The sequence below is a fragment of the Vicugna pacos genome, unplaced genomic scaffold (assembly GCF_048564905.1).
Source record: "Vicugna pacos unplaced genomic scaffold, VicPac4 scaffold_18, whole genome shotgun sequence".
NCBI classification, from domain to species: domain Eukaryota; kingdom Metazoa; phylum Chordata; class Mammalia; order Artiodactyla; family Camelidae; genus Vicugna; species Vicugna pacos.
The window spans coordinates 3,528,773-3,600,861 of record NW_027328739.1 but is presented as its reverse complement, the minus strand read 5'-3'; the positions used below and the strand labels follow the sequence as shown (position 1 = coordinate 3,600,861).

General features: G+C 33.1%; 1 pseudogene; it reads left to right on the top strand.

The window, feature by feature from the left end:
- Positions 1-41,953: 41,953 nt before the first annotated feature.
- LOC140692874 (heat shock transcription factor, Y-linked-like) lies at positions 41,954-57,411 on the top strand (annotated as a pseudogene).
- Positions 57,412-72,089: the final 14,678 nt, after the last annotated feature.

Genomic DNA, 72,089 nt, shown 5'->3' with positions numbered 1-72,089 from the left:
ATAACATAATAAATAATTAGTCATTGTCATATTAAAAAATAAAATTCTGCCATTTGGAACAATATGACTGGACCCAGAGAGTGTTGCTTATAGGAAAATAAGTCATACGGAGAAAAACACTCTATGTTGTCACTTAAATGAGGAAAATAAAGATATAAGAGAAATAATCATAAAAAAAACAGGAACAGAATGACATATATATGTGTAGTGTACCAAGAAGTGGTTTCCTGTGGGGACAGGGAAGAAGGATGGAGAAGACAGAAATGTGCAAGCTACTAGTAATAAATTAGAGAAACAACAGGGCTATATTTACAGCATAGAGAAATATTTTAATAATTTAATTGATTTTAAAGAGAGTATAGGGATATATTATAGTAAAATGTGCACGTAGGTGGGAAAAACGTTAAAAAATTAATCCCAGGAAAATCAAAATATTTTGTAATACTCTGATATTAAGGGAGGTGATTTATTCACTTTGTTTACTGTTTTCATAATGTCCTTAGTAGAATTTAAGCTTTTAATTGAAAAAGTATATACTTTAAAAGTGACATAAGTTTAAACAATTTTTGTCTCTACCCTTACATCTACAGTCAATAAAACGTTCACATCTCAACAAAAAAACACAACACAAAACAATACCCTGGAACGCATGTGAACAGGTAATGTTTAGTTGACTAAAACACACAAAAGAGGCTGAACTGAAGGAAGAGCAGAGTTGGTGTCTGCAACCAAGGCCCCCTGACTAGGTTGTATGTGTCATCAAGTTCAGAGAACCCAGTAGAAATGGTCTCAGTGGTTCACACAGCTTCAGCCTCCAACTGCACCAGTACTCATGGTCGCATGTAACTAGGAGGGAGCCACAATGGAGACAGAAATTCCATCCTTCAGACACTCAGACATTCATGACAGTGTCCCTACTCCCCATTCACAGTGGTGGAGACAAGATACCTTGCAACACTGGACATAGCAAAGGCACTTGCCTGATTCCAAATATCCACCTGTTTTTACACATTTCCTCAATGTGTACACTGAGTCTCAAGGGATATCAGATAAAAGGAAGGGTTCACCGTCCCAGTGAGAACAGTGACATCAACTACCAGAGATGTCTAAGAAGTGACAATGAAAGCACATCTTTTATCCAGACAGTATCTACAGGAAGGTGCCATTTTGAAATATCAGTGGTAGCTCAGGTAAGTAAAACCAAAAATTGTGCAATATAGCAAACTACCAGAAAACAAAAGCAAGGGCTCCAACTCACAGTTTGTTATTAAGTGTCATCACAGCAATAATTTGTGAAGATCATGACCAATCACACTAACTTTATAGGGCACGCACACACACAGATACACAGACACAGACACAAACACAGACACAGACACACACGCACATGCACCTGAGCACACGCACATACACATAATGTCATCCATGCAGCAAACAAACATAAAGTCATTGTACATAGCCATATAACTAATAGAGAATCCAAATAGGTGACATACAGAAATTCAAAACAAAAAAAAAACTAAGAAAGCATTTTAATGAGCTCAGGAATAAATGAAATGATGATAAGGAATACATTACCAAAGAGACTGAAACTATAAAATTACCAAAAATTATTGGAGGACAATGAGAACTTAATAAATGAGATGAAGAATGCAACAGAAAGCATTGGGGTAGAGTGTCTTTGTGGAAGATAGATTAGCAAACTCACCAATACAAAACTAGAAATGATAGGAGAGGGCAGAGATTCAAGATATTAAAAAGTGTGTAAATTCTACAGTAGCCATCAGACTTCATCAGGAAGTGCACATTACAGTGGAATCCTGGAGGGAGTAGAAAGTTAGAAGGCAGCTGATGGTTTATTTAAAGAAGTAATAGTTGATAACCTCCCAAACCTGTGTAAGGAACTAATATACAAGTACGTGAGCCAAGAAAACACCAATAACTTTAAGACAAAGGGACCTCCTTTAAGATACGTCATATGCAAATTGGCAAGTCAATGACAGAGTAATATTTTAAAGGCAGCCAAAAATAGTTATGATAATCTACAAAGGAACCCCATTAGGCTATCAGTAGACCTCTGAGAAGAAAACACAGGCCACGGTAAATAACATTAAATTTCAATCATCTAAAATAAGAAATCACTCACCCAAAAATACTTACACAGTTATCACTTAGATATAAAATGAAAATAAAGACTTTACCAGAAAAACAAACCTGAATGTGACAGAAAAACAAAACTAAGAAACCTTATAAGAGGTACAGAAAAAAAGTCTTCTAAGAAATATAAAGTGGCAAAAATGGGCAAAACATTGACCAAAATCCTAAGGAGAGACCACGAGAAATTTGCATCTGTTCATTTGGGTATGTTTTTAAATGCTATTATACCAAATGGATTAAAGATAGAAAAATAGGAAATCAGGGGCAATAAATATAGATAATTAAACTGGTAACATATTCACAAGAGTAAAAGAAATAATTAGAAATGTAATCATTAAAGGTAAAGAATAAATTAAAACAATATTAAAGGAAGCTTCTATCAGCGGAAAAAGGACTAAATTATACATGAGATGTTTTATTTATAATTGAAGTACAGTACATGTAGTATATTGTGTAGTTTCAGATGTACAGCATAGTTATTCTAATCACTTTGTAGATTATATGCATTATGAATTATTACAATAATTGTAACAAACAATTATTTTAAGATATTGTGTATAATTCGATGATCTATACAGATAATCAATGTAGCTTCTCTCCTTTATATATACTACTTTCTATCTGTCAATATTCTTCCGTTAAAATCTCTTTCCCTTCCACTTTGGTAAACAGAAATATTTTCCCATATCTTTGAGTCTGCTTAAGTCTTGTCTATCTAATCTCTTTACCTCTACAACATGTTTCTATCTATCTATCTATCTATCTATCTATCTATCTATCTATCTATCTATCTATCTATCATCTATTTCTCTATCTATCTATCTAATTATCTATATATCTATCTATGTATCTATTTATCTATCTCTCTATCTATCATGTATTATCCTTCTATCTATTATTCTGTCATCAATCAATAGAAAGCTATAGATATTTGTACACATATTTTTGTTATTCTTTAGTTTCCACATATAAATAATATTATATACATTTGTCTTTGTCTAAGTTACTCCATTAAGCACATTTTTACTTGGTCCACTCAGGATACTGAAATAGCAATGTGTTATACATTTCCATGGCTGAGTTTTATTCCATTGCATATTTATAGAAACATCATATATTCTTAAGTCCATACTCTACTGTGTACTCGGATTACTTCCCTGTCTTGCATATTATAAACAGTGCTGTTGTGAACATTGGTTCTTCCCAATTTAGGGTGTTTTCCCCAAATTTTCCTAGGAGAGGTATTACTGGGTCATATGGTAGTTAACTTTTTAGTGTTTAAACAAATCTGAATACTCTTTTCAAAAGAAGTTGTACCAATTTACATTACTACCAAGAGTATACAAGAGATTTCTTACCTTCACATCTTCTGCAACACTTACTATTTGTAGACATTTTGATAATAGCCATTTGACCAGTGTGAAATGGTACCTCATTTTGGTTTTGATTTGCAATTACCTAATAATTAGTAATGTTGAGCGATTTTATCACTTACCTGTTACTCATCTGTATGTTTTCTTTGGAAAAATATTAACTCAGGTACTCTGTTCTTATTTTTGATTGGATTTTTGTTTTTCACCTTGAGTTGTGTAACCTAAATCCTTGTTACATCTATTAACCTACATCTATTAACCCCTGGTCACTTGCATTGTTTGCAGATATGTTCTCCAATTACACAGGCAGTCTTTTTATTTCATTGATTCTGTCCTAAGCTGTGCATAAATTTTTAAGTTTATTTAGGTCCCACTTGTTTATTTTTGCTTTTGTATCATTTGCCTTAGGAGACTGATATAAGAAAATATTCCTATGATTTTATCCAATAGGGTATCACCTATATTCCCCTCTATCAGTTTTATAGTATCAGGTCTTACATTTAGGTCCTTAATACACTTGGAGTTTATTTTTGTATATGATGTCAGGAAATGCTCTCATTTCATTGTTTTACATGTAGTTGTCCAGCTTTCCCAACACCATCCATTGATGTGACTGTCTTTTATCCATTGTGTACTCTTGCTTCTTTTATCATAGATTCATTGCTCATAAGTGTGTGGAAATATTTCTTGCCTCTCTATCTGTTTTTATTGATTATATCTCTTTGCCAATGTCATACTCTTTTTATTACTGTAGGTTTCGTGTATAGTAAGGTATCTGGGAGGGTTATGCCTCCAGATTTGTTGTTGTTTCTCAAGATCATTTTGGCAATTTTTAATGGTTTCATGTAAGACTTAGAGTTATTTATTTTCTGGTTCTGTGGAAAATACTACAGCTTCGTAACAGGAATTGCCCTAAATCTGTAGGATTCTTTGTGTAGTACGGCCATGTTAACAATATTAACTCTTTCAATCCAAGAGCACAATACATCTTTCCATTTCTTTGAATCACTTTTAATTTCTTTGTCAGTGTTTTATAATTTTCAGTGATTAGATCTTTCACATATGTGGTTACATTTATTCCAAGATATTCGGGGGAATGAGGTTTTAAATATTATTGCTTTCAACGTTCATTTTATGGTATCTCATGATTAATGTGTACAAATGCAAGAGACTTCTTTACATGTATCTTGTAACCTGCTCCTTTGATGAAATTATTTATTGTTCATAATAGTCAGTGTGGAGCCCTTAGGACTGTCTATGTAGATTGTTATGCCATCAATACTAGTGACAATTTTGCCTTTTTCTTTCCATTTTGTGTTACTTTATCTTCTTTTTTTTTCCTTTTCCTTTCTTCTATTACTATTGAACAGAAGTGGTGAGAGTAGGAATCATTGTCTTGTTCACGAATTTACCCAGAAGTCTTTCACCATTTCCCCTAAGTATTATAATTTGTTATAAATGGCCTTTAGTATGTTGAGAGATGTTCCCATTGTACTCACATTTATGAGAATTCTGATGATGAATGTATGTTTAATTTTGTCAAATGCTTATACTTTGTGTATTGACATGGTCTTGTGAATTTAGTCCTTCCTTTATTAGATATGTGTCATGCTGATTGACTTGTGTATGTTGAACCATCCTTGTGACACTGGAAGGAATCCAACTGATCATCGTGTATAATCCTTTCTATGTATTGCTGGATTCATTTGTTGATGTTTTTCGAGGATTTTTGAATGTATATCATCATTCATCAAGGATATTGGATTTTCATTTTCATTTATTTTTTTGGTAGTGTCTTTGACTGGTTTTGTTAATAGGGTAATGGTGGCCTCATAGAATAACTTTGGGAATATTCGTTCCTCCTTCATTTTCTAAAATAGTTTGTGAAAAGGGGTTTTAGTGAAGGAATCCAGGCATTTTGTTGAAGGGGTGTTTTTAAAATTATACATTTTATTTAACTTATAATGATGGCTCTTTTCATGTTCTCAATTTTCTCTTTATTCAGTGTTGGCGGGCTGTACTTTTCTAGAAATTTGTCTATTTCTTTTAGGTCGTCCAGTTTGTTGTCACATAACAGCTCATAGTGCTTCCATAATCTTTTTTTGTATTTCTGTAATAAGAGATATTATTTCTACTCTTTCATTTCTTATTTTATTTGGGTCCACTCTATGTATTTCTTGATAAGCCTGGCTAAATGCTTACCTGTTTGTTAATATTTTTAAAAAAATGTAAAGCTTTTGATTTTATGATTTGTAATTTGATTTTCAAATATTATTTTATTTATTTTCAACATAATGATTAAATATTTCTCCTTCTACTGCTTTGGGTTTTGCTTGTTCTTATTTCTTGTTCTTTTGGGTGGCATGCTTTGTCCTTTCTATGAGGTTTTTCTTGTTCCTTGTAGAAGTCCTGATTTGTTCTCAACTTCCCTCTTAGATTTGTCTTTGGTGCATCCCATACATTTTATGAAGTTGTGTTTTCAGTGTAATTTGTCTCCAGGTATGATTTTATTACCTCTTTGATTTCATCATTGACCTTGTTTTATTTTATATTTTTAATTAATGTGTTTTAACTTCATGTTTGTGCTTTTCCTATTCTTCTTTCAAAAATTCATGCACAGTTTCTTACTTTTGTGTATTGAAAAATACTTGCTGTAACCTATATTTGCTTAATGATCCTGAGGCTCATTTCATGACATAATATGTGGTTAATTCCTTAGAAAACATCCTGTGCACACTTGAAAACTTTATGTGTTCTGATTTTCTGATGCAGTGTCCAATATCTAGCTTAGGTTCAAATGATCTAATATGATATTAAGATCTCTGTTTCCTACAGATATTCTTTCTGGATGATCTGGCTATCAGAATAGTGAGGTGTTAAACTCATCTTCTGTTATTATTTTATAATGAATTAATTCTTTCATGTCTACTAAAACTTCTTAGGATCTATTTTTTTGGGTCCATATACAATTTAATGAGTGTAATACCCTATTTTAATATTGATCTGTTTTTCTTTATATACTCTCAAATTTTTCATTTTGGCCCCTCTTTTAAAATGTATTTTGCATGAGTTGAGCATTGCAACCTGCATTTTCTTTTCATTTCCATGGGATATCTTTTCCACTTATTTCCAAACTATGTATATCTTCCACCATAAAGTGAGAATTTTTTGGGGGGAGATAAAGATGGTGGAGTAGAGAGATGCTCGTAGCTCACCCTTTCCCACAAATGCACCAAGACTCACATCCACAATCCCACTCAGCTAACCAGAGAACCTGCAGAACTCTGACAGAACATTTTCCTCTTCAATAGATAAAGATGTGAAAAATCCGGTAGGAGAAAAGTAAGAAAGAAAGAAGAAAAGGCAAAACAGATTGGGACAGGTCAGACAGGGAGGGAGCAGCAAAGAAGGACTGGTGCTCATTCCCTGTGTCTCTCCTCTCCAACTGAGAGATTGGCAGGATGGTGGGGGAGACTCCAAGTCTTGGACATGTATGTAGTATAAGTTGACTAGCAGAACTAAGTTAAACAGGCACAGAGGATCCCTGTGACACTCAGCAGAAAATGCAGCCCAGAAGCTGGGGGCAGGGCCATGCTGCCCGATCCGGGTGGTAGATGGGGATGGCTACACTGCGTTGGCCCAGGGAAATGAAGTTGTCTTTGTGTCATGGCTGTGGGTGCACAGGGCAGAACAACATGGGCCCTCCATAAAACAACAGAGCAGATGTGCCCTATGGGTGGAAGGGTGCATTCCCCATCTCTGAATTTCCAAAAAAGTTTCTAGGTGAAGAGAGCTGGGGCTCAGACACAGCCACCATACCCTCTGGTGGTTTAAACCCATGTGGCAGCGGGGACAAAACCTGCATCTACACCTAAGGAATTAGCAGCCTCAAGGACCAGTCCGAGACTTGTCTACAGCCAGAGGCATATTGAATACTTCTGTCCGGTTCCTCAGAGAACTTGTCGGACAAAAGAAACATGGAGCTGGTTTTTGGCCCAGACCAGGGGCAGGGATGTTCCTCAGTCTTCCCTGAACCCACTTCTGTTGTGCAAACCCTAGGCAGAGTACACAGTGGAACAGAGAAGCAGAGTGATCGGCAACCGTAGGTAGAGGTTGGCCCCTCAAATTTTGGGCAGGAATACAGCCCCTGACCATGGTGCTGGAGAGGGCATGATGCCCAATCCTGCCTAGACAGTCTGCAACATCTGACTGCAGCATCGGGCAGGGCATTTACAAGCCAGCCCAGAGTAAGGAGAACTTCATCAGCCCCAGTGTTGGGTGTAGGAGCGATCTGCTTACTGACATGCCCTGGGAGCAGCACAGATGAGGGCTCCAAAGGAGGGTCCCTGGAAACAACAAACTGAGCTTCCAAATCAGGATGAAAAAAGAAAGACTTCACATTAAAAGTTCACAGTCTCCAGGAGGACACTGACCACCCCCTTGTATTAATCAGTTTTTACCAGTTCCATTTTCTATTACCCTCTTAATTTTTACTTCTTAGGCAATTATAATTACCCCCATTTTAATCCCTTTGAAACTTTTTAAAATATTTTTATTATTATTATTTTTCAAAACTCTGCTTCAAATCCATTTTGTATTATTCATTATACAATGTCTTCAAATCTTTATTTCTCCCTTCTTTAAAATTCTTTATCTCTCTCTCTTTTTTCTCTTTTCTAAGATGTATAGCTACATAGGCATTAGGTAGATTAAACTCCTTTAATACCACAGTAGATAACTGATACTCCAAAATCCACAGTGCCAGAGAGGAAGGAGTAAGACAAAGGAGAAGAGAAACAATTCCCAATTAAAGAACAGAAGAAATCCCCTGAAAGTACGATCAGTGAAATAGACATTGATAGCCAAATAATTCAAGATTTCAAAAATAGAGTGATCTAAGTACTGATGGAAATAAAAGAGATAGTGTTTAGAGATACAAAATATGTCAAAAAGTAAATGGAAGCTATAAAGAAGAGACGAGTAGAACAGGTAAACCCGTTGACTGAGATGAAGAATGATTTAAAGTGTAGCAAATCTGACTAGATAATGCAGAAAAATGAATTAGTGACTGAGAAGACAGGACAATAGATAGCACCCAATCAGAAGACCTACAAGAGAAACAATGAGAAACAAATGAAAAAAGCCTAAGGGACCTATGGAATAATACAAAGCATGCCAATCTTGGCATGATAGAAGTCCCAGAAGGGGAACAATGATTAAAGGGAATTGCAAAAGTTTTTGTAGAAATCATGACTGAGAACTTCCGAAACTTAAAGTAGGAATCAGATATTCAAGTACAGGAAGCTCACCGTGTGCCAAACAGGAAGAAAACAAATACACCCACACCAAGACATATAATTAAGATGGCCAGAATCAAGGATAAAAAATGATCCTAAAGACAGCAAGAGAATAGTAAAGTGTGAGTTACAAGGGAATCCCCATAAGCCTTACAGCTGATTTCTCTGCAAAATACTACAGCCCAGAAGGGAGTGAAAAGATATATTCAAAGTCCTGAATGAGAAAAATTATATACTGTAGGATACATTGACGAGTAAAGTTGTTCTTTTTGGTAGAAGTAGAAATAAAGGATTTCACAGACAAGAAAAAGCTTCAAGAGTAATCAACACTAGACCCATGCTAAAAGAATTATTGAAAGGTCTTCTCTAAAAAGAAAAGCTGCAAGATGCTACAGAAATGTGAAACTCACAGCTAGAAAGGTGATAATTCATGAATTACAAATAAAATAAACACAAAATTTTAAAAGAAGACATACAAATCATTCAGAGTGGAGATGGAGGCAAGAAAATAGAGAATTTCTTTTTTTTTGGTCTTTCATTTTAAAATTTTTTGTTTTCGGTAGGATGGGTTTGAGATCATCTAACTATCCGTTTAATAAAATCACTTATAGTAAAGGTCTAATGGACTTATATATAAGGGTAACAAGAAGACAAAAACTTATCACAGAGTCATTAAAACTAAATAAAATTCATGATAATACAAAGGAAAATGACCGAACCAAAAAAGGAAGATGAAACGAACAAAGAGGAAACACCAAATCAACTGCAAAAATAAGGTAAATTTGGCAATAAACACAAGCCTATCATCAATTATTGTAAATGTTAATGGACTAAATGCTCCAGTCGAAAGTCATAGAGTGGCAGGCTGGATAATAAAGCAAGAACATTCAATATGCTGAATACAAGAGTCCCACTTCAGAGAGGACACATATAGATTGATAGTGAAAGGATGGAAAAGGGTATTCCATACAATTGGAAAAACCAAAAAACAGTTGTTGCATTACTGATTTCAGACAAAATAGTCTTTAAAACAAAGGCCATAAAGAAAATAAAGAAGGACATTTTAAAATGATTTAAGGAGTGATACAATATGAGGATAGCACACTCGTTAATACATATGCATCAAATACAGGAGCACCTAAGTACATAAAATAATAACTAACAGATATAAAGGGGGAGTCCCAATTGAAGATTTCAACATTGCATTAACATCAACGGACAGACCATTGAGACAGGGAACAAATTAGTCAACAATAAAATTAAATAATACAAAAGAAATTTTACACTTGGTGGATATTTTCAGAACATTGCAACCCCCCCAAAATAGGATATACATTCTTTTCAAGTGCACGTGGAATATTTTCCAGGATTCATGATGTACTTTGGCACAAAAGAAAATCAGCAATTTTAAGAAGATAGAAATTACCTAAAGCATCTTTACTGACCACAATGCCATGAAGCTAGAAATCAACAATAGAGAAACACAGGAGAATCAAAGAAATCATGGGGATTAAATAATATGTTATTCAAAAACTTATGGGGCAATGAAGAAATAATAGCTGAAATGAAAAAGTACCTTGAGACGAAAGAAAATGAAAGAAAAACCACACAAAATTTATGGGACACAACAAAAGCAGTGCTGAGAGGGGAGTTTATAGCGATACAGGCATTGCTCAAAAAAGAAGAACAAACAAAAATAAACAATTTAACCCACCAGCAGAATGAAGTAGAAAAACAAGACCAAATAAACCAAAAGGCAGCGGAAGGAAGAAACCATCAATATTGGGGAGGAAATAAAAAAAAAAAGAGATTAAAAAGACCATAGGAAAAAAGTCAACCAAACCGAAAGCTGCTATGTCCAAAAAGTAAGTTAATTCGACAATCCTCTGGCCAAACTCAAAAAGAAGAAAAGAGAGAGAGCACAAATTAGCAAAATAAGAAAGGAGAATGGAGAAATTACAACAAAAAAACCCATAAAAACAGAATATCATACGAGAATATTATGAACACTATATGGAACCAAATTTTATAAGCTAGAAGAGATGGACAAGTTTCTGGACATACTGTCCACCAACAATGAATCAACATGAAACTGACCCTTTGAACAAACAGCACTAGAAATGAAATCAATATAGCAATATAAAACCTCCATACAAATAACAGTCCAGGACTGGATGGATAAGCTGAGGAATTCTACCAAACAATCATAGAAGAACTCATACTAGTCCTTCTCAAACTCTTCCAGAAGATTGAAAACAAAGGAACTCTCCCAAAGAAATTCTATGCAACCACAACCACCCTGAAACCACAACCAGGCAAAGACACTACCAAAAAAGAGGATTATTGGCCACAATCACTGATGAAAACAGACACCATAATCCTCACCAAAATAGTAGCAAATAGAATGCAACAACACAGAAAAAAAGATTATATATCATGACCAAGTGGGGATTATGCCAGGGACACAGTGGTGGTTCAACTTATGCAAATCAATCAATGTAATACAGCACATCAACAAGAGAAAGGACCAAAACCACATGATCATCTCAATAGATGCATGGAAAGCATTTGATAAAATTCAACACCCACGTATGATAAAAACTTTCACCAAAGTGTTCATAGAGGGAATATATCTCACCATCATGAAAGCTATAGATAACAAACCTACAGCCAGCATAGTACTCAAAGGTGAGAAAGTCAAATTCTTCCTGCTAAAATCTGGGACAGGAAAAGGATGCACACCATCATGACTCCTACTCAAGATAGTCTTGGAAGTCCTAGCCACAGCAATCAAATAAGAGAGAGAAGTAAAAGGGATGCAAATTGGAAAGAAGAGATAAAAGTCAAACTATATGCAGATAATAAGTTACTATTTATAGAAAACCCTTCAAGATTCAGAATGAATTTACTACAGCTGATTAAAGAAGTCAGCAAGGTAGCAGGTTACAAGATTAACATATAAATATCAGGTGGCATTTCTTAACGCTAATGATTCAGATAATACTATAGATCTACAGTCAACATGACAGCACTGTATTGGTAGATAAACATACATATAGGCCAATGGCACAGTATAGAGTGCCTAGAAATGAACCCAAAAACATTTGGTCAATCAATCTTAGACAAAGGAGGCAAGAAATTACAATAGAAAAGGGATAGACACTTCAGCGACTGGTGTTTGGAAAACTGGAAAGCAGCATGAAATTCAATGAAGCTAGAACACTCCCAATGAAGCTAGAACACCATACACAAAAATAAACTCAGAATGGATCAAAGACTTAAACATAAGACAAGATACACTAAACCACCAAGAGGAAAATATAGGTAAAACATTATCTGACATAAGTCTCGAAAATTTTCTCGTAGAAGAAATAAAAGCAAGAAAAAACAAATGAGACCTAATGAAACCTAAAAGCTTCTGAACAGTAAAGAAACCGGAAGTAAAACAAAAAGACAGACAACGGAATGGGAAAAAATAATTGCAAATGAAACCAACAAAGACTTGATCTCCAGAGTATATAAGCAGCTCATCCAACTGAATAAGAAAAAATAAACAACCCAATCCAAAATTGGACAGAAGACATAAACAAGCAATTCTCCAAGTAGGACATACAAATGATCAAAAGGCACATCAGAAAATGCTCAATAACACTTATTATCAGAGAAATGCAAATCAAAACTGCAATGAGGTATCACCTCACACCAGTCAGAATGGCCATCATTTAAACATCCACAAATAACAAATGCTGGAGAGGCTGCGGAATAAAGGGAACCATCATTCAGTGCTGGTGGCAATGCAGTTTGTTGCAGCCCCTTTGGAAAACAGGATAGAGATTCCTCAAAAGCCAAGGAATAGACTTAGCATATAACCCAAGAATCCTGCTCCTGGGCATAAATCCAGGTGGAACCCTACTTCAGGATGACACCTGCACATCAATGTTCATAGCCAGCACTATTTACAATAGCCAAGACATGGAAACAGCCTAAATGTCCATTGACAGTTGACTAGATAAAGAAGAGATGGTATATTTATACTATGGAATAGTAGTCAGACTTATAAACTGACAACATAAGGCCATTTTCAGCAACATGGATGCTCCTGAAGAAAATCAGTCTAAGTGAAGTAAGCCAGAAAGAGAAAGAAAAATACCATATGAGAAGGCTCATGTGTGGAATCTAAAAACAATTTCAAACCAAACAAAAAATGCAGAAATACAAAACAGAAATAGACTCGCAGGCAGAGAATACAAAGTTTTGGTTGCCAAGTCAGTGGGGTGTGGAAATAGATATGCTGGGATGTTAAAATTGTAAAATAGATAAACAGGATTGTACTGTATAGCACAGGGAAATATATAAAACTTCTTAAGGCTGCTCACGGGGAAAAATGGGACAGCAAATGTTCATTGTAATTAAAAAATTGTGTTCTAAAATGGAATTTGGAGACAACTATTTAAAATGATTAAAAATTAAAAAAAAGTTAAAAAAAAGACCCTAAATATTACAGGTGTAAATATAAATTAGAGAGAAAAACAACTATGCCAAAGAGCAGTAAAATCATAGATTTTGTTTTTGGTTTCTTCTTAAGATATGCAGAATCAAAAGACTTCTAGCCAGGTGCATCATGAAGAAAAGAGACATGCTTCAAAGAAAAAAAGTCAAAAATAAATGTGGAGAAATAACAATTGTTCCCTCAGATATACAAAAAAGCGATCATTTTGTCAACTCTTACATGCCAATAAACTGGACAACTCAGAAGAAATAGACATATGTGTAGAAAGAGACAGAGATAAGGAGAAACAAATAATTTGAACAAATTCATTAATAGAACAAAGAAAGAATCTGCATTAAAAAAATCGTTAAGTAGAAGTGCAGATTTAAACATCTCCAGTGGAAAATATACAAAGCAGGACTTATACTCTTCTAAATATTCAAAAATAGTGAAGATGTAGGACACTCACAAATTAATTCTGTGAAGCATTCATCACCCTGATAGCAGAGCCAACAAACAAAGTACAGGCAAAGAGAATTTCAAGCCAATATCTTTGATTGATATAGATTCAAAAATTCTTAAAAATATTATTAGCAAACTAAATCCAGCAATACATAAAATGAATTATACATCATGATAAACTTTACTTCATTGCAGGGTCATAAGAGAGGTGGAACATACATGAAATCAATCAGTTTGATACATCACATTAACAAAAGAAAAAGGGAAAATGACGTGGTCATCACAATAAATTGATAAAAACCATTTCACAAACTTCATCTTTTATTCATTAAAATAGCAGCAACAACACCAACAACAACAACAAGAAAAAAATCAGAAAATACAACAACAACAGAAAACTCTTACCAAAGTAGGATTCAGGAAGTATATCTCAACATAAATAAAGTCATTAATAACAGACACACAGACAACATAATATGCAAAAGTGAATAACTGAAAAGTAAATTAAGGAATAAGAAAGGAATGCCCACTCCCACCATTTCTATTAAACACAGTATGGGAAGAAACTAGCAACAGCAATTGGAGAAGACAAAATTTATTCAAGTTGGATTGAATGAAGTGAAACTGTTATCAATTTAGATGACATGATAATCTATATAGAGAACCCTAAAGATTCTCCACACCAAAACAACTAAAACTAATAGAGACATTTAGCAAAGTAGCATGATTCATGATTAATATACCAAAACAGTCACATTTCTTTACACTAACAATGAAATACTCCATAATTTTAAAAATCCATATGAAATTAGATCAAAAAATGAAAAATCTATGAAAAAACCAAGATAATAAAATCTATAGGACACTGATAAATAAATTTGAAGATGATGCAAAGAAATGGAAAGAAATCTCAAGGTCTTAGTTTAGAGGAATTAATATTGTTAAAATATACATACTACAAAAGATGTCCACAGATATAAAGTGATTCAGATCGATATACATGATATTTTGCACAGAAATTAAAACAATCTTAAGATTTTTATGGAACTGCAAAAGTACCAGAACTGCAAAAGAAACAATGAGGAAAAAGAACAAAGTTGGGGTCATAACACATATCCCCCCCAGATTTCAGACTATATTACAAAAACAGTAATCAAAACAGCACAATAATGGAAAAAGAACAAATATCTATATCACTGGAACAGAACACAACTAAACTATGACAAAGGAAACAAAAATATACAATGCCTAAAAGACACTCTTCAGCAAGTGATGTTGAGAAAGCTAGACAGCTACATGTAAATAAATGAAATTAGAACACTCCCTCACACTGTACAAAAATAAACTTAAAATGTTTTAAATATCTGAATCTAATACATGACACAATAAAACCCCTGGAATCTAACATAGGCAAAACAAGACATAAATTGTAGCGAAATTTTCTTATGTCAATCACCCAAGCTGAAAAGTATAAAAGCAAAATAAACAAATAGGTCCTAATTAAACTTAAAACCTTCTACACAGCAAAATAAACAATATGAAAAGATGAAATTCCAAATGAGAGAAAACATTAGGAAACAATGCAATCAACAAAAGTCTGATTTCTAAAATACACAAATCGTTCATACAACTCCATTTCAAAAATCTACATACAACTCAGCCAGAAAATGAGCAGAACACAATTTTCTAAAGAAGGCACACAGATGAAAATCAGAGACATAAAAACATGCTCACAAAGCTAATCATTATACAAATGCAAGACAAAAATAAAATAATGTTTTACCTCACACTAGTGAGAAGGGCCATCATCAAAATGTCTACAAATAATAAAGACTGGGGAAGTTGTGGAGAAAAAGGGACTCTCCAACGCTGTTGGTGGGAATGAATATTGGTGCAACAACTTTGGAAATAGTATGGAAGTTTCATTAAATAATTAAAATAAACCTATCATATGACCCAGCAATTCCACTCCTGGGGATATAAAACATAAACCCTGAAAACAAAGAATCCTAGGGTAAAACATAAGAAGTACACTCTGACATTGGACTTAAATTGATTCTACATATGTCTCCTCTGGCAAGGGAAGCAGAAGCAAAACTAACAAAATATGATTGTATCATTCTAAACAGATATACACTTCAGAAGAAATGATTAATAAAATGAAAAGTCAACCAACACATTGGGAGAATATATTTGAATATGATATTTTCCAATTAAGTGTCAATATCCAAATATATGGCAAACTCTTACCCCAAAACAACAACAAAAAAGACCAAACAATCCAATTAAAAAAATGTCCGTAGGAACTGAATAGATAGATCTGAATCAATTAACTGTAGAAAACATACAGTTGGCTAAATGACACATGAAAATATGTTCAGAGTTATAAATTATTAGGAAAGTCATAACCCAAAAATGAAACAAGACCTCACAATTGTCAGAAGGTTGTCATCAAAAAAAAATTAATATATGTTGGTGAGATTGAGGGGAAAAGGTCACTGTGGACAATGTTGATAGGAATGCAAAGTATTGTTTCCATTGCATATATACATAAAATTTATTCATCCATTTTTCTATCAAGGGATATTGAGTTTGTAGGCTCCTGTCTGAAGCCTCTAGAGAATAAGCCCATGGGCTGAACTGAAAATCAAGTTGTGAGGAATGTCACATATCCAGGCTGGATAAGAAATGGCCTGATCATTGCATCCAGTATGGATGGCTGGAGAACCTATGCTGGGTAAGATCCCCAGAGGAGGACAACCTAAGACAGGCACAGCCGGCTGGATAAGAGATGACCTACTTAATGAAGATCCGTGGTGAACTTTAAAACAATCCTTGATCATTTAACATCCTGTGCCTACTGCAGGAGTATGGTGACATATATAGCTTAAGATTATTAACATTCTTAAAATTTAGATGATATGTGAGGCATTGTGTATGTCCTATATAAACCCTTTTTCTAAAAATCATTAAAAAGAAAACTGCTACGCTTCTCTCCACACAGTGTTTGTGTGTATAATATATCGTGCCCCTGACAGGGTTAATTTAATTTGTTGGGAGTATCTTAAAAGGATGTTGCATTAAATACTATGCTCTTTTTGCACCTATTGAAATGATTATGTGAGTTTAATTTCTCATTCTATTAGTGTGGCATGTCACATTTATTGATCTGAATATTTTGAAGTATCCTTAAACCCAGGAATAAATCCCTTTACTCATGTATGTGTATGATACATTAAATGTGTTGTTGAATTCATTTTGCTTGTGTTTTGCTGAGAATTTTGGCACATATGCTCATCAGGGATAATATTCCATATTTTGCATCTAATGTCCTTTCTAGCATTGTTATGCAAATAAAGCTGGCATCATAAAACACGTATGGAATCTTTCACCCCTTCAAATTCTTGGAAGATTTTTGGAAGAATTGGTGAAAAATTGTCTTCAAATGTATGACAGAATACACAGGCAAAGTAATCTTGTAAATTTTTTCTGGTTTGGGAGGTTTGAATTACTGATTTACTCATACACAATTTTGCCCTATTTAACTTTCTAATTACTTCTTCATTCAGTATTGGAAGAGATATGTTTCTGGGAATTTGTCTTTTGTTCTAGGTCATTCAAATTGCTGGCTAGTGTTAATTTCTTATGATGCTATGCATCTCTACAACATCAGTGGTAATATCTTCTCTATTGTTTCTGAATTTATTTGAGTTTTTATTTTCTTATCCAACCTAAACGTTTGTCTACTTTATGTTTAAAAGAAAAAGACTTTCGTATGTTTTTTATCTTTTCAATTGTTTCTCTTGTTATTTGCCTTACTCTCATTGATTCAATTTTCTTCTTTATTCTTTCAGTTTTCTCCTAGATTCTTGATGTATAAAGTTAAGTATTGTGAATCTTTGTATTTCTTTTATTATTAAATATTATTTATTTATTTATTTATTTACATATTTATTCATTTATTTATCATTGAAATATCCCATTTACAATGTTTCAATCTGTTATGTATAGCATAGTGTCCCCATACATGCATATATTTCTGTGCCTATAAAGCTCTACTTCACAATATTTAACATGCTGCTCTGTGTCATACAAAAAAATTTTGAAAACTTCTATTTTTATATATAGTGGATAACATTTATAAATATACAGCTCCCAAATATATCCTCTCGCAGCCCCTTTCCATAGTTTTCATAAAATTGTTTAGTAGATCTGCGAGTGTATTTCAGTTTTGTAGATGAAATCATAGTGTTCTTATCCAAATATTATTTTAAGCTTCTTCATATGTAATGTCATGTATTATATTTCTTTCTTTTTCTGGCTTACTTCAATTAGAATGACACTTTTTGGAGAAATCTATTTTGCTACAGTTGTAATTGTTTTATCATTTTTTATTGCAGAATATTATTCCATTGTGTAAATATGGCATAACTTCTGTATACTGTCATCTTTTGTTGGACAATTAGGTTGCTTCCATGTTGTGGCAGCTGTATAAAGCACTGCTAAAGACATTGGGGTGCAGGTGTCTTCTTGAAATAGGGTTCCCTTTGATATATACCCAGAAGTGGAATTGCTGGATCATATGTTAAATTTATTTTTATCCATTAGAGGAAAATCCATCCTGGTTTCCAAAATGACTGCACCAAACTACATTCCTACCAGCAGTACAGGATGGTTTCCTTTCTCCACAGCTTCCCAGCATTTATTGTTTGTGGAATTTTGTATGATGACCATTGTGACTACTGGGAAGTGATACATCATTATAGTTTTGAATTGCCCTTCTCTGATAATGATAGCGAGCAATTTTTTTTCATATATCTGTGTGGCATTTGAATGTCTCTATTGGAGAATTGCTTGTTTACGGCTTCTGCACAATTTCAGATTGGGTTTCTTGTTTTTTTTATTATTATTAGGTTGTATGAAGTCTTTATATTTTGGAAATTTAGCCTTTGTCAGTTGCATCACTTCTAAATATTTTGTTTAAACCTGCAGGTTGTCATTTTGCTATGTTTACGGTTCCCTTTGCTGTGCAAAAGCTTATAAGTTTTATTAGGTCCCATTTATTAATTTTGCTCTTACATCCCTTCCCTGGGTAGTTTATTCTAGGAGATCATTGCTGAGATTTATCTCAGAGTGTTTTGCCTATGTTTTATTCTAGGAGATTTACTGTGTCTTGCTTATATTTAAGTCTTCAAGCTATTTTGAGTTTATTCTTGTGTATGGATTGAAGGAGTGTTCTAACTCCATTGCTCTGCATGCTGCTATCCAGTTTTGCCACCAGTTGGTGAAGAGATGGTCTTTTCTCTGTCATATTCTTGGCTACGCTGTCAAAAATAAATTGAACATAGGCCTGTAGATTTATTCCAAGGCTCTCTATTTTCTTCCATTGGTCCATATGCCTTTTTCTGTACCAATATCATGTCATTTTCATTACTGTAGCTCTGCAATAGGGTTTGGAGACCTGATGGGGTATTCCTCCAGCCTCTTTCTTTTACTTCAATATTTCTTTGGAAACTATGGATTTTTTATGATTCTATGTAAATCTTAGTATCAATTGTTTCAGTCCTAAAAAGAAATGTTTTGCATAATTTGATAGGAAATCAAATTTTCTTGCCTGATCATTGTGGCTAGGACTTCCAAACGATATTGTATGAAATTGTGAGAATGGGCAACCTTGTCTTGTCTCAGGTTTTTGTGAGAAGGGTTTCAGTTTTTCACCATTGAGTATTTTCCTGGCTATATATTTGTCATAAATAGCTATTATTATGTTGAGATATGGTCCCTCTGTACCCACTGTGATAAGAACATTTTTTGAAGATAGGTTTTAAATGTTATCAAATGTTTTTTCTGCATCTACTTAGATTATCATGTGGTTTTGTGTCCTCTCTTTATTTGATAAGGTGTATCACAATTGATTGATTAATTTGCATACGTTACACCATCCTTGTGTTCTTGGGATGAACCTAACTTGATAATGCTGTATGATCTTTTTTTAACTGCTGTTGGATTCTGTTTGTTAATAATTTCTTAAGGACTTTTACATCTATGTTTATCAATGATATTGGCCTACAATTTTCTTTTTAGGTAGTGTCTTTGTCTCGTTTTGTTATCAGGTTGATGTTGGCCTTATGGTGTGAGTTTTGGAGTACTCTCTCCTTATCAATCTTTTGGAAGTGTTTGAGGAGGACTAGTATGGATTTTCCTTTGTATGTTTGGTCAAATTCCCCAGTGAAGCTATTTGGGTCTGAATTTTTCTTTGCAGATATTTTTTATTTTATTGATAATTCTCTTCCATTTCTGGTGATCTGTCTGTTCAAATGGTCAATTTCTTCTTGATGCAATAATGGTGGGATGAATGTTTCCAGAAACTTCTCCATTTCTTCTAGGTTATCCAGTTTGTTTCCATGCAGTTGCTCATGGTATTCTCTTATGATATTTTGCAAATTTGATGTACTCTTTGTAGTTTCCCCATTTTCATTTCTTATGCTACATGTGTTCTCTATCTTTTCTTATTGGTGAGCCTGTCCTGAGTTTTGTCAGTATTGTTGACTATTTCAAAAAACAGTTTGATTGATTTTTTCTATTTTTTAATCTTTATTTCAATTCTTTCTCCCTTGATCTTTATTTTCCCACTTTCTGCTGACTTTTGGTATTGTTTGCTCTTCTCTTCATGATTAGTTAACATAGAATGCTAGATTGGTTATTTGAAGTTTCTCTTCGACATTTAGGTGGACCTTGTCACTATGAACTTCCCACTTAAGCCTGCTTTAACTGTATTCCATAGACTTTGTTTAGTGTTGTGTCATATTTCTCAAGATATTTTTTATTTCTTCTTTTAATTCATCACCTCCCCCACTTGTTATAGAACCATGTTTTTTAATTTATATGCTGTCATTTTTTCTCCCTGTATTTCTGTGATTGATTTGTAGTTTCTTGGTATTATACTCAGAAAAGATGCTTGAAATAATTTTTATCTTCTTAAATTTGTTGAGGCTTCTTCTGTACCTCAGTACATAAACTTTCCTAGAAAATGTTCCATGTGCACTGGAAAATAATGTATATTCTGTTTTGGAGAGAAGTAGTGTTATGGAAATATCAACCAAATACAATTATTTTATCATAACTTTTAGCATCTTTGTTGCCTTAATAATTTTCTGTTTGAAAGACCAGTCTAGTAATGGTAATGGGGATTTTAATTCTCCTACTGTGATTGTGCTCCCATTGATTTCTCCTTTTTATCTATTAATAATTGCTTTATGTATTTAGTTGCTCCTATATTGAGGGCATATATATTAATGAGTATAATATACTCATTTTGTATTGCTCCTTTAATCATTATATCATGTCCTTGTTTATCTTTCTCTATGGCCTTTCTTGTAAAGTCTATTTTGTGTGAAGTCAGTACTGCTAGTCCTGCTTTCTTGTCTTGTGCATTTGCATGGAATATATTTTTTCATCTTCTTACTTTGAATTGATGTGCGTTACTCTTTCTAAATCGGGGCTCTTGTATGCTTCATAATGTAGGGTCTTGTTATAATATCCCATCTGACAGTATAAATCTTTTGATTGAAGCACTAATTCCATTAACATTTGAACCAATTATTGATAAACTGGTGTTTATTTCCATTTTGAACTTCATTTTCCAATTAATTTGGTATTTCCTTTATGTTCATTTCTTTATCTATTAGTGGCTTTATAAGTTTTCTTTTATTATCTTGGTTTTTTTCTGGTTTTGTGACCTCATTATTAGATTTTGACATATGGTTACCCAGTTTTGTATTTATATTGACCCATTACTATATCTGTTTATATTAACTGAAATGAATACAAAGTCAAACGCATAATACAGAGAATAGAAACAAGAATAAAATACTCTGTTTTGTCCTGTTTCATGTTCTGACACTTAAATATTTTGATGTCCTGTTTTACAACATCATGTTTATAATGTTTTAAGTCATTTTAGCTATTGTCTTTCTAATTATGCTTTTCTCTTTTCTATAGCATCCTGCTTCTTTATTTTTAGGGTTGATGCTTCATTATTTCTTTTTCTGTTGCTAAATACTTTTAGTATTTGCTTGTGTGGAGATCATTTATCTCTCCTTCTATTCTAATGGGTAGCCTTGCTTGATATATTATCTTAGATAACATATTTCTTTCATTCTGGACTTTGAATATGTCTTGCCACTGCCTTCTGCCTGTTGTATTTGTGTGGGAAACGTGTTTAAAAATATAATATATATAATTATATATATGTAAATAATACCTTCAAATGAATTTAACAAATAAGATGAAAACCTATACTTTAAAAAATAGAAAACATTGATGAAGGAAATTAAAATTGATCCAAAGAAATGAAAAGAACTCTTATGTTAATGTTATGAAACAATGTGGTTGAAACAACCATACTACCCAAAGGAATCTACATTTAATGTGATTCATGTCAAAATACCCATGAGATTTTTCCATTAATAAGAAGAAATAATTTCAAAATTTATATGTAACCACAAAGATCTTGAGTTGCCAAAATAATCTTGAAAAAGAGTATTAAATATAATAGTGTAATGTTCTCTAATGTTAAACAGTCCTACAAAGCTTTAGTAACTTAAACAACATGATACTGTCTCAAAAACTGACACCAATCAATAGAAGAGAATAGAGCAAGCAGATATAATCCCTCTCACCTATGATCATTTAACCCATGAAAACGGAAGCAGGAGTATGAAAACAAGAAAAGAGATTCTCCTCAATACGTAGTGCTGGGGAGTTTGAACAAGCGAAATATAGATTAGTGTATTTCCTCACATTGTATTCAATCAGTAAACACAGAATTTCTTTTATTTATTATGTTTACTTATATTTCTTGCACCTGTAATTTACAGATCTATGTTTCGAACATTTATTTCACTTATCAAATGTATTCCTATTTTATTCTTTTTGGTATAAATTTACACAAAATTCTTTTCCTGATTTCTCTTTCTGATAATGTGTTTTTACTATATAAAAATGCAATGGATATTTGTATATTGATTTTGTATTCTGCAAGTTTACTAAGTTTATTCATTATTTCTAACAGTGACTGGAGGAGTGTATGGAGATTTCTATCTATGTATAATTATGTCATCTATAAAAATTTCACTGCTTGCTTACAAGTTGAATGCCTTTTATATTTTTTCTTGACTAGTTGTTCTGGCTAGAACTAAAGTAGTGTAATTTAGGACTTGTGAAATGAGGTACTTTTTCTTATTACTGGACCAGGGAAAAACCTTCCTGTATGTTAACATTGAACTTGAAGATAATCATGGGTTTTTTATATATGGTTTTTATTATGTTTAGTCATATTCTATCTAGAGCGAATATGTTAAGAATTTTTTTTAAGTTAAGATCAGATCTGTGAATAATTCTCCTACATATTTTGAGATTGTTGTTTTTGAATTCTTTGTTATATAATGGTTGGTATCACATTTGTTGATTTGTGTATGTTAAATAAAATTTATGTATCAGGACCAAGCCAACTTAACTATACTTTATAATACTTATAGTATGCCATGAATTCAGCTTGCTAATATTTACTTAGAATGGAATACACACATACTGAAGGAAAAATTACATTGTAGCTTGAGTGAATATTTATTTATTTAAAAAATTTATCTCCCATTTGAATTTGGCTTATGTTTAAAGGAATTTATGTCAAAATAAAGAATACAACTTTTGGTAGTGCTGGATTTACTACAGTTTAGTGATACAGAATCTAGCTATTATTAACAATTAATGTACAAAACACTTGCCTTAAAATGCCGCATTATACAAACAATGCCAATTGTTTCATGTCTGAGAAACATATTGCTTCCTAAAATGCATTACCTGATCTTTTCATCCCCAACCCACATATACTGTTATTACTTTGTTTTTGATTGCTTGTTTGCCCCTTAATGGAGTCACTGTTTATTGAACCCAGGATCTTGTTTATACGTGTATTTATCAACATCATTTTGGAACACTTAACAGAAGCCCCAAGAGTATGGATTATAAAGATGACAAGAAAATTTATTCCTTCTAGGGACTGAAAAACCTCTGAATGAAATAATGGCAAAAGTAAACTTTTGTAAGTATACAATATGATTTTCTGTTAGTAATTTTAAAGAGGAATACTAAATTACATTTGTTTTACTTATAGCACTGAAATATAATTTAAAACAAAAATTACCCCCTTTGAGATTTCTTAAATTTGATTCATTATTTTAATCTAGTTTTATTTCATGCATATTTACCATTTATTCATAAACATACCAAATACACTGATAAGTATTTTACCCATATTTTGAATAAAGAGCTACTTATTGTAAAATGAACAGATAAATAACTACTTCCATTTCCAAATCAAATTAAGATTCACCTTAATTACAAATTATAAAGTAATAGTTATAAATTTTCAGTACAGGTTTTACAAAAATTTCACTTAAATTTCCATAACTTTAAAATTATTTTCTACATTTTGTGCATTATTTATTCTCTGTTCACCAATCTGGTATAAATTTGTGTACAAAAGGATGGAGATTGGTTTTATTTCATAGACCACCAAATTAAATTATTTAAAAAGAGTTTTGGGGGATAATATTTGCAGATCACACTATATAAATAAGTATCCTATATGTTTCATTTTAACTGTATGAATGAGAAGTAAACACTGACTGAATGTTACACTTGAGTTGCAAGGAGACAAGTCGTTTTGTGATGTCACATCTACTGAAGTTGAGAACCATTGTGAAGGCCTAGCAGTTTATATGTGCAGGCCTGCCAGAGCAGCATTTGAAGCTGCAGTGCCCAAAATCTTGCAGATTAGAAAATTAGCTGTAGAAAAAGTTATTTGTGATGGAACATATTTCTTCAGAAATTCAAGATGTGTCTTGTAAAGATGGACCAACTGGTTCAGGAAACTCTGGTAGATCGCTACTGTGTGATCAAACATTCTCTGGGGACTTGTCTTGATGTCTATGATTGAAGTAAATGCTTTTCAGAATTTGTCTGAAGAATCCTTGATAAAAACACCATGTTGCATACATTGTATCTCTGAAGCAGATGAAGATAATGATTTTCGTTCCCTGACATTTCCAAGAAAACTCTGGAAAATGGCTGGGAGTGACAAATTTAAATCCATCTGGTGGGATGATAATGGAACTTCCATAGTGATTGATGAAGATGTCTTTAAGAAGGAAGTTTTGGAAAGAAAGGCCTCTTTCAGAATATTTGAAACTGGAAGTATGAAAAGTTAACTTAGACAGCTTAACATTTATGGGTTTAGTAAAGTGCAGCAGAGTTTTCAAAGATCTGTTTGTCTAGCTGTCTTTCTGGCAGAAGAAAAAGAAGTCTCTATTTTAAGCAAGAAATTCAGTGATTGTAGTTATGACTTGGTAAAGTATATATAAAATTTTATTTTGTACATCAAACTATGGTAATATAAATGTAAAGCTAGATTTTGAAAATTGTATACAACTGCAAAAGCTAAAACTCTTTATTTTTTCTAAATATGAGGACAGTGCCTTAAGTAATCAAGATTATGAGAAATTTTCCTAGCAACTATGAAACTTAAGAGAAATCTAAATAAAGGTATTAAAGCTGCTTTTAAAAAGTGGATTTCACCATTACTGCAAATGCTAACTTTTTAAACTTGATGACTATACTATTTCAATGTGTATATTCCAAATAAGGAATTTGAAAAAATAGTCAGCAATGTATATATTTTGATGATATTATCTTTGCATAGTAACCTTGAAATCTGAGGTTTTATAGGTTAGGCTTATTGTAGTCTTTTATTTTGGTTTGAAATATTACTAAAATTTTTCTCCTTTTATTTTAGCTTCAGTTCTGCTATAATCCAAATCTTAAACGAGGCTGTCCCCAGGTTGTAGTGAGAATAAAAAGAAGAGTTGGGATTAAAAATGCATCTCTGGTGTCTTCATTGGCTTAAGATTTCAAAAAGAAGCACTATAAAGCAGGGGGTAATGTGCATAATCACAATTTTGATTTTCTGGCTGACACTAGTGGAGAAAGTGCATTTTTACTTTCAGCAAATTTAAACATGCCTCTAATAAGAAAGCCCTCTACTAGCCACATAAATGATGATACAACTACCCTGATCAGAGGTGGTTTTTCTCCTCCATCATCAATGTCATTTAGACCAACAGAACAAATTGCAGTGGATCAACGTACTATTTTAAATCAGTTGACCACAGTCCACGGGCACTCTCAAAGCAGCTACACTGAAGCAAATGGCCGTGTTGTGAACTTCATTACAACTACAAGTTCTACTTCTCAGAACAGCAACTTGTCTCCCATACAGACCAATTATTTTGTACTAATGGTGGATCCTTCTAATTTTCCAAAAAGTTATCACTACATAGCTGCCAATGAAGGTCATTTTTCTAAACTTCAACCAGGGAGAACCAACAGTTTCCAGTGACAGTGATAGCTGATACATCAACTACTACTCTTTAAAGGCCAACTCATCAGCCATCTTCAGGTTATGAACGTCATCCTAATTACAACTGATCTACCAGAGGATAACCAGATTATGCAGGATAACAAAGGTTAATATTAATGTTGGCAAATGTCAACAACTATCTGCAATTTTCTTATTTGAACAACAAACATAGATGTGTACCTGCATTTTCCTATATTTTTTTAAAAATAGAGTAAAGAGTTAAACGGGAGACTAAGTTACCATTTAAAGAAAAAAGAGATATTTGATTGATATGATCATTTGATGGAAAAATTTGGCTGTAAATTTAAATAATTTCTTTAAAGGAAGAAGAGAAAATGGAAGAATTTAGAAAAAGACTAAAATATGTAGAGAGGGAAAAGTACTAAGTGGTTTCTGGTTCATCCTGGAAAGTATTAAACGTGTTAAGTCAGGATAGGTTGCAACGGAAGATAAATACAGGAAGCAGCCAGGATTCACGGTCTCTATTATCTCATCCCTGGAATCATAAGGGTCACATGATGTAGTCTCAGATGGGACATTCAGCATGTGGTAGAATTTAATAAGTATTTTTATCTATGGTCTTCTTTGTGCTGTTCTCAAAGCATTTCAATTGGTGCTTTTATTCCTGCCCTGAAAAATCTACGCTATATTTTGTAGTCAATACTTTACATTGCTTTTATGTTCCAGCCAAAGTCAAGCTTGTATCCTCAGGGTGGCCTTTAATGCCTTTCCAACTCTAAGCCCACAAACTCAACATAGTTTAGTCATTTCTTAATAGATCTGGCATCTGACTACCTTCACAGATCTTTATGTTTCACTGTTTCTGGAGATATATCCAGGCAACTGCTTGTCAACAGAGTTAGCTCCAAATTCACAACTTTTGCTCCAGGTAATCCTTGGACTTAGGATGTCCTCCTTTTACCTACTTAGATTTTCCCAGTCTCAGCACAGAAACCACCACCTCCAGATGTTTTCTGTGTATCACCCTTTCCTTGTCTAACTTGGATACCAGCACAGTAAGCACATCACTTGCCACAGGATACATTTTATTATTTAGTGAATGAAAAATACATGTTGACTTTAAGCAAAATCTACTTTCCTGAAACAACAAAACTCTCATGGTTTTCAAACTATTTCGTTATGGACTTTAGTCTTCACCACAAACTAGCTGTTTTCATATCGCAAGGAATAGTCACTCAAGACAGTAATTTAAGGTAGGTACAGGAGACAAAGTATTATTTTCTTCTTAACTCAAGCCTCCAGAGGCCTAAAGCATTCCATTCTCATTTTCTTCATTATTTCCTGTCTCTTCATCACCCACCCACCCCAAAATAGCTGATTCTCTTCCCCTTATCAATAAATATAGTCTTCTAATTAATTTACTTTTTAGAATCAGAGATTTGTCGAGAAGAGACAGTGTCATTGCAAACATTTAATGCAGGAATATACACCCCACATAAATTGTGCCATTTCAAACCTTCACACAGTAAGTATCTATGTGGTACTAGACGCTTGGTTGTGGTGGTCATATTCAGTAACCAAATTGCAATCTTAAATGTGTGGACTAAAAAGAGGTGAGGGTGGTAGATTTAAAAATTTGTCCAACTGCAAGAATGCCAAATTTATACAGATATTAGGAAATATAAAATATTCATGGAATACTTTGTTTATATCCCATTAATTTAAAATAAAATGTGGAGCATTTTCAGAATGTGAAATACCATGTAATGCTGGAAAATTGCAGGCAAGTTCATGGAGCCTAAGGCTTCTGCTCACAATCATGCAGCCAGTGTCAGCTGATAAGACTGGAATGACAACATTGAGTCCTGAAAATGTGTCACCATTTGTGAAAAAGCCTTTGATAATCTGGAGAATGGGCAAATGGGCCAGGGTTAACTCCAGCATCATCCCACCAATATGACTTTTATCAAGAGAAGAAAAGAGCCCACTTGCAGCAGGAGATCTGTGTCTGGACAGCAGTGGTTTTTCCTAAAACAGAAACATCAAACTTTTAAGTTTGTCAGCTCAAATCTGATGGTGAATATTTTGTTGCTACATTAGCAGACTGGGGTTCAGATGGGCTGGTTAAACAGCTACTTTCCAGTTCTATTATCACACAGTGGGTCTTACTGTGATCATAATAACAAGTTTCTATACTGATAATTCAAACTCTTCAATTTAATTTCAAAATTAGAAATCCTAAAAAGAATATTATTTGTTTGTCCATCTGTAGTTTTCTACCTGGGAAAACCTAGACTATTGGCAAAACTACAAAAGTTGGCTGGTGTTTGAAATCTATTCTCTGAGCTCTGACCACTGAATTCTTCCCACTAAATACTACAAATATGAGTACCACTGTGTGTGTGTGTGAAGATGAATTGTTAAGCTGTAACTAAGTTTGTCTTAGTTGAGTCACCATTGAATTATTCCTCTGCATCTGGCAGAATCTCCGTGAATTAAGAGTTTCATTTCAGATTTTCTTTCGATCAGGGAGAGGTAGATTATATTTCTCCCAGTATACTAATTTTTACCTGTTCACTTAATCCCAAGCTAATGCTAGGGCCAAGCCACTGAACCCTTGAATTGGACAGAGGCATATACATTCTCCAGTCCCCAGAGCCCAGCACAGGACAGTGTCTCCTTTTTAATTTAAGCTTATGTCAAATTTTTTTCTTTTAATTCTCATTGTTGACACAACTTATTTTGTCTTTGAACACTCCTTGACTAATTTATTGAGGCTGAACTGCTGATTTATTCCCTTTAAGCTACAAATTGCAATAACCTTTCTTTCCTTGACTACCTGGATTAGAGTGAGCGTAGTCATCATTTTGAAAGCAGTCCTCAGTACTAAAAATGCAGAACCTTTACACTTCTTTGCCCAGCACTTCAGCGATAATGTTTGTTGTGGATCTGAGGAATTATCCTCACATCCCATAATGCAACCATGAGAAAACAGCACATTTTTATCCCAAATCAAGTTTTTGTCAGTATTGCATTCCCATTGCAAAAGAGTTAAGAATTATAGGAGTTCTGAGATTTTACCATTCTGAGATTTTTAGCAACCTAGCATGTTTATTTCTTACAGATGCTCTCGTGGAAATGAGACTTTCGGCCTGAGACAGTGAACTTTTGCATTCACAGCAAGAGCAGTCAGTTTTAAATTTGTATCCATTCCCTAATCTCAGATGAAGACACAAAATGAAATTTTGTTGCCTACAGAAGCAGTGGGCTAACATGATGAAAGTTTAAGACATGGTAAAACACTAATTTTATTCATATCTTTATGTACAATTTAGTGGAATCACTTATTTAATTGTATCTTAACTAGGATAAGTATATCATGACTAAAATTAACTTGCTGCAAAAACAATCATGAGAAATGACATGGGAAAAAGTGACCAGTGACTTTCCATTTTTTCTTCCGCTTTTATTGAGATATAATAGGCATAAAACACTCTGTAAATTTAGGGGCACAGGATAGTGATTTGATTTACAAGTATCATGATATAAATATCATAGCAACTTTAGGGAGATTTCATTATCTCATTTAGATACAATTGTAAAGAAATACAATTTCTCTTTTGGTTGTGATGAGAAACATTATGGTCTACTCTCTTAACAACATTGATATAGAACATAAAGCAGTATTAATTGAAATTTTCATGTTACTACGGGGCATCCCTAGAACACGATTATTTTTCGGCTGGATGTTTAAAGCTTTTGAGTGCATTAATCAAATCCTCCATTCCCAACCCCTGCCTCTGTTAACTACAAATCTAATTTTTTTCTATGTGTATGTTTGTTTGTTTTTGAAGTGTACTTTTATCTATAACACTGTGTTAGTTTCTCTTATACAACATACTGTTTGCTGTTTTTAATATATTTCAAACAGATCACCAGAATATATCTAGTTATGATATGTTGCTATTTAAAGATATTTAATAGTTATTGGCTATTTCCCATACAGTACATTTCTTGTCCCTGACTCATTTAATTTGCAACTGGAAAACTTTCTCCCTTAAATTCCTCAAATTTTCTTTTCCTCACCCCATTTCCCTCCTTCTTCTGAACAACCTGTTTCTTTCTATATCTATAATTAATTTTCTGAGTTGTTATGTCCATTTGTTTTAAATTCCAAATATGAGTAAAATCATTCAACATTTGTCATCATTTTTTGACTTATTTCACTTAGCATATTACACTCTTGGTCAACCCATTTATTGCAAATGGCAAGAACTTATTCTTTTTAGAGCTGAGTAATATCCCATTGTATTTTTATGTGTGTGTGTGCATATATATATATATATATATATACCTATATATGTGTATATATATATAATGCATATATATATATAAAGTGTGTATGTGTATATATAGAGAGAGATTAATCTGTACTTAAGATGGGTAGATATATATACTATAAACACACATCTTATTTATCCATCATCTATTGATGAGCAATATATTTGCTTCTATATTCTGTCTATTGTGGATAATGCTACAGTGAATATAGGGTTGAGTTTATCTTTTCTAATTAGTGTTTTTATTTTCTTGGAATAAGTATCCTGATATGTATACTTTGGATTAAATTTCATTATTAATTTTTATTCAAAGCTCCATGTTGTTTTCCACAGTGGCATCACATATTTACATTCACTCCAGCAGTGCATCAGGGTTGTTTTTCTTTCATCCTAACCAACACTTATGTTTGTTATCTTTTTGATAATAGTCATTCTGACAGGAGTGACGTAAAATCTCATTGTGTTTTGGACTTGCATTTTTCTGATTGTCAGTGATGTTGATCGGTTTCATGTGCCTGGTGGTTACCTTTCCCCGACTGTTTATTCATTTTTGGAATGGGCTTAATGACCATAAGTGTCTGATTTCATTTTCAGGCATTCTGTTGTGTTCCATTATTCTGTTTGTTCTTTGCCACTACCATATTCTTTTTAATACTGTAGTTTTGTGTTATAGTTTAAAATAAGGGACATTAACACATCCTCTTTGTACTTTGTTAAAGTTGTTTGTGTTTTTAGTTTCTTTGTTTTCTTTCCTTTCTTTCTCTTTTTTAGTGATTTCATCTCTTTTGTGTTTACATGTAAATTTTAGAATTATTTTTTGTAAGTGTCTGAAAATGCCCTTGGTATTTTGATAGGCACTGAATTAAATTTGTGTATTTTGATGGCTAATATTATCATTTAAACAATAGTATTTCCTCATCTATGAACACATTATATACTTTCATATGTTTGCATTAACTTCAATTTCTGTTGTAAATATTTTATAGTTTTCTGAGTACAGGTCTTTTACTTCCTTGGTTGTATACATTTCTTGAAATTTTTTTGTAATGCAACTGTAAATGTGACAGTTCCCTCACTTTCTCTAACTGTTAGCTTGTTCTTTGTGTGTAGAAATGCAAGATTTCTCTATGTTAAGTTTACATTCGAAAATTTTACCTAATGCATTGATAAGCCCTAGTAGGTTTGTGGCGTCTTCTTTAGTATTTCTGTTTAAAGTATGTCATCTGCAAACAGATACTTTTACTCCTTTTCTTAATTAGCTATATTTTATTTACTTTTATTTTGAATAGGTATGGCTAGAATTTCTATACTATACTGAATAAAAGTGGTAAGTGTGAGCATTCTTCTCTTCTTTCTGCTCTTAATGAAGATGCTTTAAGCTTTTAATCAGTGAGTGTCATGTTAGTGTGTTTCTTGTGATATATGACCTTAACTGTGTTGAGGTATGTTTCCTCATGCCCACTATGAGGAGGAATATATTCATAAATAGATACTGAATTTGTCAAAACATTTTATGACTCTATAGAGGTGACCATATAATTTTTATTCTTCAGGTTGTTTGTGTGGTGTATCATACTGATTAATTTGTGGGTATTCAATCACTTTTGCATCCCTGGAATAAATGGACTTAATCATAATGTATAGTCCTCTTAATGTATTGTTGGATTTGCTAACAATTTAGTGGTGATTTTTGCATCTATGCTTATCAGTAGTATTTAACCTGTAATTTTTTGAGGTATTTGTTCCAATTCTAGTTGAAGTGTGATACAGAAATGTGGGGTAGAAAGCCTACTTTCCTCTTGAATTTTTTGGAATACACTGAGAAGTATAGATGATATCTCTTCTCTAAATGTTTGGCAGAAATCACGTGTGAAGCTGTCTAGGACTGGAATTTTGTTTCTTGTGAGATTTTTTTAAATACTTATTCAATTTCTTTAGTGATAATCTGTTCATATTTTCTTTCGCATTCCATTCTGGAGATTAAGTCTTTCTTAGAAATGGTCCGATTCTTCTAGGGTTTCCATTTTATTCGCATATAATTTGTTGTATCATATTATGATGCTTTGTATTCCTTTAATATAACCTGTAACTTCTAATTAGTTTCTGAGCTTATTAATCTGTAACCTTCTTTTTTGCTCATGTGTCTGGTTAAAGTTTATCAACTTTATTTATTTTCAAAAGCCATTATTTAGATTGATTAAATGTTTGCATTTTTATTCCTTATCTTATTTAATAATATTCTGTTTTTTCAGGTGACTTTCCTTCTACTAACAAGTGTTATTTATTATTTTGCTACGTCCTTGGTGGTAAGAGTATGTTATAAGAGAGAGATATTTCTTATTTGGATATGTGGGATTCTTTTGCTATAAGCATCCCTATTAATACTGCTTTTGTTATACCCCATGGATTTTGTTTTTGTTGTCATTTTTCTTTATATATTTTTTCTTTGATTTATACAGCTATCTAGTTGTTGTTAATAATGTTTGATTTATCCTCCACACTTTAGTATTTTTCTGAGGTTTTTTCTTTTAGTAAATTTCTATTTTCACAGAATCCATAAGTTTCTTCACACAAGGAGAAAAATAATAAAATTTATACATACATGTGAAAGACCCAAATTTTCTAAAATTATTTTTAAAAATGAACAAAGCTGTGGGTATTACCCTCCCTGAGTTTAGAACATACTACAAAGATATAGTAATCAATACTTCAAGATATGGCACTTATAAAAACACATAGATCAATGGAACAAAATAAAGAGTCTGAAAATAAACCCACACACATATGGTTAGATAGTCTACAAAGATGGAGGCCAGAGTATACAATGGGAAAAAGGCAGACTCTTCAACAAGTAGTTCTGAGAAAACAGGACAGTACATGTAAAAGGAAGATGTAAAAGCACTTCCTTCCATAGTATAAAAAATGAGATAAAAATGGATTGATTTCCTAAATGCAAAGCCCGAAACTATAGAATTTCTGACATAGAACAGCAGCAGAACTGACATTGAGATAAACCATAGCAATAGTTTTTGGTGTCTCCAAATTGAAAAAAAAGGAAAAGTAGCAATTACAGTTTTTTGTTTACTGAGGAAAAAATAGATGTACTCTGCGATTCAGGGATTCTATTTCTTGGAAAAATGTGAAGTGCAAAAACTTTTGCAGAGCAAAGGAAACTTTCAACAAGACATACGATGACAGACAGAAGAGAAGGAAAAATTTCAGACAATGAGACCAGCAAGATGTTAATATCCATAATATATATATATATATATATATATCATATTAGACTCAATATTTAAAAAATAAGGACCCCAAATTAAAAACAGTTGAAGAATCTTCATGGAAACTTTTCGAAAACAGACATGTGGATGATTTTCATGCTCATAAAAATAAACATAACGTTGTTATTCATTAGGAAAACATAAATCCAAACCCGAATGAAATATAATCTTACAGCAACCAAAATGGCCATTAACAAAAAGTCTACAAATGACAAACATTAATAAGAATGTTGAAAAGAGGGAACCCAGGTACACTGATGGTGAAAACATAAATTGATGCATCCACTATTCTGAAACTGTGGACAGTGCTCAGAAAACTAGACATAGATGCATTATATGTTGCAGCAATTCCTGTTTTTGGTATAAATCAGAGAAAACAAGAAAAGATTAAGTTAAAAGATATATTACCCCCAATATTCTTAACATCATCATTTAGAAGCCAAGGGTAGAAGCACAAATCAACTGCCCATCAACAGTTGATTGGCTGAAATAGATGTGAGATATTGATAACATAATAAATACTTCATCATTCAACATATTAAAAAGTAAAATTCTGCACTTTGGAACAATGTGACTGGATCCAGAGTGTGTTGCACATAGGAAAATAAGTCATACAGAGAAAAACACTATAAGTTGTCACTTAAATGAGGAAAATAAAGAGATAAGAGAAATAATCATCAAAAAAACAGAAAAAGAATCACATATATATGTGTAGTGTAACAAGTAGTGGTTTCCTGTGGGGAAAGGGAAGAAGGATGGAGAAGACAGAAATGCGCAAGCTACAAGTAATAAACTTGAGAACCAAAAGGACTATATTTACAGCACAGAGAATTATTTTAATAATTTAATTTATTTTAAAGAGATTATAGGGATAAATTTTAGTAAAATGTGCATGTAGGTGGGAAAAACATTGAATAAAAGAACACAGGAAATCAAAATATTTTGTAGTACTATGACATTAAGGGAGGAGATTTGTTCACTTTCTTTAGTGTTCTTATAATGTCCTAATTAGTATTTAAGCTTTTAATTGAAAAAGTATATAATTTTAAAATTGAAATAAGTTTAAACTATTTTTGTCTCTCCCCTTACATCTACAGTCAGTAAAACGTTCACATCTGAACAAGAACTACTACAACACAAAACAATACTCCAGAACTCATGTGAACAGGTGAAGTTTGGTGGAATAAAACACAAAAAGGAGACTGAACTGAGGAAAGATCAGTGTTGGTGTCTGCAACCAAGGCCAACTAAATAGGATATCTGAGTCCACAAGTTCAGAGAACCCAGTAGAAACAGGGTCTCATCAGTTCACACAGCTTCAGCCTCCAACTGCACCAGAACTCATGGTCAAAAGTAACCAGGAGGCAGCCACAATGGAGACAGAATTTCCATATTTCAGACAATCAGACATTCATGAAACTGTCCTTAATCCCCGTTCACAGTGGTGGAAACAAGTTACATTGCAACACTGGACATGTCAAGGGCACTTGTCTGATTCCAAATACCCACCTGTCTTTACAACTTTCCTCAATGTGTACACTGATTCTCAAGGGATATCAGATAAAAGGAAGGGTTCGCTGTCCCAGTGGCATTAACTACCAGAGAATTCTAAGAAGTGACAATGAAAGCACATCTTTTATCCAGACAGTAGCGACCGCAAAGTGCCATTTTGAAATATTATCAGAGGTAGCTCAGGTAAGCAAACCAAAAATTGTGAAATAATGCAAGCTACCAGAAAACATATGCAAGGACTCCAACTCCCAATCTGTTATTAAGTGTAATCAGAGAAATAATTTATCAAGATCATGACCAATCTCAGTAACATTATAGGGCACGCTAACACACAGATAGACACACACAGACACTGAGACAGACACAGACACACATGCACACGCACATGCACACGCACCTGCACACACACACACACACACAGTGTCAACCCTGCAGCAAACAAACTTAAAGACATGGTATATTGCCATATAACTAATAGAGAATCCAAATAAGTGTCATACAGAAACTCAATACAAAATACAAAACTAAGAAAGCAGTTTAGTGAGCTTAGGAATAAATGAAATGATGAAAAGGAATACATTACCAAAGAGACTGAAACTATAAAATAACCAAACATTATTAGAGGACCAGGAGAACTTAATAAATGAGATGTAGATTGCAACAGAAAGCATTGGTAGTAGACTGTCTTTGTGGAAGAGAGATTAGCAAACTCACCAATACAAAACTAGAAATGATAGGAGATGGCAGAGATTCAAGATATTAAAACGTGAGGAAATTCTACAGTAGCCATCAGACTTCCTCAGGAAGTGCACATTAGAGTGGAATCCTGTAGGGGGCAGAAAGTTAGAAGGCAGCTGATGGTTTATTTAAAGAAGTAATAGTTGATAACTCCACGAAACTGTGTAAGGAACTGATGTACAAGTCCGTGAGCCAACAAAACACCAATAACTTTAAGACAAAGGGACCTCCTTCAAGATACATCATATGCAAATTGACAAGAAAATGACAAAGTAAAATTTTAAAGGCAGCCAAATAAAGTTATGATAATCTACAAAGGAACCACCATTAGGCTATCAGCAGATTTCTGAGCAAAAACATATGCCAAGGGTAAATAAAATTGTGTTTTCAAACTACTGAAATAAGAAATCACTTACCGAATAATATTTACACAGTTATCACTTAGATGTAAAGCGAAAGTGAAGACTTTAACAAACAAACCTGAATGAGATGAAAAAACAAAACCGAGACACCTTAAAAGAGGTGTAGAAAAGAAGTCTTCTAAGAAATATAAAATGGCAAAAATATGCAAAACATTGACCAAAATGCTAAGGAGAGACCACGAGAAAGTTGCAACTGTTTCTTTGGGTATGTTCTTAAATGCTACTATACTTTATGGATTAAAGAGAGAAGAGGAAATAAGGTGCAATAAATATAGATACTTCAAACTGGTATCATTTTCACAAGAGTAAAAGAAATTATTTGAAACAGTAATCATAAAAACTGAAGAGTAAAATGAAACAATATTAAAGGAAGATGCTATCAGCGGAAAAAGGACTAAATTATACATGATATGTTTTATTTTTAATTGAAGTACATTAGATGTATAATATTGTGTAATTTCAGATGTGCAGCATAGTGATTCTAACCAGTTTGCAGATTATATTGCATTATGAAGTATTACAATACTTGTAACATAGAATTATTTTAAGCTATTGTTTATAATTCCCTTATATATGCAGATTATCATTGTTGCTACTCTACTTAATGTATACTTCTTTCTATCTTTCAATGTCCTACAATTAAATTCTCTTTCCCTTCCACTTTGGTAAACATAAATTTTTTCCCATAACTTTGAGTCTTCTCAAGTCTTGTCTATATAATCTTTTTACCTCTCCATCATGTCTCTATCTATCTATCTATCTATGTATCTATGTATCTATGTATCTATGTATCTATCTATCTATCTATCTATCTATCTATCTGTCTATCTATCATGTACGTATGTATCTATCCTTCTATCTATTTATCTGTCATCTGTCAATAATCAAAGATGTACACAGATATTTGTTATTCTTTAGATTCCACAGATAAATTAAATTATATTCTTTTGTCTTTGTCAAAGTTACTTCACTAAGCACAATATTTACTTGGTCCTTTCATGATGCTGAAATAGCAATGTGTTATACTTTTTCATGGCTGAGTATTATTCCATTGCATATTTATAGAAACATCATTTCTTTTTAAGTCCATAGTCTGCTGTGGACTATTGGATTGCTTCCCTTTCTTGCATATTATAAACTGTGCTGTTGTGAACATTGGTTCTTCTCAATTTAGGGTGTTTTCCCCAGATTTTTTTAGGAGAGTTATTACTGGGTCATATGGTAGTTAACTTTTTAGTTTTTAAACAAATCGGAATACTGATTTCCAAAGAAGTTTTACCAATTTACATTAATACCAAGAGTATACAAGAGATTTTTTACCTCCACATCGTCTCCAACACTTACTATTTGTAGACCTTTTGATAAAAGCCGTTTGACAAGTACGAAGTGATAACTCATTGTGGATTTGATTTGCAATTATGTAATAATTAGTAATGTTGTGAAATTTTTATCACTTGCCTGTTACTCATCTGAATGTTTCTTTGGAAAAATGTTAACTCAGGTACTCTGCACTAGTTTTTGATTGGGTTATTGTTTTTCACCTTGAGTTGTGTAACCTAAATCCATGTTACATCTATTACCCTACATCTATTAACCCCTGGCCGCTTGCATTGTTTGCAAATATGTTCTCGAGTTACACAGGCAGTCTTTTCATTTCATTGATAGTGTCCTTAGCTGTGCAGAAATTTTCAAGTTTGTTTAAGTCCCACTTGCTTATTTTTGCTTTAATATCTTTTGCCTTAGGAGACTGATACAAGAAAATATTCCTATGATGTATATCCAATAGTGTATCACCTATATTCCCTTCTAACAATTTTATATTATCAGGTCTTACATTTAGGTCCTTAATACGCTTGGAGCTTATTTTTGTATATGATGTCAGGGAATGCTCTCATTTCACTGTTTTACTTGTAGATGTCCAGATTTCCCAACACCATCCATTAACGGGGCTGTATTTTCTCCATTGTGAACTGTTGCTCTTTTATCATAGATTCATTACTCATAGGTTTGTGGAATTAAATCTAGGCTCTCTATCTGTTTTTTTTTAATTATATCTCTGTGCCAATGCCATACTGTTTTTATTACTGTAGGTTTGTAGTATAGTAAAGTATCCAGGAGGGTTATACCTCCAGATTTGATGTTTTCTCAAAGGTCATTTTGGCAATTTTTAATGGTTTCATGAAAAACTTACAGTTATGTATTTCTTGGTTCTGTGGAAAATACTACAGCTTCGTAACAAGAATTGCACTAAATCCTTAGGTTTCTTTGTGTAGTACAGACATGTTAACAATATGAACTGTTTCAATCCAAGACCACAAGACATCTTTCCATTTCTTTGAATCATTTTTAATTTCCTTGTCAATGTTTTATAATTTCAGTGAGTAGCTCTTTCACATATGTGGTTACATTTATTCCAAGATATTCGGGGGAATGGGGTTTTAAATATTATTGCTTTCAACGTCCATTTTAGGGTATCTCATGATCAATGTGGACAAATGCAAGAGACGTCTTTACATTAATCTTGTACCCTGCTTCCTTGATGAACTTATTTTTTTGTTCATATTAGTCAGTTTGGGGCCATTAGGATTCTTTGTGTAGATTTTTATGCCTTCAATACTGGTGACAATTTTCTCTCTTTGTTTCTGTTTTGTGTTCCTTTTACTTATTTTTCTTTTCCTTTTCCTTTCTTCTATTACTATTTTACAGAAGTGGTGACAGTAGGTATCCTTGCCTTGTTCCCGAATTTACCCAGAAGGCTTTCAGTCTTTCCCCTGAGTATTATAAATTGTTATAAATGGATTTTAGTATGGTGTGAAATGTTCCCATTGTACTCACATTCATGAGAATTCTGATGATGAATGCATGTTGAATTTTGTCAAATGCTTTTTCTTTGTGTATTTTCATGGTCTTGTGAATTTTGTCCTTCCTTTATTAGATATGTGTCATGCTGCTTGACTTGTGTATGTTGAACCATCCTTGTCACTCTGGAAGGCATCCAAATGATCATTGTGTATAATCCTTTCTATATATTACTGGATTAATTTGTTGAAGTTTTTCGAGTATTTTTGAATATATATTCATCAAGGATATAGGATTTTCATTTTCATTTTTTTTTTTTGGTAGTGTCTTTGACTGGTTTTGTTATCAGGGTAATGGTGGCCTCATGGAATAACTTTGGGAATAGTCCTTCCTCCTATTTTAAAATACTTGGGGGGAAAGTGATTTTAGTGAAGAAATCCAGGAATTTTATTCAAGTGGTGTTTTTAAAATTATACATTTTATTTAACTTATACTGATTGCTCTATTCAAGTTCTCAGTTTTCTCTATATTCAGTCTTGACAGGATGTACGTTTTTAGAAATGTATCCATTTCTTTTAGGTCGTCCAGTTTGTCATCATGTAACAGCTCATAGAGCTTTCATAATCTTTCTTCTATTTCTGTAATATCAGATATTATTTCTACTGTTTCATTTCTTATTTTGTTTGGGTCTAGTCTCTGTATTTCTTTATAAGCCTGGCTAAATGCTTTTCTGTTTGTTAATATTTTAAGAAAATTAAAACTGCTGATTTTATGATTTGTATTTTATTTTTCAAATTTTATTTTATTTTCAACCTAATCATTCAAGATTTCTCATTCTACTGCCTTTGGGTTTTGTTTGTTCTTATTTCTTGTTATTTTGGGTGTTATGCTTGGTCCTTTGTATGAGGTATCTCTTGTTCCTTGTAGAAGGCCTGATTTATTCAAAACTTACTTTGTAGATTTGCCTTTGTTGCATCCCATACATTTATGAAGCTATGTTTTCTTTGTAATTTGTCTCCAGGTATGATTTTATTACTTCTTTGATTTCATCATTGACCTTGTTTAATTGTATTTTTTTAAAAGATGTGGTTTTCTCTCATGTTTGTGCTTTTCCTATTCTTCTTTCAAGAGTTGATGCATAGTTTCATAGTTTTATGTATGGAAAAATACTTGCTATTATCTATATTTGCTTAAAGTTCCTGAGACTTATTTCATGACATAATATGTGGTTAATTCCTTACATAACATCCTGTGCACACTTGAAAAGTTCATGTGTTCTGCTTTTCTGATGCAGTGTCCAATAGCTCAGTTAGGTTCAAATGATCTAATATGCTATTAAGACCTCTGTTTCCTTACAGATAGTCTTTCTGAATGATCTGATCATCACAATAATGAGGTGTTAAACTCATCTACTCTTATTGTTTTATAATGAATTAATTCTTTCATCTCTACTAAAATTTCTTTTTATACTTAAGCTCTATGGTTTTGGGCCATATATAATTTAATGAGTGTAATTCCCAATTTTTTTAATTGATGTATTTTTCTTTATACAATCTCATATTTCTTTCATTTTGGCCCTTATTTTAAAACGTATTTTGTATGAGTAGAGCATTACAATCTGCACTTTCTTTTCATTTCCATGGAATAACTTATTCATTTATTTCAAGACTATGTTTATCTTCCACCATAAAGTGAGAATTTTTGGGGTGGAGGCAAAGATGCTGGACCAGAAGGATGTTTGTAGGTCACCCTTTCCCACAAATGCACAAAGACTCACATCCACAGATACACTCAGCTAACCAGAGAACCTGCAGAACTGTGACAGAACATTGTCCTCTTCAATAGATAAAGATGCGAAAAATCTGGTAGTAGAAGAGGAAGAAAGAAACAAGAAAAGGCAAAACAGAGTGGGACAGGTACCACTGGGAGGGATCAGCAGAGATGGACTGGTGCTCATTCACTGCGTCTTCCCTCTCCAACTGAGAGTTCAGCAGGAAGGGGGATGAGCCTCCAAGGCTTGGACCTGTACAAAGTATAAGTTGACTGACAGAACTAAGTTAAACAGGCACAGAGGATCCCTGTGAATCCTAGCAAATGATGCAGCCTGGAAGCTGGGGGCAGGGCCACGCTGCCCGAACTGGTTGGTAGATGGGGATGGCTGCGATGCGGCATCCCAGGGAAATGGAGTGGGCTTTGTGACATGGCTGTGGGTGCACAGGGCAGAACAACCTGGGCCCTCCATAAAACAACAGCCCAGATGTGCCCTGTGGGTGGAAGGGTGCATTCCCCATCTCTGAAAATCCACATATTTTCTAGGTAAAGAGAGCTGAGGCTCAGACACAGCCACCATACCCTCTGGTGCTTTGCACTCAGGTGGCAGTCATGGCAAAAACTGCATCTACACCTAAGGACTTAGAAACCTCAAGGGCCACACGGAGACTTGTCTACATCCTGAGGCAGATAGGATCCTACTGTAATGGTTCCTCAGGGAACTTGTCTGCCAAGACAAATAAGGAGTTGGATTTTGGCTCCTACCAGGGACAGGGCAGTTCCTCATACTTCCCTGACCCCACTTCCAGTGTGCATAAACGAGGCAGAGCATACAGTGGCACAGAGCAGTTGAGTGATTGGCCCACTGAGGGGGATGGTGGCCCACATATTTTGGGCTGGAATGCAGCCCCTGGCCATGGTGTTTAGAGGACATGATGCCCAATCCTGCCTGGTCAGTCTGCAACATCTGACTGCAGCATCGTGCAGGACAGTGACAAGCCAGCCCAGAGAAAAGAGAGCTGCACCTGACCCAGTGTTGGGTGTAGGAGCGAACTGCTTACCGACATGCCCTGGGAGCAGCACAGATAAGGTCTCCAATGGAGGGCCTCTGGAAAGAGCAAGATGAGCTTCCAAATCAGGATGAATACAGAAAGATTTCACATTAAAAGTACAGAGTCTCCAGGAGGACACTGACCACCCCCTTGTTTTAATCTGTTTTTCCAGTTCCATTTTCAATTACCCTCCTAACTTCTACGTCATCTGCAATTATATATACCCCCACTTTAATCCCTTTGAAATTTTTGAAAATATTTTATTATTATTATTTTTCAAAACTCTGTTTCAACTTGCTTTAATATTACTCATTATACAATGTCTTCAAACCTTTATTTCTCCCTTCTTATAGTTCTTTCTCTCTCTCTCTCTTTTCTCTTTTGTAAGTTGTACTGCTACATAGGCATTAGGTAGATAAACTCCTTTATGACCAGAGTAGATAACTGAAACTCCAAAAACCAAAATGCCAGAGAGGGAGGAGCAAGCTGAAGAAGCAGAGAAACCATTCCCAATTAAAACAACAAGAGAAATCCCCTGAAAGAATGATCAGTGAAATAGACAATGATATCCAAATAGATCTAGATTTCAAAAAAGGAGTGATCAAAGTACTGAAGGAAATAAAAGAGATAGTGTTTAGAGATATAAAATATGTCAAAAATGAAATGGAAGATATACAGAAGAGCAGAGAATAATAGGTAAACACATTAACTGAGATGAGGAATGATCTAAAGGCATCGCAAATCTGACTAGATAACACAGAGAAATGAATTAGTGACTTAGAAGACAGTACAATAGAAAGCACCCAATCAGAAGAGCTACAAGAGAAACAATGAGAAACAAATGAAAAAAGCATAAGGGACTTATGGGATAATAGAAAGCATGCCAATCTTGGCTTGATAGAAGCCCCAGAAAGGGAGGAAAGATCAAAGGGGATTGAAAAGATGTTTGAAGAATTCATGACTGAGAACTTCCCAAACTTAAAGAAGGAATCAGATATACAAGTACAGGACGTTCAGTGTGTTCCAAACAAGAAGAACCCAAATACACCCATACAAAGACATATAATTATGATGGCCAGAGTCAGGGATAAAGAAATGATCCTAAAGTAATAAGAGTAGAGCAAAGAGTGAGTTACAATGGAATCACCATAAGGTTCCCAGCTGATTTCACTACAGAAATACTACAGGTCAGAAGGGAGTGGCAAGATATATTCAAAGTACTGAATGAAAAAAATGATATACTGTAGGATACTTTGACCAGCAAGTCTACCCTTTATGGTAGAAAGAGACATTAATAATTTCACAGACAAGAAAAAGATTCAAGAGTTTAACAACTCTAGACCATTGCTAACAGAAATATTGAAATGTGTTCCCTGTAAAGAAAAGAAGCAGGATGCTACAGAAATGTGAAGCTCACAGCTGGAAAGGTGATAATTCATGAATTACAAACAAAATAAACACAAAATTTTTAAACAAGACATACAAATCATTGAGAGTGGGAGAGTGTGGCAGGAAAATAGAGAATTTTTTTTTTGGTCTTTCCTTTCAAAATTTTAGTTCTCGGTTACTATCATTTTAATAAAAGCAGTTATAATAAAGGTCTATAAGACATAAAAAAGGGTGACAAGAAGACAAAAACTTACCAGGGAGTCACTAAAACTGAATAAAATTCATGATAATACAAAGGAAAATTACAAAACCATAAAAGGAAGATGAAAGGAACAAAGAGGAAATACTAAATTAAATGGAAATTAAGGTTAAAATGGCAATAAACTCAAACCTATCATCAAATAATGTAAATGTTAAAGGACTAAATGCTCCAGTCGAAATTCATAGAGTTGCATGCTGGATAATAAAGCAAGAACTTTCAATATGCTGCATACAAGAGACCCACTTCAGAGAGAAGCACACAAATAGATTGAGAGTGAAAGGATGGAAAAGGATATTCCAAACAAATGGAAAAGCCAAAAAAGCAGGTGTTGCAGTACTGATTGCAGACAAAATAGTCTTTAACACAAAGGCCATAAAGTAAGATAAAGAAGGACATTATATAGTGACTGAAGGAGTGATAAAATATGAGGATAGCACACTCGTTAATACATACGCACCAAATACAGGAGCACCTCAGTACATAAAATAATTACTAACTGATATAAAGGGGGATTTATATTTGGAGATTTCAACACTGCATTAACATCACTGGACAGATCATCGAGACAGAAAATAAATTAGGCAACAGAAAAGTTAAATAATACAATAAAAATAATAAACTTGGTGCATATCTTCAGAGCATTGCACCCCCCAAAATAGGATAAACATTCTTTTGAAGTTCACGTGGAATATTTTCCAGGATTCATGATGTACTTGGGCACAAAAGAAACTTCAGCAATTTTAAGAAGATAGTAATTACCTCAACCATCTTTACCAAACACAATGCCATGTAGCTATAAATCAACAACAGAGAAACAAATGATAACAAAAGGAAAACATGGAGATTAAACAATATTTTATTATAAAACCAATGGTTCAATGAAGAAATAAAAGCTGAAATGAAAAAGTACCTTGAGATTAAAGAAAATGAAAGCAAAACCACACAACATTTAGGGGACACAGCAAAAGCAGTGTTGAGAGGGGAGTTTATAGTGATACAGGCCTTCCTCAAAAAAGAACAATCACAAATAAACAATTTAACCCACCAGCAGAATGCACTAGAAAAAGAAGAACAAAAAACCCCAAAAGGCAGCAGAAGGAAGGAAATCATAAATATTGGGGAAGAAATAAGTAAAATAGAGATTAAAATCACCGTAGGGAATACGCAATGAATGCAAAAACTAGTTTTTTGAAAAAATAAGTAAAATCAACAAACATCTGTCAAAACTCCAATAAAAGAAAAGAGAGAGAGCAAAAATTAGCAAAATAAGGAAGGAGAACGGAGAAATAACAACAAATAAAAAAGAAATACAGAATATCATTTGAAAATATAATGAAAAATGTATTGAAAAAACTGTATAACCTAGAGGAGATGGGAAAGTTTCTGGAAACATACTGCCCACCAAGACTGAAACAAGAAGAAACTGAACCCTTGAACAAGCAGAGCACTAGAAATGAAATCAAAATAGTAATGTAAAACCTCCCTACAAATAGCAATCCAGGATCGCACAGATTCACTGAGGAATTTTACAAAACATATAAAGAAAAACTCATATCAGTCCTTCTCAAACTCTTCCAGAAGATTGAAAAGGAAGGAATATTCCCAAAGTCATTCTATGAAGCCACAATCTCCCTGATACCACAACCAGGCAAACACACTACCAAAAAAGAGGATTATAGGCCAATATCACTTATGAACACAGGCACCAAAATCCTCACCAAAATAGTAGCAAATAGAATACAACAACACAGATAAAAGATTATACATCATGATCAACTGGGGATAATGCCAGGGACACAGGGGTGGTTCAACATACACAAATCAATCAGTGAAATGCAGCACATCAACAAGAGAAAGAACCAAAACCACATGACCATCTCAATAGATGCAGCAAAACCATTTGATAAAATTCAACACGCAAGTATGATAAAAAAAATCTCACCAAAGTGGGCATAGAAGGAACATATTTCAGAATCATGAAAGCTATAGAAAACAAACTTACATCCAACATAGAATACAATGGTGAGAAAGTCAAAATTTTCCAACTAAAATCTGGGGCAAGGCAAGGGTGCACACTATCACCACTCTAACACAATATAATCTTGGAAGTCCTAGCCACAGCAACCAAACAAGAGAGACAATTAAAAGGGACGCAAATTCGCAAGGAAGAGGTAAAAGTCTCACTATATGCAGATAATATGTTACTATATATAGAAAACCCTACAAGATCCAGATAAAAACTACTGCAGCTGATCGAAGAATTCACAAAGGTAGCAGGTTACAAGATTTAGGTTCAAAAATCTGGCATATCTTTACGCTAATAATTCAGATAATACTATAGAGGTATAGTCAACATGACAGCAATGTTTCTGTAGGAAAACAGACATATAGGCCAATGGAACAGAATAGAGAACCCACAAATGAACCCACAAACTTTTGGTCATTTAATCTTCAACATAGGATGCGAGAAAATACAATGGAATTGAGACAGTCCATTCAGAAAATGTTGTTGGGAAAACTGGACAGCAGCATGTTAATCAATGAAGCTAGAACACTCCCAATGAAGCTAGAACACCATACACAAAAATAAAATCAGAATGGATCAAAGACTTAAACATAAGACAAGGTATAAAAAACCTCCTTGAGAAAAACATAGGCAAAACGTTTTCCGACATACGTCTCGAAAATCTTCTTGTAGAAGAAATAAAAACAAGAATAAACAAATGAGACCTAATGAAACTTACAAGCTTCTGCACAGTACAGAAACCAGAAGTAAAACAAAAGACAACCTATGGAATGGGAAAATAGTTTGCATATGAAACCGACAAAGGCTTAATCTTCAGAGTATATAAGCAGCTCATCCTACTGTAAAAGAAAAAAAAAACAACACCATCCAAAAATGGGCAGAAAACCTAAACAAACGATTCTCCAAGGAAGACATACAAATGTTCAAAAGGCACATCAGGAAATGCTCAGTATCACTGATTATCAGACAAATACAAATCAAAACTACAGTGAGCTTTCAACTTACACTAGACAGAATGGCCATCATTCAAAAATCCACAAATGACAAATGCTGGAGAGGCTGTGGAGAAAAGGGAACCGTCCTTCACTGCTGGTGGCAATGCAGTTTGGGACAGTCACTGTGGAAAACAGAATGGAGATTCTACAAAAGCCTAGGAATAGACTTTCCATATGACACAGGAATCCCGCTCCTGGGCTTAAATCCAGAAGGAACCCTATTTCAAGACGACACTTGAACCCCAATGTTCATAGCCAGCACTATTTGCAATAGCCAAGACATGGAAACAGACTAAATGTACAGCGACATTTGACTGGAAAAAGATGTTGAACATTTATACAAATGAATACTAGTCAGCCATATAAAACAACAACCTAACGCAATTTTCAGCAACATGGATGGTCCAGGAGAAAATCAGTCTAAGTGAAGTAAGCCAGAAAGAGAAAGAAAAATACCATATGAGATGGCTCATTATTGGAATGTAAAAACAAAATGAAACAAAAACAAACAGCACAATTTCAAAACAGAAATAGACTCACAGACATAGAATACAATATTTTGGTTGCCAAGGGGGCAGAGGGCGGGGAGAGATAGACTGGGAGGTCAAAATTGTAGAATAGATAAACAGGATTGTACTGTACAGGACAGGGAAATGTATAAAAGATCTGACGGCAGCTCACAGAAGAAAAAATGAGACAACAAATGTATATAAGTTCATTTTAACTGAAAATTTGTGCTCTACGATGGAATTGGAGACAACTTTGTAAAATGACTGTTAACCAATAAAAAAAGTAAAAAAAAAGAAAAAAACATGATCCTAAATATTACAGGTGCAAATATAAATTATAGAGGAAAAATAATTCTTCAAAACTGTAGTAAAACAGAAGATTTTGTTTTATGTTTTATTTTTAAGATAAGCAAAATCAGAAAACCTCTAGCCAGGTGCATCATGAAGGAAAGAGAGATGCTTCAAAGAAATAAAGTCAGAAATAAATAAGAGAAATAACAATTGTTACCTCAGTTATACAAAAAATGTTCATTTTGTTAACACATATTTGCCAATAAAATGGACAAATTAGAAGAAATAGACAAATGTCTAGAAAGAGGCAGATATAAGGAGAAACAAATAATTTGAACAAACTGTTTCTAGAAGAAAGATAGAATCTGCATTTAAAAAAATTGTTGAATAGAAGTGCAGATATAAACAGCTCCCGTGGAGCAATGTACAAAAATGCAAAGCAGAACTTATACTCTTCAGACTAATCAAAAATTGTGAAGGTGTGGGAAACTCTCAAATTAATTATATAAAGATTTCATCACACTGATAGCAAAGTCAAAAACAAAGTATGGGCAAAGACAACTTCTAGCAAATATATTTGATTGATTTAAATGCAAATATTCTACAAAATATTATTAGCAAACTAAACCCAGCAAAACCAAAAATGAATCATACACCATGATCAACTTGGATTATTTGCAGGGTCACAAGAGAGGTTCAACATACACAAATCAATCAGTTTGATAAACCACATTAACAAAGGTAAAAGAGAAAACGACGTGGTTATCCCAATAAACCCATCAAAAGCATTTCACATAATTCAACATTTATTAATTAGAACAGTGACAACAACAACACAAGAACAACAACAGCAACAACAACAATAGAAACCTCTTACCAAAGAAAGATTCTGGAAATATATCTCAAAATATCTAAAGTCATTTATTACAGAAATATATACAACATAATATGCAAAAGTTAAAAACTGAAAGCCAAATTAAGGAATACGACAAGGATACCCACTCTCACCATTTCTATTAAACACAGTATGGGATGTCCTAGCAACAGCAATCGGAATAGAAAAAAATTTATTCAAGTTGGATTGAATGAAGTAAATCTGTTATTAATTTAGATTGAGATAATTATCTATATAGAGAACGCTAAATATTCTCCACACCAGAACAACTAAAACTAATAAAGGCATTTAACAAAGTTGCCTGATTCATGATTAATAAACAAAAACTGTCACATTTCTTTACACTAAAAATGAAATATTCCATAATTTTAAAAAATCCATATGAAATCAGATCAAAAAATGAAAAACCTAGGAAAAAACAAAGATAATAAAATCAAAAGGACACTGATAAATAAATTTGAAGATGATGCAAAGAAATGGAAAGAAATCTCAAGGTCTTAGTTTAGAGCAATTAATATTGTTAAACTATACATACTACAAAATATGTCTACAGATATAAAGTGATTCAGATCGAACTACATCATATTTTCCACAGAAATAAAAACAGTCCTATGATTTGTATGGAACAGCAAAAGAACTAGAACTGCAAAAGAAACAATCAGGTAAAAGAACAATGTTGGAGGCATAACCCATAACCCTCCCAGATCTCAGACTATAATACAAAATTACAGTAATCAAAACAGCACAATACTGGAAAACAAACATCTTTATCACTGGAACAGAATGCAGAGGCAGAAATAAAACATCACACCTATGGTCAACTAAACTATGACAAAGGAAACAAAAATATACAATGCCTAAAAGACAACCTTCAGCAAGTGATGTTGAGAAAGCTAGATATCTGCATGTAAATCAATGAAATTAGAATACTCTCTCACACTGTACAAATATAAACTCAAAATATTTTAAATATCTGAATCTAATACATAACACAATAAAACCCCTGGAAACTAACATAGGCAAAACAATAGATAAATTGTAGAAAAATTTTCCTATGTCACTCTCCCAAGCTGAAAACAATAAAAGCAAAATAATCAAATAGGTCCTAATTAAACTTAAAAGCTTCTACACAGCAAAATAATCAGAATGAAAAGATGAACATCCAAATGGGAGAAAACATAAGGAAACCGTGCAATCAACAAAAGGCTAATTTCTGAAATACACAAATCGTTCATACAACTCCATTTCAAAAATCTACAAACAACTCAACCAGAAAATGAGCAGAAGACAATTCTCTAAAAAAGACACACAGATGATAAACAGGAATATAAAAGCATGCTCACATTGCTAATCATTATAGAAAGGCAAGACAAAAATAAAATGTTTTATCTCACACTATTGAGAAGGGTTTTCATCAAAATGTCTACAAATAATAAAGACTTTGGAGGTTGTAGAGAAAAAGGGACTCTCCAACGCTGTTGATGGGAATGAAAATTGTTGCAACCACTTTGGAAACAGTATGGAATTTCCTTTAAATAATAAAGATAGATCTATCATTTGACCCAGCAAACCCACTCCTGGGCATATAAAAAATAAAACCTGAAAACAAAGAATACTAGGGTAAAACATAAGAAGTACACTTGACTTCATTTGATTCTTCTCACTGGCAAGGGAAGCAGAAGCAAAACTAACAAAAGATGATTGTATCAGTCTAAACAGATTTACACTGCAGAAGAAATGATCAATAAAATAAAAAGTCAACCAACACAATGGGAGAATATATTTGCAAATGATATTTTACAATCAAGTGTTAATATCCAAAATATATGGCAAAGTCATACACAACCACAACAAAAAAGACCAAACAATACAATTAAAAAAAATGTCCATAGGAACTGAATAGATTGATCTGAATCAATTTTCTGTAGAAAGCATACACTTGGCTATATGACACATGATAATGTGTTCAGAGTTATAAATTATTAGGAAAGTCATAAGCCAAAAATGAGACAAGACCTCACAGTTCTCAGAAGGCTCTCATCAAAAAGAAAAGAAATATATGTTGGTGAGATTGAGGAGAAAAGGGAACGCCGTGGAAACTCTTGATAGGAAGGCAAAGTGTTGATTCCATTGCATATATACATCAATTTTCTTCATTCATTTTTCTGTCAAGGAATATTGTGTTTGTAGGCCCCTGTCTGAAGGCTCTAGAGTATAAGCCCATGGGCTGAACTGATAAACAAGTAGTGAGGAATGTCTCATATCCAGGCTGGATAAGAAATGGCATAATCAATGTATCCAGTATGGATGGCTGGAGAGCCTATGCTGGGTAAGATCTTCAGAGGAGGACAATCTAAGACAGGCACAGCTGCCTGGATAAGAGATGGCCTACTTAATGAAGATCCGTGGTGAACTTTAAAACAATCCTTTATCATTTAACATCCTGTGCTTACTGCAGGAGTATGGGGACATAAATAGCTTAAGATTATTATCATTGTTAAAACTTAGATGATATGTGAAGCATTGTACATGTCCTATATAAACCCTTTTTCTTAGAATCAATAAACACAGAACTGCTTCGCTTCTCTCCACAAAGTGTTTGTGTGTATATTATACCGTGCCACTGAAAGGGTTAATTTAATTTGTTGAGAGTATCTTAAAAGGATGTTGCATTAATACAATGCTCTTTTTGCACCTATTGAGATGGTTATGTGAGTTTTATTTCTCATTCTATTAGTGAGGCATGTCACCTTTATTGATTTGAATATTTTGAAGTATCCTTAAACCCAGGGATAAATCCCTTAAATCATGTATGTGTATGATAAGTTAAATGTGTTGTTGAATTCATTTTCCTTCTGTTTTGTTGAGAATTTTGGCACATATGTACATCAGGGATAATAATCTATATTTTGCATATAATGTCCTTTCTAGCATTGTTATGCAAATAAAGCTGGAATCATAAAACAAGTTTGGATTCTTTCACCCCCTTCAAATTCTTAGATGGTTTGGGGAAGTATTGGTGAGAAAGGTTCTTCAAATATATCACAGATTTCACCAGCAAATTCATCTTGTAAATATTTTCTGGCTTGGGAGGTATGGATTACTAATATACTCATACACATTTGTGCTCTATTTAACTTTCTAATTTCTTCTTGATTCAGTATGTGAAGACATATATTTCTGGGAATTTGTCTTTAGTTCTAGGTCATTCCAAATTGTTGGGTATTGGTAATTTCTTATGATGCTATGCATCTCTATAACATCAGTTGTAATATCTTCTCTTTCATATCTAATTTTATTTGAGTTTTTATTTTCTTAGCCAACCTAAATGTTGTTCCAATTTATGTTTAAAATAAACGGGCTTCGTTTTTTTTTATCTTTTAAATTGTTTCCCTTCTTATTTGCCTTACTCTCATTCATTCAATTTTCTTCTTCATTCTGTTTTCTCCTAGATTCTTGATGTGTAAAGTTAAGTACTGTGAATCTTTGTATTTCTTTTATTATTAAATACTATTTATTTATTTATTTATTTATTTACTTAATTATTTACGTATTTATTCATTTACTTATCATTGAAGTACTGCCATTTACAATGTGTCAATCTGTGGTGTTTAGCAATGTGTCCCACTTCATGCATATATTTGTGTGCTTATTAAACTTAACTTCACAATATTTAACATACTGCCCTGTGTGATACAAATGAAATTTTGAAAACATCTATTTTTATATATAGTGGATAACATTTATAACTCTACAACTCCCAAATATATCCTCTCCAAGCCCCTTTTAGCAGTAACCATAAGATTATTAAGTAGATCTGTTAGTGTGTTTCAGTTTTATAGATGAAATCATAGTGTTCTCATCCAAATTTTTTTTTAAGGTTCTACATATATCATGTCATGTATTATTCTTCTTTCTCTTTCTGGCTTACTTCAATTAGAATGACACAATATGGGGACATCCATTTTACTGCAAATGTCATTGTATTATCATTTTTTATGGCAGAATATTATTCCATTGTGCACATATGGCATAAATTCTGTATACTGTTATCTGTTGATGGACAATAACGTTGCTTCCATATCATGGCTATTGTATATAGCACTGCTAAGAAATTTGGGGTGCAGGTGACATTTTGAATTAGGGTTCTCTTTGATATATACCCAGAAGTGGGATTGCTGGATCTTATGTTAATTCTATTTTTATTCTTTTGAGGAATCCTCATCCTGTTTTCCACAGTGACTGCACCAAACTACATTCCTACTGACACTGTAGGAGGGTTCCCTTTCTCCACAGCTTCCCCAGCATTTATTGTCTCTGGACTTTGGATGATGGCCATTGTGACTATCGTGAGGTGATACTTCATTATAGTTTTGAATTGCCCTTCTCTGATAATGATAGCGAGCAATACTTTTTTCATATATCTGTGTGTCATTTGTATGTCTCTAATGGAGAATTGCTTGTTTAGGACTTCTGCCCATTTACGGATTGGCTTCTTGTTTTTTTTAAGTATTATTATTAGGTTGTATGAATTCTTTATATTTTGGAAATTTAGCCTATGTCAGTTGCATCACTTCTAAATATTTTCTTTATCCTGTCGGTTGTAATTTTGCTTTGTTTATGGTTCCCTTTGTTGTCAAAAAGCTTATATATTTAATTAGGTCCTATTCACTAATTTTGATCTTACATCCATTACCTGGGTAGTCTGTTCTAGGAGATCATTGCTGCGATATATCTCAGAGTGTTTTGTGCATGTTTCCTTCTAGGAGATTTACTGTGCCTTGACTTACATATAATTGTTGAAGTCATTTTGAGTTTATTCTTGTGTATGGAGTGAAGGAGTGTTCTAAATCCATTGCTCTGATGCTGCTATCTAGTTTTCCCAACACCAGTTGGTGAATAGATAGAGCAACCAGATATAATCTCTCACACCTATGATCAATCAACCCATGAAAAAGGAAGTAAGAGTATAAAATTAAGAAAAGACATTCTCCTCAATAATTACTGCTGGGGAGACTGAACATGTAAAAGATAGATTAAAATATTTCCTCACATTGTATACAATCCATGAGCACAGAATATCTTTCTATTTATTTTGTTTACTTATATTTTTTGCACCTGTAATATATAGATCTATGTTTAGAAATTTTATTTCACTTATCAAATTTATTCCTATTTTATTCTTTTTGGTATAAATTTACACACAATTGTTTTGCTAAATTCTCTTTCTGATAATGTGTTGTTACTATAGAAAAATGCAACAGATATTTGTGTGTTGATTTTATATTCTGCAAGTTTGCTAAATTTGTTCATTATTTCAAACAGTCACTGAAGGGGTCTATGGAGTTTTCTATCTAGGCATAATTATGTCATCTGTAAAACCTTCACTGATTTATTACAAGTTTGATGAATTTTATATTATTTCTTGACTAGATGTTCTGGTTAGGACTTCTAGTAGTGTAATTAAGGACTTCTGAAAATGAGCATCTTTAACTTATTACTGGACGAGAGGAAAACTTTCCTGTATGTTAACATTGAAATTGAAGTAAATAATGGGTTTTTAATATATGGCTTTTATTATGCTTAGTTACATTCAATCTAGAGTGAATTTAAGAATATTTTTATAAAAATGTTAAGATCAGACCAGTCAATAATTTTCCTAAATATTTTGAGGTTTTTTTGAATTCTTTTTTTTAATGGGATGGTATCACATATATTCATTTGTGAATGTTAAATAATATTTATGAATCAGGACTAAATCCAACAAAACTACAGTTTATAATACTTATAATGTGCCATGGATTCAGGTTGCTAATATTTACTTAGAATGGAACTTACAGATATTGAAGGAAAAATTTACATTGTAGCTTGAGGGTACATTTATTTGTTTAAAAAATTTTATCTTTCATTTTGAATTTGGCCTCTGTTTAATGGAATTTATTTCTAAATAAAGAATATAACTTTTGGTAGAACTGGATTTACTACAGATTACTGACACAGAATATAGCTATTATTTATAATTAGTGAACAAGACACTTGCCATAAAATGCCGTATTATACTAACAATGCCAACTGTTTCAAGACTGAGAAAAATATTGCTTCCTAAAATGTATTACCTAGTCTTTTCCAACCCAGCCTTCATATGCAGTTATATCTTTGTTTTTTGATTGTTTGTTTGTTTGCCCCTTAATGGAGGTAATGCTTATTGAACCCAGGATCTTGTGCACAAGTCCATTTATCAACATCATTTTGGAACATTTAAGAAAAGCCACAAGTGCATGGATTATAAAGATGACAAGATATTTTATTACTTCTAGGGAACGATAAACCTCTGAGTGAAAGAATGGCAAAAATAAACATTTGTAAATATTCAATAAGCTTGTTTCTTTTGCAATTTTAAAGTAGAATATTAAATTACATTTGTTTCAATTATAGCACTGAATTTCAATTTTAAACAATAATTCCACTTTGGGATTTCTTAAATTTGATTGATTATTTTAATCTAATTTTATTTCATAAATATTAAAAATTTATATATAAACATAACAAATAAACTGATATTTATTCTTCTCATGTTTTGAATATAGAGCTACTTATTCTAAAGTACACAGATAAATACATACTTCCATTCCCAAATCAAATTATTTTTCACTTTAATTACAAATGATGATGAAATTGTTATACATTTTCTGTACAGGTTTTACACAAATTTCACTTTAAATTCCAAAACTTTAAAATTATTTTATATATTTTCTGCATTATTTATACTCTGATCACAAATCTGTCATAAATTTGTGTTCAAAACTATGGACATTGTTTTTAATTAAAAGACTCAAATATTTAATTGTTTAAAAAGCTTTTGTGAGGATAATATTTGCAGATCACAGTATAAAAATAAGCATTCTATATGTTTCATTTTAACTGAATGAATGAGAAGTAAACACTGGCTGAAAGTTACACTTGAGTTGATAGGATACCAGTCGTTTTGTGATGTCACAGCTACTCAGGTTGAGAACCATTGTGGTTGCCTAGCACTTTATTTGTTCAGGCCTGCCAAAGCAGTATTTGAAGCTGCAGTGCTCAAAATCATGCAGATTAGAAAAGTAGCTGCAGAAAAAGTTATATGAATTGGCATATGTTTCTTCAGAAATTCAAGATGTGTCATGTAAAGATAGACCAACTGCTTCAGGAAAATCAGGTAGATCTCTATTTTGTGATCAATCTCTGGGGACTTGGACGTGAGGTCTATGATTGAAGAAAATGCTTCTCAGAATTTGTCTGAAGAATCCTTGATAAAAAGGCCATGTTACACACGTTGTCCCTGAACCAGATGAAGATAATTATTTTCGTTCCCTGACATTTCCCAGAAAACTCTGGAAAATGGCTGGGAGTGACCAATTTAAATCCATCTGGTGGGATGATAATGGAACTTCCATAGTGATTGGTGAAGATGTCTTTAAGAAGGAAGTTTTTTTAAGAAATGCCCCTTTCAGAATATTTGAAACTGGAAATATGAAAAGTTAAGTTAGACAGCTTAATCATTATGGATTTAGTAAAGTACGACAGAATATTTAAAGATCTGCTTGTCTAGCTGTCTTTCTGACAGAAGAAAAGGAAGTCTCTGTTTTAAGCAAAGTATTCAGAAACTTTAGTTACCACTTGGTAACGTATATATAAAATTTTATTTTGTGCATCAATCTATGGTAATATAAATGTAAAGCTAAATTTGAAAATTGTATAAAACTACTAAGGCTAAAATGCTTAATTTTTCTAAAAAATGATGACAGTGCCTTATGTATTCATATTATAAGAAACTTTGCTGGCAACTATGAATCTAAGCAGAAATCTAAATAAAGGTATTAAAGCTGCTTTTCAAAAGTGGCATTCACCGTTACTGCAAATTCTAACTTCTTAAATTTGATGACTGTACTATTTAAATGTGTATTTTCCAAATAAGGAACTTCAAAATGTCAGCAATATTCATATTTTGATGATATTACCTTTGGATAGTAAACGTGAAATCTGAGGTTTTATATGTTATGCTTATTGTAGTGTTGTCTTTTGGTTAAAATTCTTACTAAAATCTTTCTACTTTGGTTGTAGCTGCAGTTCTATCATCATCCAAATTTTAAACGAGGCTGTCCCCAGATTTTAGTGAGAATAAAAAGAAGAGTTGGGATTAAAAATGCCTCTCTGGTGTCTTCATTGGCTGAAGATTTCAACAAGAAGCACTATAAAGCAGGGGGTAATATGGATAATCATAATTCTGGTTTTGTGGCTGACACTAGTGGAGAAAGTTCATTTTTACCTTCTGCAAATTTAAACATGCCTCTAATAAGGGAGCCCTCTTCTAGCCACATAGTTGGTGATACAAATACCTCGATAAGAGGTGATTTTTCTCCTCCATCATCAATGTCAGTTAGACCCTCAGAACAAATTGCAGTGGATCAATGTTCTATTTTAAATGAGTTGAACACTGCCCACAGGCACTCTCAAAGCAGCTACACTGAAGCAAATGGCCGTGTTGTGAACTTCATTACAACTACAAATTCTACTTCTCAGTACAGCATTTTATCTCCTATACAGAGGAATTATATTGGACAGATGTTGGAGCATTCTAGTTTTCCAAATATATATCATAACATATCTGCCAATGAAGGGAGTTTTTCTAAACTTCAACCAGGGAGAAACCCACGGTTTCCAGTGACAGTGATAGCTGATACATCAGCTACCTCTCTTTCAAGGACAATTCATCAGACACCTTCAATATATGAACGTCATCCTAATCACAACTGATCTACCAGCGGACTACCAGATTATGCAGGATAACAAAGATTAAAAGTGAGGTTGGCAAATGTCAACAAATATCTGCAATTTTCTTATTTGAACAATAAACATAGATGTGTACCTGTATTTACCTTATTTTTTTAAATAGTGTTAAGTGTTAAATGGGAGACTATGTTACTATTCTAAGAAAAAATGAGATATTTGATTGATATGAACATTTGATGGAAAAATATGGGAGTTAATTTAAATATTTTCTTGTAAGGAAGAAGAGAAAATGCAAGAATTTGGAAAAAGACTAAAACATGGAGAGAGGGAAAAGTTCTAAGTGGTTTCTGGTTCATCCTGGAAAGTATGAAAAGTGTTAAGTTAGGATGTGTTACAACAGAAGATAAATGCAGGACCCGGCCCAGGGATCATGGTCTTTATTATGTCATCCCTGGAATCATAAAGGTCACATGATATAGTCTCAGATGGCACAATCAGCATTTGGTAGAATTTATGAAGTAATTTTATCTATGGTCTTCTTTGTGTTGTTCTCAAAGCATTCCAATTGGTGCTTTCATTTCCTCCCCTCAAGATTCTACACTATATTTTCTTTTTGATAATTTATCTTGCATTTATTTTCCAGCCAAAGACAAGCTAACTTCCTCAGGGTGGCACTTAATGCCTTTTCAAATCTAAGCAAACAAACTCAACTTTGTTTACTAATTTCTTTATAAATCTGGACTCTGCCTACCTTGGCATATCTATATGATTCACTGTATCTTGAGATATATCCAGGCAAATGCTTGTCAACTATGTTAGCTGGAACCTCACCACTTTGCTCCAGCTCATCCTTGGGCTTTGGGTGTCCTCCTTTTACCTACTTAGACTTTCCCAGTCTCAGTTCAGAAACTACCTCCTTCAGATGTTTTCTGTCTGTCCCCCTTTCCTTGTCTAACTTGGATACCAGCACAGTAAACACAGCACATGCCACAAGATGCATATTAGAATTTAGTGAATGAAAAATACATGTTGACTTTAAGCAAAATCTACTTTCCTGAAACAACAAAACTCTCATGGTATTCAAACTATTTCGTTTTGGTCTTTATTCTTCACCACAAACTAGCTCTTTTCATAGCCCAAGGACTAGTCACTCAAGACAGTAATTGGAGGTAGATACAGGAGACAAAGTATTATTTTCTTATCCATTCATGCCTCCAGAGGCCTAAAGCATTCCATTCTCATTTTCTTCATTATTTCCTGTCTCTTCATCACCCACCCAACCCAAAATATTTGATTCTCTTACCCATACTAATAACTATACTGCATTCTAATTAATTTACTTCTTAGAATCAGAGATTTGTCCAGAAGAGACAGTGATATTGCAAATATTTAATGTAGGTTTATGCACCCCCCCATAACTTGTGCCTTTCTAACCTTCACGCAGGAAGAATCTAAGAGGTACTAGGACCTTGGTTGGGGTGATCGTATTCAGTAACAAAATTGCAATCTAAAATGTGTGGACTAGAAGTAGGTGAGGGTGGTGGAATTAAAAATTTGTCCAAATGCATGAGTACCAATTTTCTGCAGATATTAGGAAATATAAAATATTCATGGAAGACTTTGACTATTTCCCATTAATTTAAAACAAAAGGTGAAGCATTTTCAGAATGTGAAATGCCCTGAAGTGATGGAAAAATTGTAGGCAACGTCAGTGTCTAAGGTTTCTGCTCATAATCATGCAGAAAGTGTCAGCTGATAAGACTGGAATGACAACATTGATTCCTGAAAATATGTCACCAGTTGTAAAGAAAGCCTTTGATAATGTGGAGAAAGGGCAAATGGGCCAGGGTAAGATCTTGCAAAATCCCACCAATATGTCCTTTACCAAGAGAAGAAAAGAGGCCACTTGAAGCAGGAGAGTTTTGTCTGGACAGCAGTGGTTTTTCCTACAACAGAAACATCAAGCTGTTAAGTTTGTCAGCACAACTCTGATGGTGGCTACGTTGTTGCTTGCATTAGCAGTCTGTGGTTCAGATGGGCTGTTTCAGCAGCTATTTTCCATCTCTCTTATCAGACAGTGGGTCTTAATGTGATCATCTGAACAAGGTTCTATAATAAGTCAAAAACTACACTTTACTCTCAAAATTAGAAATCCTAAAGATGAATATTGTTTGTCCAACTGTAGTTTTCTACCTGGGAAAATCTCGACTATTGGCAAAAGTACAAAAGTTGGCTGATGCTTTGAAAACTATTCTCTGAGCTCTGCCTACAGAACTCTTCCCACTAAATACTACAAATCTCTCTACCACTGTGTGTGTGTGTGAAGATGGATTGTTAAGCAGTAACTAAATTTGTCTTAGTTGAGTCATCAGTAAATTATTATTCTGCAACTGGCAGAATCTCTGTGAATTAAGAGTTTCATTGAGCCACCAGATTTTCTTCCGATCAGGGAGAGGTATATTATGTTTCTCCCAGTATATTAATTGTTACCTGTTCATTAAATTCCGAGCTGATGCTAGGGCCAATCAACTGAACCCTTGAATTGGAATGAGGCATATACATTCTCCAGTCCCCAGAGCCCAGCACAGGACAGTGTCTCCTTTTTAATTTAAGCTTACGTCTAATTTCTTTTTTCTTCTAATTCTCATTGTTGACACAACTTATTTTGGCTTTGATCACCCCTTGACTAATTTAAAGGGACTGAACCACTGACTTATTCCTGTTCACCTAGAAATTTGAATAACCTTATTTTTTGTACTACCTGGAATAGAGTGAGCGTAGTCAACATTTTGAAAGCAGTCTTCAGTCCTAATAATGCAGAACCTTTATACTTCTGTGCCCAGCACTTGAGCAAGAATGTTTGTTGTGGATCTCAGAGATTATCCTCACATCCCCTAATACAACCATGAGAAAACACCAAATTGTTTTCCAAAATCAAGTCTTTGTCAGTATTACATTCCCATTGCAAAAGAGTTAAGAATTGTAGGAGTTCTGAGATTTTACCATGATGAGATTTTTAGCAACCTAACATGTTCATTTCTTACAGATGCTATTGGGGAGATGAGACCATTGGTCAGAGACAGTGAACTTTATCACTCACAGAAAGAGCAGCCAGTTTCAAATTTGTATCCATTCCCTAATATCAGATGAATGTATATTGAGAAATTTTGATGCCTGCAGAAGCAGTGGTCTGTTAACATGAAGAAAATAAAGGCATGGTAAAACACTAATTTATTAGTATCTTCATGTATTATTAGAATCACTTATTTATTAGTATTTTTACCTAGGATAAGTATATCATGACTCAAGTTTACTTGCTGCAGAAACAATCATGAGAAATGACATGGTAATATGTGAATATTGATTTCCATTTTTCCTTCCGCTTCTATTGAGATATAATTGGTGTAGAATACTGTGTAAGTTTAGGTGTACAGGATAGTGATTTGATTTACAAGTATCATGAAATAAGTATCATAGCAACTTTACGGAGAATTCATTATCTCAGTTAAATACAATATTAAAGAGATACAACTTGTCTTTTGGTTGTGATGAGAAAACTTAGGGTCTACTCCCTTAACAACATTCATATATAACATAAAGCAGTATTAATTGTAATTTTCATGTTACTATGGGGCATCCCTAGTACACATTTATTTTACGGCTGGCGGTTTGTAGTTTTGAGTGTATTAATCAAATCCTCTTTTCCCATCCCCTGCCTCTGTTAACTAGAAATCTAATTTTTTTCAAAAATATGTTTGTTTTTGAAGTGTACTTAAATATATAAACAGTTTTTGATCCTCATACACAACGTAGTGTTTTTTCTATTTTTAGTAAATTTCAAACTGATCACCAGAATATATCTAGTTATTGTATTTTGCTATTTAAAATATTTCATACTTATTTTTTATTCCCCATACAGCACATTTCTTGCCCTGACGCATTTAATTTGCAACTGGAAAACTTTTTCTCTTAATTTCCGTCAAATATTTCTTTTTCCTCACACCATTTCCCTCCTTCTTGTGATCAACCTGTTTCTTTGCATATCTATATCTCCTTTCAGTTGTGGTATGTTCATTTCTCTTAAATTCCAAATATGAGTAAAATCATACAGCATTTGTCATTCTCTTTCTGACTTATTTCACTTAGCATATTACCCTTTTTGTTTACACATGTTGCAAATGAAGAAGTTATTCGGTTTACAGCTGAGTAATAACCCATTGTAATTTTATCTGTGTGTGTGCAAATATATATATATAAATATAGATAAGTCTATGAAATATAAAAATAAAAATTATAGATGTGTATTTATATATACTATAAACACACGTTTTCTTTATCCATCATCTATTGATGAACATTTAATTTGCTTCTATATCCTCTCTATTATAAATAATTCTGCAGTGAATATATGATTGAATTTATCTTTTCTAGTTTTTGTTCTTATTTTCTTGGAATAAGTATCCAGATATGGAAATGTTGGATTATATTTCATTCTAAATTTTTAGATAAAACTGCATACTGTTTTCCACAGTGGCAGCACAAATTAAATTCACTCCAGCAGTGCATCAGTGTTGTTCTTCTTACATCCTCACCAACACTTATATTTGTTATCTTTTTGATAATATTCATTCTGACAGGACTGACATACAATCTTTTTGTGTTTGGGCTTGCATTTTTTTGATGGTTTGTGATGTTGGCCAGTTTCTTATGCCTGCTGAATACCTTTCCCCACTGTATATTCATATTTTGTAATGGGCTAAATGACCATAACTGTCTGATTTCATTTTCAGGGATTCTTTGTGTTCCATTATTTTCTTTGTTCTGTTCCACTACAGTATTCTTTTTATTACTGTAGCTTTCTATTATAGTTTCAAATCAGAGAAAGTGATACATCCTCTTTATTCTTTGTCAAATATGTTTCTGTTTATTGTTTGTTTTCTTTTCTTTTTTTTTAGTGATTTCAACTCTTTTGTGTTTACATGTAAATTTAAGAATTTTTTATTTTAAATTCTGAATGTGCCCTTGGTATTTTGATATTCACTGGATTTAATTAATTTATTTTCTTGGCTAGTACTGTCATTTAAACAATATTATTTTCGTCATCAATGAACACAGTATATCCTTTCATCTGTCTCCATTATCTTCAATTTCTGTTATAAATATTTTATAGCTTTCTGTGTAAAGGTCTTTTGCTTCCTTGTTTGGATATATTTCGAAATTTTGTTTTTTGTAATGCAACTGTAAATGAGACAGTTCCCTCACTTTCTTTATCTGTTAGCTTGTTGCTAGTGTGCAGAAATGCAAGATTCCTGTATGTTAATTTTACATTCTGAAATTTTACCAAATGCATTGATAAGCCCTAGTAGTTTTGAGGTGCCATCTATAGGATTTCAGTTTAAAGGATGCCATTTGCAAACAGATACTTTTACTCCTATTCTTAATTAGCTATGTTATATTTCCATTTATTTTGGATAGTTATGGCTAGAATTTCCAATACTATACTGAATAAAAGTGGTAAGAGTGAGTATTCTTGCCTTCTCCCTGCTCTTACAGCAGATGATTTCAGCTTTTAATCAGTGAGTGACATGTTAGCTGAGTTCTTGTCATATATGACCTTAACTGTATTGAGGTATGTTTCCTCATGCCCAATTTGAGGAGAAATATAATCTTAAAAAGTTAATGAATTGTCACAATATTTTATGACTCTATTGATGAGACTATATAATTTTTATTCTTTAATTTGTACTCTGGTGTATCATATTGATCAATTTGTAGGTAATGAAACAGTTTTGCATCCCTGGATTAAAATGTTTTTAATCATAATATATAATCCTGTTAATATATTTTTTATTGTGCTAACATTTCAGTGATGATTTTTACATCAATGTTTATCAGTAGTATTTAGCCTGTAATTTTTTGGGGTATTTGTTCCAGTTTTAGTAATAGTGTGATACAGAAAGGTGGGGTAGGGAGCCTTCTTTCCTATACAAATTTTTGGAATTCTCTGAGAAGTATAGGTAATAGCTCTTCTGTAAATGTTTGGCAGAATTTACCTGGGAAGCTGTTTAGACCTGGAAATTTGTTTCTTGGGAGTTTTTGTTTAATTACTTATTCAATTTCATTAGTTTTAATCTGTTCTTTTTTTCTATTTCTCATTCCATTCTGGAGATTATGTCTCTCTCAGAAATTGTATATTTCTTCTAGGGTTTCCATTTTATTTACAAATAATTTGTTGTATATTCTTATGATGCTTTGTATTTCTTTGATATAAGCTGTAACTTCTCATTTATTTCTGAGCTTATTAATCTGTAATCCTTTATTCCCATGAGTCTGGGAAAAGTTTATCAATTTTATTTATCTTTCAAAAGGCATTATTTAGTTTGATTATATGTTTCTATTATTAATCATTATTTTATTTATTTATGTTCTGACTTTTCAGCTTTCTTTCTTTCTACTAACAATTTTTTTCTTATTTTGCTACATCTTTGTTTGTAAGATTATGTTATAAGAGAGAGATGTTTCTTATTTGTATAAGTGGGATTATTTTGCTATAAGCATCCCTGTTAATAAGCTTTTGTTATACCCCTTGGACTTTGGTTTTGTTGTCATTTTTCTTATATATATTTCCTTTGATTTTTACAGCAAAATTCATTTGTTGTTTAATATTGTATGATTTATCCTCTGCATTTTACTATTTTTCTTAGGTTATTACTTTTAATAAATTTCTATTCACACAGAATCCATATGTCACTTCTCAAAACAAGGAGTAGAAAATAAAATTTATACAAAAATGGGAAAGAACCGAATTTTCTAAAATTATCTTTGAAAAATGAACAAAGCTGTGGGTATAATCCTCCCTGAATTTATAACTTACTACAAAACTACAGTAATCAAAACATCAAAATATATCACTAAAAGTGACACATAGATCAATGGAACAAAATAAACAGTCTGAAAATAAACCCACACACATATGGTCAGTTAGTCTACAATGAAGGAGGTAAGAGTATACAATGGAAAAAAGGCAGTCTCTTCAACAAGTAGTTCTGGGAAAACTAGGACAGTACATGTAAAAGGAAGATGCATGAGCACTTCCTTCCAAAGAATACAAAATAAGATAAAAATGGATTAATTTCCTAAATGTAAAATCTTAAACTATACAATTTCAGAACAAAAACATGATGAGAAATGACTTTGAGATATATCATAGCAATATTTATTGCTGATCTGTCTCCTAAGTGAAAAAGAAAAGAAAAAAGTAGAATTATCAATAACAGTTTTAAGTTTATGTAGGAAAAATTAGATGTACTACGTGATACATGGTTTCTACTTCTTGTATATGTGTGAAGGGCAAAGCCTTTTGCAGACAAAGGAAATCTTCTACAAGACATATGACAACACACAGAACAGAAGAAATAATTTCAGACAATGAGACCAACAAGGTGATAATTTCCATAAAATATATGTAGCATAGTAGACTCAATATTTTAAAACACAGGCCCCAACTTTGAAACAGATTAAGGATCTTCATGGAAACTTTTCAAAAACAGACATGAGGATGATTTTCATTCACATAAAAAGAAACATAATGTTGCTATTCATTGGGAAATCTTAAATCAAAACCAGAATGAAATATAATCTCATAGCAACAAAAATGGCTATTAAAAAGGCTTCAAATTACAAACATTAATAAGAATGTTGATAAAAGGGAACCCAGGTACACTGTTGGTGGAAACATAAATTGATGCATCCACTATTATAAAACTGTAATCAGTGCACAGAAAACTAGAAATAGAAATATTATATGTTGCAACAATTCCAGTTTTTGATATAAATCTCTAAAAACATGAAAACATTAATATTAAAAGATATATTACCCCCAATGTTCTTAACATCATCATTTAAAACAGCCAAGATAGATGCACACCTAAACTAACCATCTACAGATGATTGGCTGAAGTAGATGTGAAATATAGATAACATAATAAATACTTAGTCATTGTCATATCAAAAACTATAATTCTGCAATTTGGAAAAATGTGACTGGACCCAGAGGGCGTTGTACATATAAAAATACGTCATACAGAGAAAAACACTTTAAGTTATCACTTATATGAGAAAACTAAAGATATAAGAGATATAATCATAAAGAAACGGGAACAGAATCACATATATATGTATAGTGTACCAAGTAGTGCTTTCCTTTGGGGACAGACAAGAAGGATGGTGAAGACAGAAATGTGCAAGCTACCAGTTATACATTAGAGAAGCAACAGGGCTATATTTACAACACAGAGAAATATTTTAATAATTTAAATGATTTTAAAGGGATTATAGGCATATATTTTAGTAAAATGTGCATGTATGTGGGAAAAACAATGAAGAAAATAACCCAGGTAAATCAAAATATTTTGTAGTAGTATGACATTAAGGGAGGTGATTTGTTCACTTTCTTTAATGTTCTTATAATGTCCTAATTAGAATTTAAGCTTTTAAATGAATAAGTATATACTTTGACAAAAGTGACATAAGTTTAAACTATTTTTGTCTCTCCCCTAAAATCTACAGTCAGTAAAACGTTCACATCTCAACAAAAATAACTACAACACTAAACAATACTCCAGTACACATGTGTAAAGCTGAAGTTTGGTGTGCTAAAACACATAAAGGAGACTCAACTGAAGGAAGAGCAGATTTGCTGCCTACAACCAAGGCCAACTGACTAGGTTGTTTGAGCCCACAGGCTCAGAGAACCCAGTAGAAACAGGGTCTCAGTGGTTCACACAGCTTCGGCCTCCAACTGCACCAGCAATCATGGTCACAGGTAACTTGGAGGGAGCCACAATGGAGACAGAAATTCCATTCTTCAGACACTCAAACATTCATGAAACTGTCCTAACTCCCCATTCACATTGGTGGAGACAAGTTACCTTGCAAAACCGGACATGGGAAAGGCACTTGCCTGATTCCAAATACCCACCTGTCTTAACACATTTCTTCAATTTGTAAACTAAGTCCCAAGTGATATCAGATGAAAGGAAGGGTTCACCATACCAGTGACAACAGTGGCATTATCTACCAGAGAACTCTAAGAAGTGACAATGAAAGCACAAGTTTTATCCAGACAGTAGCGACTGGAAAGTGCCATTTTGAAATATTATCAGAGGTAGCTCAGGTAAGTAAAATCAAAAATTGTGCAATATTGCAAACAACCAGAAAACAAAAGCAAGGGCTCCAACTCCCAATCTGTTATTTAGTGTCATGAGAGCAATAATTTACCAAGATCATGACCAATCACAGTAACATTATTGTGCACGCACACACACAGATACACAGACACAGACACCAAAACAGACACAGACACACATGAATAAGCACACGCACACACACACACAATGTCAACCCTGCAGCAAACAAACTTAAAGTCATGGTATATTGCCATATAATTAATAGAGAATCCAAATAGTTGTCATACAGAAACTCAATACAAAAAAACAAAACTCAGATAGCAGTTTAGTGAGCTTAGGAATAAATTAAATGCTGATAAGGAATACATTACCAAAGAGACTGGAACTAAAAAATATCCAAACGTTATTGGAGGACCAGATGAACTTAATTACTGAGATGAAGAATGCAGCAGAAAGCACTGGGAGCAGACTGCTTTTGTGGAAGAGAGATTAGCAAACTCACCAATACAAAACTAGAAATGATAGAGGAGCGCAGAGATACAAGATATTAAAAAGTGAGGAAATTCTACAATAGCCATTCAGATTTTTTCAGGAAATGCACTCTAGAGTGAAATCCTGGAGGGAGAAGAAATTTAGAAGGTAGCTGATGCTTTATTTATAGAAGTAATAGTTGATAACTTACCGAACCTGTGTAAGGAACTGATATACAAGTCTGTGAGCCAACAAAACACCAATAACTTTAAGTCAAAGAGACCTCCTTCAAGATACGTCACATGCAAATTGGCTAGTCAATGACAGAGTAAAATTTTAAAGGCAGCCAAAAAATGTTATGATAATCTACAAAGGAACCCCCATTAGATTTTCAGCAGATTTCTCAGCAGAAAACATAGGCCAAGGGTAAATTAAATGGCATTTTCAAACTACTGAAGTAAGGAATCTCTCTCCCAAGGGTACTCTACATTGCACAGTTTTCACTTAGATATAAAGTGAAAATAAAGACTTTACCAGAAAAACAAAACCTGAATGAGATGAAAAAAACAAAACTGAGACACCTTACACGGGGTGCAGAAAAGAGGTATTCTAAGGAATATAAAATGGCAAAAATTTGCATAACATTGAACAAAATGCTAAGCAGACACCATGAGAAATTTGCAACTGTTTCTTTGGTTATGTTCTTAAAATCTACTATAGTAAAATAATTAAAGAGATAAAATAGGAATTCAGGGGCAATAAATATATATACGTCATTCTGGTAATGTACACTAGAGTAAAAGAAATAATTTGAGACAGTAATCATAAAAGATAAAGAGTAAAAATAAATCAATATTAAAGGAAGCTGCTATCAGAAGATAAAGGACTAAATTATACATGAGATGATTTATTTTTAATTGAAGTACAGTAGATATACTATATTGTGTAGTTTCAGATGTACAGCATAGAGATTCCAACCACTTTATGGATTATACTGCATTATAAATTATTACAATACTTTTAACATTAAATTATTTTAAGTTATTGTGTATAATTCTCTGATCTATACAGATTATCCTTGTTGCTTCTCTCCTTTATGTACACAACATTATATCTCTCAATATCGTACCATAAAATTGTCCTTCCCTTCCACTTTGGTAAACATAAATTTTTTTCCATATCTTTCATTCTGTTTCAGTCTTGTCTATCTAATTTCTCTATCTTTCTGCCACGTCTCTATCAATCAATCAATCTATCTATGTGTCTGTCTATCTATCTATCTATCTATCTATCTATCTATCTATCTATCTACCATGTGCCTATGTATCTATCCTTCTATTTATCTCTCATCTATCAATAGATAGCTATAGATAGATGTACATAGATATTTGTTATTCTTAAGTTTCCACACATAAATTATATTATATACTTTTGTCTTTGTCTAAGTTTCCTCACTAAGCACAATATTTACTAGGTCCATTCAGGATGCTGAAATATCAATGTGTTATAGCTTTTCATGGGTGAGTATTATTCCATTGCCTATTTATAAAATCATCATATCTTTAAGTCCATACTCTACTGTGGACTCTTGGATTGCTTCTAAGTCTTGCATGTTAAATACAGTGCTGTTGTGAACATTGGTTCTTCTCAATTTAGGGGGTTTTCCCCAGATTTTTCCTAGGAGAGGTATTACTGTTTCATATGGTAGTTCTGTTTTAGTTTTTAAAGAAATCCGAATACTGTTTTCCATAGAAACTGTACCAATTTACATTCCTGCCAAGTGTGTACAAGAGATTTCTTTCCTCCACATCATCTCGAACACTTTCCATTCATAGACATTTTGATAATGGCCTTTTGAACAGTGTGAAGTGATACCTCATTGTGGTTTTGATTTGCAATGATCTAATAATTAGTTATATTGAGCATTTTTATCACATGACCATTACTCATCTGTAAGTTTTCTTTGGAAAAATATTAACTCAGTTGCTCTGCTCTTGTTTTTGATTGGAATTTTGCTTTTCAAATTGAGTTGTATAACCTAAATCCATGTTACATATATTAACCTACATCTATTAAACCCTGGTCATTGCATTGTTTGCCAATATATTCTCCAATTACACAGGCAGTGTTTTCATTTCATTGATTGTGTCCTTAGCTGTGCAGAAGTTTTCAAGTTTGTTTAGGTCTCATTTGCTTATTTTTGCTTTTATTTCTTTTGCCTTAGGAGACTGATATAAGAAAATATTCCTATGATATATAAAAAATAGTGTATCACTTATATTCACTTCTAGCAGTTTTATAGTATCAGGTCTTACATTTAAGTCGTTAATACACTTGTAGTTTATTTTTGTATATGATGTCAGGGAATGCTCTCATTTCGCTGTTTTACATGTAGATTTCCAGCTTTCCCAACACCACACACTGATGAGGCTGTCTTTTCTCCATTGTGTACTTTTGCCTTTTTTATCATAGATTCATTGCTCATAGGTGTGTGGAAATGTTTCTAGGCTCTCTGTTTTTATTGATTATATCTTTGTGCCAATGCCATGCTGTTTTTACTACTGTAGGTTTGTAGTATAGTAAGGTATCTGGGAGGGTTATATCTCCACATTTGTTGTTTATTCTCAAGATCATTTTGGCAATTTTTAAAGTTTTCATGTAAAACTTAGAGTGATTTTTTTCTGCTTTGGAAAATTCTACAACTTCGTAACATTTATTGTACTAAATGTGAAAGTTTCTTTGTGTAGTACGGCCACGTTAACAATGTGAACTCTTTCAATCCAAGACCACAAGATATCTTTCCATTTCTTTGAATCATTTTTAAATACTTTGTCAATGTTTTATAATTTTTAGTGTGTAGATCTTTCACATAAGTGGTTACATTTATTCCAAGATATTCCAGGGAATAAGATTATAAATAGAATTGCTTTCAATGTCCATTTTAAGGTATCTCATGATTAATGTGTAGAAATGCAACAGACCTCTTTACATTAATCTTGTACCCTGCTCCTTAGCTGAAATTATTTGTTATTCTTAACAGTTAGTGTGGAGCCCTTAGGACTCTCTGTGTAGATTGTTATTCCATCATTACTGGTGACAATTTTGCTTCTTTCTTTCCATTTTGTGTTTCTTATACTTCTTTTTCTTTTCCTTTTCGTTTATTGTATTACTAAGTTACAGAAGTTTTGAGAGTAGGAGTCCTTGTCTTGTTCCCGAATTTACCCAGAAGGCATTAAGCTTTTCCCCCTGAGTATTATAAATTGTTATTAATGGCCTTTACTATGCTGAGGGATGTTCCCATTATACACACTTTCATGAGATTTCTGTTCATGAATGTATGTTGATTTTTGACAAATCCATTTTCTGTGCGTATTGACATGGTCCTGTGAATTTTGTCCTTCCTTTATTAGATATGTGTCATGCTGATTGACTTGTGTATGTTGAACCATCCTTGTAACTCTGGAAGGAATCCAACTGATCATCAGGTATAATCCTTTCTATGTATTGTTGGATTAATTTGTTGATGTTCTTTTGAGGATTTTTGAATGTATATTAAACAAGAATATTGGATATTCATTTTCTTTTATTTTTTTGTTAGTGTCTTTGGTTTTGTTATCAGTGTAATGGTGGCCTCATAGAGTAATTTTGGGAATTTTCCTTCCTCCTTCATTTTTTGAAACTGTTGGGGGGAAAGAGGTTTTTGTGAAGGCATCCAGGCATTTTGTTCAAGCGGTGTTTTCAAAATTATACATTATATTTAACTTATACTGATTGCTCTTTCAAGTTTTCTGTTTTCTCTTTATTCAGTGTTGGTAGGCTGCATGTATTTAGAAATGTGTCCATTACTTTTAGGTTGTCAAATTGGTTGTCATGTAACTGCTCATAGTGCTTTCATAATCTTTGTTTGTATTTCTGTAATAAAAGATGTTATGTCTACTGTTTCATTTTTTATTTTGTTTGGGTCCACTCTGTGTATTTCTTGATAAGCCTGGCTAAATGCTCACCAGTGTGCTAATATTTTTAAGAAAATCTAGCCCGTGATTATAGGACTTTCAACTTATATTTTGATTTTTATTTCACTTATTTTCAACCTACTAATTAAAGATTTCTCATTCTAATGTCTTTGGAATTTGCTTGTTCTTATTTCTAGTTAATTTGGGTGGTATGTTTGGTTCTTTGTGTGAGATGTTTCTGCATCCATGTAGAAGGCCTTAAATGTCCTATACTTCCCTCATAGATTTGTCTTTGCTGCATCCCATACATTTTGTGAATCTGTGTTTTCATTGTAATTTGTCTCTAGGTATGATTTTATTACCACTGTGATTTCATCATTGACCTTGTTTCATGTTTTTTTTTTTTAAAGGACTTGGTTTAATCACATGTTTGTGCTTTTCCTGTTCTTTCTATAGTTGAGGCATTGTTTCATACTTATGTGTTTGGAAAAATACTTGCTGTAATCTATATTTGCTTAAAGATCCTGAGGCACTTTTCATGGCATAATTTGTGGTTAATTACTTAGATAACATCCTGTGCACACTTGAAAAGTTTATGTGTTCTGCTTTTCTGATGCAGTGTCCAATAACCCAGTTAGGTTCAAATTATCTGATATATTATTAAGAACTCTATTTCCTTACAGATATTCTTTCCAGATGATCTGGCTATCAGAATAGTGAGGTGTTATATTCTTCTACAATTATTGTTTTATAATCAATTAATTCCTTCATGTCTACTAATATTTCTTTATATAATTAGTATCTATGGTGTTGGGTCCATACATAAATTAATGAGTATAATACCCTATTTTAATATAGATACTTTTTCACTATATAATCTCATATATATCTTTCACTGTGGCCCTTATTTTGCAACGTATTTTGTATGAGTTGAGCATTGCAATTTGCACTATCTTATCATTTCTATGAAGTATATCTTCCATCTATTTCAAGGCTGTGTTTATCTTCCACCATAAAGTGAGAATTTTTGGGTGTGAAGGCCAAGATGGTGAGGTAGAAGGATGCTCGATACTCACCCTTTCCCACAAATGCACCAAGACTCACATCCACAGACACACTCAGCTAACCAGAGAACCTACAGAACCCTGGCAGAACATTGTCCTCTTCAATAGGTAAAGATCCATAAAATCTTTTAGGAGAAAAGGAA